Source organism: Onychostoma macrolepis, chromosome 18 (genome assembly GCF_012432095.1).
Source record: "Onychostoma macrolepis isolate SWU-2019 chromosome 18, ASM1243209v1, whole genome shotgun sequence".
Classification (NCBI taxonomy): Eukaryota; Metazoa; Chordata; class Actinopteri; order Cypriniformes; family Cyprinidae; genus Onychostoma; species Onychostoma macrolepis.
The window spans coordinates 3,551,176-3,612,123 of record NC_081172.1 but is presented as its reverse complement, the minus strand read 5'-3'; the positions used below and the strand labels follow the sequence as shown (position 1 = coordinate 3,612,123).

The following is a 60,948-nucleotide window of genomic DNA, read 5'->3' as shown; positions in this document are numbered from 1 at the left end:
CACTTTTGTGGATTCTCATTTGCACACTGAAGGTCTCATAGATGCATCTTAAGGATAGAAAAGGGCAGTTAGATGACTAAAGTCTTATCAGAGTCGATCTCCAGTCACATGCATGATCGTCTCTGCATTAACTCTGAAATTATTGAGAAAAGTGCTGTGAAATGTATACAATACGAAGACAGTGACAAACAGGCAAATTAGGGAGTTCAACAAAGGTCTGAAAGCAACGAGAAGACAGACAAAACAGACTATGAATATTGAATTTTCTGAAGTAAAAAGAACAAATATTGTACATTAAATTTGATTGTAGAGCCACTGTTTTATATTGTCTTTTTCCACATTGAGAAAGCTGAATAAATGAAAAAGCCAAGATCACAGTGCTAAAAGAGCTTGTCAATAAAATAAATAAATAAATAAAACACCAATATTTTGCCATATTTTCTGAATAATAACATTAAGATGTGATTTAGACTTTTGACTTAAAAGTTAATTAACAGAGCATTTCAGATTCATCATACAGGCCTACATTTATAGGCAAGAAGTGAAAGAAGTGAAAATGTTAATATTGGGAATGTGAAGATAAAATATACAGTACATGAAAAATTGTACTGGCATATATAATATTTTGAAAATTACAGTGGATGAATAAAACAATGGATATTAAAATATATGCTAAAAATGATTTATGCATCCAAGACAGATTGCTAAATTATGTAACTGAGTGGTATATCATGTAAATATTTTGTATTTATTTATTTTTGTTGTTTATTTATTTTTACATAAACAATTAAAACATGTGGTACTTCATACTTTCAGTTTTAATTAATGTCAATGACTTTGAAAGTCTCTCATGCTAACCGAGGTTGTATTTATTTGATTAGAAAATGATTTGACAAAGGAAGAAAGAAAGAAAGAAAGAAAGAAAGAAAGAAAGAAAGAAAGAAAGAAAGAAAGAAAAAGAAAGAAAATATACTGGACACATTAAATTAATCAAAAGTGACTGTAAAGACAATTATAATGTTACAAAACTTCTCAACTTTCTAAGAATCCTTTAAAGAAAAAAAGGAAAGAAAAGCCAATTTTGATCTTGCTTAAGGTACTCATTAAATATATATATATACTCTAAAGATCAAATGACTTCAAATGAGAACACCAATTTCATTTTCACCATGTAAAGAGTAAAGAAGTTGTCATGTCATGATTTTGATGTCATGTTGTATTGCAGCATTATAAATGAATTATAAATTAAGGCAGAAATAAAGGCAACCTTTTAAAAGGAACCAATAATAATAATACACTTAGGTACTTTTATGTATTTTTTTTTTAATGTTAAATAATGCACAGTAGCCTAGCTTAAAATACCATTCCACCCCCCTGACAGATTTGTACTTTTTTTGTTGTTCCTTTGCTCTTGGATTAAAGTGCTTAAAACCTCACTGTTTTGTCTGAGAATGATGCTTGAGCGAACGCGATTGTGTCTAATTTCCTAATTGTAGAGGTGGAAACATAAACGGCTCCTCCATTGATGCTGGAACAATGGCAGCGACTCGTGTCGTAATGACAGGGCCGGATGTGGGCGTGGCTAACAATCGTCTTAATTGTATGTTTGAGATGAGGAACGTAAACGAGTCCTCCACTGATGATGGAATAATGACAGGGTTTCCTCAGCACATCATCCCGTGGTTTGACGCAATCGTCTCCGGTCGTGATCCTACACTCAATCACAGCCACCTTCGTATCTGACACAGCCTCGCCGCCGCAGATGGATTACATCTGATATTTCCAAATTTACCTCAATTTCATTTTAGTGCCATCCCATCTCATATTCCATAACAGCGCTGAAAAAAAAAGTAAAGATATTACATCCACACAGAGAAATGAAATTACTTACAGAAGCTCCAGCATTTTTAATGCATTCTGTTTTATTTTCTTATTTATTACAGTGAAGCTTTCCAATATTTGCCCCAGCCCTTCCTCGCGGAGCACAAAGCTTCCGTCAGAGCTGCAAATCATTTGCAAATAATGAAGCTGCTCAGACTCATAGCTGTTGATTGGTTTGTATTGTGTGTGAGTGTGTGTGTGTGTGTATTTGATTAAACCTGAACTGATTTATGCATGCTGTGCGTCAGCCATGTAGTCATTCATAGTCATTTGAGGTGATGCAAGTCACAATCAACTGATCTGTGTTTTTTGCATTTTTGTGGTTTATTTTTACTTTATTTTTTTGTCTTTGACTTTGTTTTGGACACTTTCACTACTGTTCAAAAGTGAGAGTGAATATGACTTTATTATTATTATTATTATTTATTTATTTTTTTACAAACAATTTATGTATATATTCAGCAAAAGCATATTAATAAAAAACTGACAGTAAAGACATTTAGAATGTTATGTAATATATTACATATAAAGAATCCTTAAAAGTATCATAGTTAGTAATAAATAAATAAATAACATTTATTTATTTATTTACTACTTACTTACTTACTTATTTGCTTACTTATTTTATTATTAATTTATTAATTTATTTATTTTAATACAACCGACATTAAAGTCAGTACAACAAATGCATTTATTTTTATTTCATTATTTTTAAAAATATGGATTAATACGGTTTTTAAATGGACAGATTTTTATTTTTATTTATTTTTGACTAAATACATAATTTATTTATTTGTTTGTTTGTTTTAATGCAATCAACAGTTACATCAGTACAACAAATTCATTAATTGATTAATTTATGGATTCATTCATTAATTACCATAAAATGTTTTAAGGAACATTTCTTATACATTTTGATTTTATTATTATTTATTTATTTTTGACAACTGATGACAAATAAAATGCAGAGCACAACTTCCGAGAATGGGTCATCATACTTGGCCACACATCACTTCAATTTTTTAACTTCTTTTCACTTTGATCTGTTCTCTTAACAATATATTGATCCTCTTTTTCTTCCATTACGATGGCCTTTATTAGAAGGTCACGACAGAAAATGATCATGACGTTTATCATCAGTAATATCCATAGACTCTGGCTTTATAATCTCTTGTATTATTTTCTTTCATACAGTAGCATCATTTCAGGAAACCACCACAAAGTTCATGGAGGTTTGTAAATTGGTGACCAGCATCTCTCTCGTCTCATGTTCACGTCTCCTTTTATTGCCTGAGTCAGCTTGTTAATCGAAACACTGAGCACCCAAAAAAAGATACCAACCCTCAACAAATCACAGCACGTCCCGAAGTCAGCTTTAATGGGTCTTCACAGGAAAAGCAGACGGAGAACAGCGGGAGAAACGACAGCAGACTGGAACGAGTGAGGAGAGGTGTCGTCTATGGATGAGAGATATTCAAATGTTAGTTCAGCCCAAAATAAAAAAAAATCTGTCATCATTTACTCACTCTCGTGTCCTTCTAAACCTGGATAACTTTCTTTCCTCTTTGGAACTGAAATAAAACAGCTCTGATGTCCACAGAAGTTAATGTTAAATAGTACATTACTCTATTAAAGAACTTCATTAAATGTCCTAAAATAAAGGGAGCAACCTTTCGAGCAATAAAAAATACACCATTTTTTATTTGCATATTTAGTGTGCTGTGAATGACAAATTTCCAAATTTGAACATCCTTCAGCAACACACAGACTAAATACAGTCTCGCACGACTGCATCAGGATCATTTACCCAAACCGTATTGATCATATTGATCCACAACAAATCAAGACCCAGCGCGTAGATCTGGGGCTTTCAAAAGTAATAAACACCAAAACATCCCTGCAATGTCTTTTTCTAAGTGCTGGAAATGATTTTTACAGTCAAACATTTTAGATTATAGGCTAGCGCTGGTCACGATGGTTGACAAGTTGTTTGTTGGTGCTTTAAAGTGGATTAATTCAGAGATGCAATTTATCAGATGAGGCTTTAGCACGCTGAAAAAACAAACAAAAAACAACAACAACAAAAAAAACTCTACAGAGACCTGAAATGGGATGCTTTTGAGTTTTGATGATTGCCTTCAAACAATCAATAGCATTGATTCATTTTTAATTTTGTAACTGAACTGTGCTATTTGTATGCTATTGTATCTGTGATGAATCTATGGGTGAGTCTCATGCAAACATGTCCAGTTCACATTTCACTACAAAATAAAACTCTAAATTCTCATTACTGTAATGTGAGGATTTTTCTAATTAATCTAAATGGTGATTCTCATTACTGCAATATAATTATGTATAGTAAATGTTTCATATTATATTAAATTATTATTTTAATACAACCAACAGCAAAGTTCATACAACAAACAAATTATTTAGTTTGTTTGTTTGTTTTAAAAATATACATGGGCTAATAAGGTTTTATTTAATTTAATTTTATTTTATTTTATTTTATTTTATTTTATTTTATTTTATTTTATTTTATTTTATTTTATTTTATTTTATTTTATTTTATTTTATTTTATTTTATTTTATTTTATTTTATTTTATTTTATTTTATTTTATTTTATTTTATTTTTGGCTAAATAAGATATGTGTTCATTTAAATACAAGCAACATTAAAGTCAGTAAAACAAATGCATTTATTTATGTACTTATTCATTTTTAAATATCCATATTTTTTTTTTTTTTTTTTTTTATTGATAGTTTTTTTTTTATTTGATGAATGAATGAATGGAATGAATAAATAAATAACATTTGTTTATTTGTTTGCATTGCCTTGTGACCCATGCAAAAAGCCACTACTCATGCAAATGTTTTGTTGTTGTTGTTTTGAAAATATGTAGTTTTGCATGTTCTTAGCGTAACAGACTCTTTTACTTCAAGGCGAAAGGTTGAAGGTGAAACATTTGTGATAGACTAATAATGGTCTGATCCAACAGTCTGTATCCTTCATTTGTTCTATAAATGTTCCTCTATCATCTGCTGAGTTATCACTGATGGGAGCGTGAGGCGCGATGGAACACCCTCATATCATATGCTTCATTTTAATTATCTCTCTGTGTGCAAAAGCTCAGACGCCAAACAAAACTTAACCTTATAAACACTTAACAGTTTTTTCCTTCTCAAGAAGCTGAATCTTCCATTTGTTTTTTGTTTGGTTTTTCCTTCAGAAAACTCATTAACCTTTCCTGGGCTCAATTACAACCAAAAGTAATGCCGATAAAACATCCCAGCACTCTTCTCTCAAACAAATGCGTAAGCATCCAATTACACCGGCCCCTGTTCAACGCATCCCAGTCGAGCATCAGATGATGAAGTTTCTGATTACACAATTAACCTCTCCCCGATGAACCGCCGGAGCTTCTACAACAATATATCTTCACCCAAACCCAGGCCTTATGCTAATTACCTCCATTTTGGGGGTGAATTAAAAAAATAAAGCGGAAAGGTGCTGTGTGGTAAAGTGGCGGGTCCCGGACCACCCAGACAAGACGGAGCAACGGGTCCAGGGACGCATGGGCACTACTGACCTGCAGATACACTTCAGACACAACAGGCGTGCCAATTAAAAAGTTAATGAAGATCACATCAAGCTACATGTACAACAGGGAACTCTATTCTACAGAGAAGAGGTCATGACTGTGCTGTAGAACACAGCAGGAGCAAATAACTGACACAGATATTACAACTTATTTGAATATATGTTCTTGTATAGTAAAACTTGCATGCCAGTCATAGGGATTTGCGAGCAGTTAGTTTTTTTGGGTACTTTTGAATTACTCAGTCAAGCATTTTCATAAAATATCCTGAATGGCTTGCTTATAATCATCTATCATCCTGTAAATTTTCATCTATTTTAGGTAATCCCACCCCCAAATGGCAAACCACTGTTGTCATTGTTAACTATTAACTAACAATTAAAACATTTTCTGTTAACTGAAATTAATATAAATATTAATGAGAAAACAAAATAAACTTAAACAAAAATTTGAAATGTTACCTTTGCAACTTTCTGTAATAAAATAAGTTGGAAGTTGAATATATATATATGGGTAGTTGACGTATCAATGTGTCCCATGGTGTGACGGAAAAATGTAAAAAAAAAAAAAAAAAAAAAAACTCTCTCATGCTTTTTGTAACTCTAGGAATGAAGATACATTTTTCTAATGTTATTTGTGTTAAGGTTTTTTTTGTTTTTTTGTTTTTTTCTACATTTTTGCTATGTCACGCCGTAGGACACAGTCCAATTTTTATTTGTCAACTACCCATGTATATAACAAAAGCACATTAAATCCCTAAAAATGAACTAAAATGAAAATGAAAACTGAAAATATAAAATAAAATATTTTTCAAATTAATACTTTGTTTTATAAAACAAAGTTTTATAATATATAAACAATACTATAATAACCTGAACCAAACTAACTAGAACTGTAAAAATGTTGCTGCAGTTAGTCATAACAAGTTAAATTTGTTACGGTAACTTAAATATCCAACATAACTAAAGTTAATTTAAAGTTAACTAAACTTATCATTTTAAGCACAAACACTTACTTTTTTAATTGAAAGTCAAAAGTCTGACTATCTGAGACTAAACCTGTCTGGACATTCTATGTTTGTAAAAGTACTGTAATTTTTAATCTTTTAATCTTTGTCAGTTTTTCTGTTGCTTTGATATTTGTCAATATATAAATTATAACTAATAGAACTGTTGCCTTTTCGCTGCTCTTATCACAACAAGCCCTGGTTCCTCTAGAAATGCCTGGTTCCTCAGAGCGAAGGTCTTCATGGACTTGGTGATTTCCATCGCTTCTCTCTTTCATTTCTCAGCATTGTTAGAAAAACATAATATGCAGGTGCTTTGAAAGAGAATAGTGATGGTGTTATTACAGTGCTGAATCTGTCCAACACCAGTGTTAAAAGTATGTTTTACAAGAAAGTACAGTTTTTCACTTTTTACTTTAAGTATTTTACTTGATTTTTCATTGTAATTATTTGTGAAATTTATTAGCAAGTCCAAAATTATTATTTCAGTGTTCATGAAACATGTTTATCACATGACAAATCAAATAAATAAAATATAAATATATTATAAGAAATATATTACAAAAATAAATATTAAATTACATTTTTGAAATAAAGCTGAAATAAAATATTAATATTAGATTTTTTTTTTAAAGAACTTTGCCTTACCAACTGAAGTACTAAAATTACTAAAATTAAGAATATAAAACAAATTAAAAATGACAAAAGAAAATAACAAAATTATTAACAAGATTAAAATAAAAGTGAGTTTAAAATAATACTGACAAAACCTGTTACTTTGTTACTTTAGCAACTAACTGAAACAATATTAATTTGATGAAGTACTAAAATTACTTCAAATAAGACTAAATAGAAATATTTACTAACTGAAATAACTGACTTGCATTTAAACACTCCCCATTTCCGGATCATTTGTCACACTGGAAATGTGACTGTAAAAGTGTCTGGTCCGCAGACAGTTGTTGTGTTCTTCCTGACCTCTTCTCTGCAGGTTTCCACAGCTGCTTATCTTGCATTTTTCAATGCAGAGCAGAGAACAGGCCCGTGCTGGAATGGAGGGTCTCATGACACTTTGAGTGATGGTCAGTAAAGCCCGAGGTGTGAATTATTCATGTGCACGTGTTATTGAACAATAACCTTCTGAAGAACCGCAAGAAACACTCTCATCTGTCTGTTTAAAGAGAAAGACCACCCAAGAAAGCTTCTCTCTATTTGTTCGAGCAGTTACTTAATAAATAATTGTTGAGTTTTGCGCTGTTATGATCTTCTACGATACCCAGAGGTGCAGCTCTGTAAACTTCATATTGCAGGGTAAAATCACAAATCCATCTCTGTTTGTCAGCCTCAAGCGACAGGTTGACTAGAAAAGCAGGATCCATACTGTTTGGGTGTAAATTTAGTATTACGTGCAAAGATCTCTGTGTTTATTGACAGGAAATGCGTTTCTGAAGCCCGAGGCCAATTTTTAATGCGTGAAATTTTAATTTTAGGTGAACAGGTGAGTGCAATTAATGCTTCAGCCACAAAACATTAAGACACAATTATGAGTCGCACGACACTTCTGCTCGCAATCAACAGACACACAAGAACTCTTTCTACATACGTCATCGCATTCACCGTAGCATATTCTGACACATATACTGAGGGCTAAGAGAAATATTAGACTCTAGACTGCAGTTACAGCAGTTTCTGCACAATAAAACTACTAAAACTGTCAAAGCATCGAACTGAGGGCGGAGAGTTTGGAACATTAAGGAGGGAAATATTGTGCATATAATAGCTGTTTTGAGGAAATTAGCTTTCAAAACTTGGGGAGCAGTCTGCATTATTGCTGTTGAACATTTTTGTCTTTCCAGCTGTTTGTTTCTGAGAGCTTTCTTTTAATAATCACAAAACAGTTCATTCAGGAAAATGTTGTTCTTGAAACTTAGTAGTAAAATGACTGACAGACTTCAGTGCATGACTTGGATGCTACTGTTCAAAGATTTGGGGTCAGTATTTATGTTTTATTTTTTAAATAAATTAATACTTTTATTCAACAAGGATGCATGAATAAAAAGTACATTTATGAAAAGTGAGAGCAAAACATTTATAATGCTACAAAAGGTTTTTATTTTAAACAAATGCTGTTCTTCGAAACTTCCTATTCCTCAAAGAAATAAAAATGCATTAGTTTCCACAAAAATATGAAGCAGCACAACTGTTTTGACATTGATAATAATCAGAAATGTTTCTTGAGCAGAAAATCAGCATATTAGAATGATTTCTGAAGGATCGTGTGACACTGAAGACTGGAGTAATGCTACAAATTCAGCTTTTCATAACAGGAATAAATTATATTTAAAAATATATTCACATAGAAAACAGTTATTTTAAATTGTAATAATGTTTCACATTACTGTTTTTACTGTATTTTTACAAATAAATGCAGCCTTGGTGAGCAGAAGAGACTTCTTTCAAAAACCTTAAAAATTGATAGAGGAAGTCCAGAATATCAGAGAGTGTCTTCAGAAAACATTGTGTTCATTAACCAGCTGCTTGTATTGACACTATGAAAACAGACATGTTGACAGCTCTAATATTAGTTTTAAAATGGTCTTATAAAATAAGTTCACATGTCATTTGAACTCAATTTGCAGCGTTATGCAAGTCATTTGTTGCATTTCAAATTAAACCCACCAGGAGGAGAATAATGAAATTTCACATCAATACATTTCTCAGTGATATTCCTCTATTTACAGCAAGACTGATGAGATAGTTTGAAGACAGCTGACCCGGACGGCCTAATTCAGTTTCATTTATGCTTTCTAGGTGCAAGTCTGTGCGACGTGTCTTTCATGAAAGTTCCAGCAAATCAGCGATGCATGCACTGACTTTGCGTCTGAAAAAATGTCTGAATGTCATTGCATTAGATAAAAATAATCAAATCAAGTGTAATTTATTTTAAAGGAGAAGCATAAGCACAACTTTAAGGAAAAATATTGGACAAAAGAAGATCAAAGGCTGCAGGATCTTTTCTCTTCACTGATGTTCACATTTCTTTATAATGTTTGAAGTCTCGGTGTCATTCATTAACTGGTGTTTTTGTGTTTTTTAGTGGATGTATTTAGTTTTTTTGTTTCTTTTGGGCATTTTTAGGCACTATTGTTAGTTACGTTAAAGGAATAGTTCAGTCAAAACTTAAAATTTGGATGTGAATGAGTGCCGTCAGAATGAGAGTCCAAACAGCTGATAAAAACATCACAATAATCCACACCACTCCAGTCCATCAGTTAACATCTTGTGAGGTGAAAAGCTCCAAAACAAACTCATCTACATCACTGATGGCCAGAGGATGAGCAAATATTCAGCAAATGTTCATTTCTAGGTGAATTATTCCTTTAATATGGCTCATACAGTGAAAGGACAGGTGCAGAAGCACACAGACATTGAGCGTATGAATTCTGAGGGAAAGTGAGAAAGATGTGGGTGGATTCTAAAAATGCATATGTTTGATAATGAGTCAGCAGAACCAAAACCACAGAATTATGCAATAAGACTACTATGACAGTGAAAACAGATTTAGAGCTGAACAGTGATTTTTCAATGTTAAAATATTTTCTTCTATCCCAGTTCAATATGCCGAGGTTACTATAAATAAGCCATGCTTGACTATCTAATGAATGTAAAAACTGTGGACACACTTTCAAAATATTTCTTAATCAAACAGGAGACTTAAAGGAGCTGCCATCTGTGTTTATTTTAAACATTAACACTCTCACATGACTTTCATTTATTTGAAATAGAATTTTTTTGTGACATTATAAATGTGTTTAATGCATGCTTTCTGAATAAAAGTATTCACTTCATATGTGTGTGTATACATATTTCATATGCATTACTATTATTACTACAGTAATATAAATGATTTAAATTATAATTACTGTAGTTATTACAGTGGAGTATTAACATTTTAAATTAATATATGAAATGTTTTAAATGCAGCAGAAGGGTGTTTTGAGGTCCACTCCAAGCGAGGGACTGTGTGTTTGTTATCTGGATTACATTCAATACACACACACACCCCTATTACCAAACACAGTGGGCTCCAGTCGCTGATGTCAGAGAGACAGACAGGTCAATTATGAAGACGTGACAGCCGCCAGCAAACCCACAATGGGGCGAGGGCGACGTGTATTCAAGGGCGAATCTCCCTTCTACATCAGCACACTCCAGCTGTCTGTGTGATTACCCAGAGCCAACTAATACCTGTCACCTGTGATAACCTTTGATTCGCCCGCTTCCACCCTAATAGAGGTGTGTTCAATGAAGTAAACAGCGAGAGGTGTTGTTCAGCTCTCGGCCCTTCGTTTAGCATTGCTTGTTTAATTTGAGAAGCAGGAATCTGGTGTGAGCAGAAGCTATTTTTGCCACCTGGGGAACATAATATTTCTCAGAGTTTCTCCTTTATAGCTTAGGAAAATGTATGTTTCATATATACATTTACATTTATGCATTTAGCAGACGCTTTTATCCAAAGCGACTTACAGTGCATTCAGGGTATACATTTATACATTTATCAGTATGTGTGTTCCCTGGGAATTGAACCCACGACCTTTTGCGCTGCTAACGCAATGCTCTACCACTGAGCCACAGGAACAATTAAATATTAATTACGATTTTTGAATGTTTGGAAGTCATAACTCTCTTATATGCTCATAGAGGCTGCATTTATTTGATCAAAAATATAGTAAAAACAGTAATACTGTATGATATTATTACAATTTAAAATAACTGATTTCTATTTAAATGTGTGTATTTTAAAGTGCAACTTATTTCTGTGATGCAAAGCTGAATTGTCAGCATCATTACACAGTCTTCTGTGTCACATGATCATTCAGAAATAATATTCATTATAATATGCTGATATAAACATTTTAATTGACACGACAATGTGTTTTGACATGTAAAGCTGCAATTACTGAAATAAAACCTATTAATATTTATGTATCCATGTACTTATTTTATGTATGGGTAAATATGTATTTATTTTATTTATTATTATTTGATTTGATTTAATTTTTCTCCTTTGGAGAAATGTTGATATATTTGCACATGGCATCATATTTCTGCTAATTTCAGCTTTTACTAATACACTGTTTTTAACAAGAAGAAAATTTACAAGAAAATGTATTTCCAATAAACAAAAAAACCCCAAAAAACTGATTTAATTAAATGCATTAATTTAATGTGCTATTTAATTTGTAATTAATTTATTAATATAAAAAATAATAATTGGAAATTTACCAGCAATTTTTCCAGTGTACATTATTAAAATCAAAACATTTATCTGTTAATTTTATTTAATAGACCTGCACTATAACAGCTGTATTTTTATTAACTAACATTAACATTAACATTAAAGATAAATCAATGTATTGCTCCTCACGATCTTCATTGCACCTTTAGTATTACCAAAAATCTAAGCAGCATGAGATTATTTTATCTTACTTTATATTATTTTATTTTAAGGGCAGGCTTCCATACATTAGGCATGTATCATCTGAATGAATGAATGAATGAAGGAACAAACAAACGAACAAAGCAAGTAAGTAAGCAAGCAAGCAAGTACACCAGAAAAACTGTATTGCTAGTAGCAGTATGCCCAGACAGCTGGATGGAATTGCAAGTTTGATTGCAATTAATTTCAGGTAAACAGAGGCTGAAGCTGTTTGACTAAGAAAGTCTTGGTGGTTAAGCCTGGAGTGAACGCCAACACACCAAAAACACAACATACGATATTGACCTGCTAAGATGTTTTCAACAGGGAATGCTGATGAAAGACGACTGAAGAGAAAAACCCAGCAACACCTCACATCAACATGTTGCCCGCACAAATCACGTCACCACAAATCGCCTACATATGGTACAAATACATCACAGAATTGTCCCTTCCATTAACCGCAATGTCAATCTCCAGCGCCAAGTGCTCTGCTAGGTTACTCAAAGGAGAAGGCCAACAGTTCGCAGCGACACGTCAGGGTTCCCTCAACAACATAAATGGCCCTTTTAACACATGCCGTCTTTAGCTGCGAGTACTGAGAGACTAATGACTCAACATCACCTGTCACTGAAACATGTATTTTGCTTAAAGGTAAAGTTAGCATGGCCTCATTTGCCCCTGCTGGTTGATGCCGTATCTATCTACACATGCAGACAGCCTCTACTGACAGCCATTCAAAAGCACTAAATACATTGCAAGGACTAACCTATGAATAGCCTGAATATGAGGATTTAAACATTAACAAGTACACAGGTCACCCAGGTAATTTGCTTCATAAGGCAAATGCCGTAATTTCACATTCATCTCATCTAAAATGTCATATTCTGAGCTACTGAAGTCTTTTTAGCAGAATAAAAATCAATAACAGTTTAAAACAAGGTTCCTTTTGTTGACATTAGTTAACCACGTTAATCTAAATTAACTGTTTTTATTTGAATTAGAATATTAGCATTACTGAACCAAAAATGTATACCAACAAAACTTTTTTCAATGGTTAAATCAGGTAGAATTAGCATTTTAGGGTAACATAGGCTCCCAACTTTTAACATGAACAATGTTTTTGTTTTGTTTTTTTGCTTTTTTAATAAAATACCTCTAAAGCATTTATTAATCTTATGAATCTTAGTAAACCACATTCATATTTAATCTTGATAAACTGTGCATTATTATAAAGAATTAGGACTCTAGTTTTGATATTTGAGCACTATTTTTTTGACAAGGAGTGCAAAATCAACATGCTAACTCAGTTCACCCGAGTAGTTATTTTCATATATAATCACATTCACATCAGTACCTTTTTTTGTGATCACAGTAGCTGCACATTTGGGGAAATAGTGATACACAATATTTCCATGTTAATTTTACTAATACAGTGTAAAAATAAATAAATAAATACAAATGTTTAATTCAGTGTTACTTGCCTTTTTTTTTTTTTTTTTTACTGATTGTGACATTTACAAGCAATTTCTGAGTAAAAATGGTTTCTATACTTTTTTTTTTCTGTCTACATTTTTTAAATCAAAAGTTTGATCTGTTAATCTTATTTAATGGACCCAAGCTAGCAATTAACGGTATTTTTTATTAACTAACATTAACGAAGATTAATATTAGAGTAGTCAAGCATTTAAAAATGTAATCTAACTAATTACATAATGTCCCAATTAATTAATTAATCTTATTAATCACAAATTAATCGCACATCGATTTGGGCTGAACAAATACCATTGCAATGACATTACAGGGAATAAAATAAAAAATAAAATAAATATTATTATTATTATTATTATTTATTTATTTATTTTTTAAATGGCAGTAATAACACAGCATTAACTTCTTGTTTATTTAACTGTTGTGTAAAATCATCATCACATTTGCAGTCATGCAGAAATATTTGAAAAAAATGCATTCTTGATCATTTTATATTGCTACTATATTATGTGATATAAATATAAGACAAAAACCCATATGGGGCATTTTTCCTCATATATCTTGAATTTTAGGGGTATATAACTGCCTTTTCAGAGGCCACATCACACAGTCATTCATCATCCTGCATCATGTTCGTCAGCAATGAATGCAGTGCAAGATGACATACAGATCTGAGCCGTGCATTAAATATGTTCATCAGTTTTAACACATTATTTTTTTCCTTAATTAATCACACTTAATTAGCACATTAAATTGACAAGATAAGTACTGTAACAAATGCATTGCTCATTGTTAGTTAAGATTACCTAATGCAACGTTACGTAATGGGGCCTTGCTGTAAAATGTTTCCAAAATCTTAAAGCAGCAGGACATTTCACCAGGAGCCTCCATTTGAGACATTTAAGAGATATCATTTGTGATTTTCCCTTTTCTTAAAGGTTAAGAGTGTGTGTTTAAATCCTGCTTTGTCATGTTGTGCTGTGCTGTTTTCTTGACGTCCTCTCCAGCGGTATGATGTAAGCTTACACTGTCCCTTACAGCATGGTGCTATTCCACATTCGCCCCTCCGCTGACAGAAAGACAGGGCAATTACCTCTCTGGGGCGTGAGTCAGCGAGCTCTGGTGGCCAGAAGGGCAGCTGGGTGACAGGATGGCCCAATCCCCTGAGCCATGAGAGGGGGATTTGTCTGCCATCTCTGGCCTTGTTGATAAAACTGACCCTGCGGTACCACAGCGAGGCCTGAACCTCTCTAATCGCTTTAGGGCTGGCCTGAGGCCATGAGAAAAACACAGACACGGGAAAACATACATTACATATGCATCTACAGCTCCGAGCCCACAGATAAATCCATACACATCAATTACAAGAGGAAACAACCTTTTTAAACTGCATAGAAACATATGCATCCATGAGTGAGTCTCATGTAAACATGTACAGGTCGCATTTCACCCCAAAAACAAAATTAGAATTTATCATTACTGTAATATTATTATTATTATTATTAAATACAATTATAAATGTTTAATATTACATTAAATAATAATTTTAATATAAACTACATTAAAACCAGTACAACAGTTTATTTAGGCATTTACGCCATTATTTATTTATTTATTTATGTTGATTTCATGTTAATTGTTTTATTAAAAGAGTAATAGTGCAATAAAAATAAAAATAAAAATAATAATAATAATAACCTTTAATGAATATTATTTATTATTTATGTTGTTTTTTATTAGGCTATATATAAATCATATTACACAAATGATAAGTTTGTGTAAAATGTGATTAATTTGAAGGAAAACTGCTAAATCTCAATCATAGCTTCATTTTCCTCATAAAAATATTGTTACGTCCCGTACTGTTCTGGGAGGGGTGTTTTTCTCCTTTGTCCTTTTCTCGTTTCACTCTCTTCTCACAGGACCTGTGATTGGACCATGCTTCCGTAATGCATGAATGCTACGTGACTCTTTGAGGACCAATCAGACGTCAGTGGGCGCATATAAAGACTCGGATGTGACGCGAGTTCGGGAGGAGCGTTTGCTTTTCGTTCGTTTGCTCTTCCACGTTTACGTTGGTGTTTGCTCCATGTTTTGTTGTTATTTCCTGAATTTGAGTTATTGTGTGTTTTTCTTGCGAAACTTTACAGTTCATCGGCGATTTAAATGCGTTTACGCTGTGACGCGACTCTCTGTTTTTCCGAGTTCATCTAGTCCTGCTTCGACACATAGTGATGGGACCAGCTCAATATGTCACGTGACTTACATCTTATTACACGCAGGGCAAAGTTCTCTAAACACACTAGTTTAAATTTTTGTATTTATGTTTGGGAGTCAGCGTAGTTATTGGCGTTCTACGCTGAAGATGTTATTTTCTTTCATTTATTTAGTTTAGTTTAGTTTTGATTGATGCCAGTTAGAGTTATGTTTTATTATTTTATTTTCTTTAGCACCGCTCTTGTCCCTCACTTTTGTTGTCTTTAATTAATTATTTGTACATCATTTGTAAATAGATATTTGTTGGTAAAGAAGGTATGTAAGGTGTTCAGTTTATATTATTGAGAGTTTTGTAATATTGAATGGATTTTCTTACTAAACGCAGAACTCGGACTTTGTTTTGACTCTGCCTGTTTCTTAATTGCACACACCACACCTCCATCGCAGGGAAACGTGTTTTAGCTTAAATATATTTCATTTATTAATGGTTTTGTGTTATCTCCTAAAATCCCTGGACGCCAAATAATTAGGGAGACGTAACAATATGATTTATTATTTATTTTCTTTGATGCTGGGGTGAATTATGACCATTTTTGTGAGACTGACCTTTATGCTGTTTACATGAACGTACACGTTCATGTAGCATGTGACACACATGTACAGAGTGATTACCGCAGCATGACCGCTGTAATTTCCATTTTTCCATTCCACCATCCCACTGTGCCACTCACTTCTGTGAGAAAGAGCATTTTGAGTAGACGAAGCAGGTTTTTTAAATGGCCTACACGCTATGATGCAATAAAGATTGAACAGTGTGTATGTGACTGCGGTGAGTACTTACAGTATGGCAAGGTTAAATCACCCATATATCCATTTCCATTTGTCTTTCCGCTCTGTCAAGGTTAAAGCTATTTTCCAAAAAGATTGCTCGTGGCCTTTGAGATATTTGCTTAGAATAATTTTTATATAAAATTCTCTTCCCACCCCACCCCACTCTCATCTTCCTTGCATTCATCATCGCCCTCAACACACTGAGCTCATCTACCTTGTCCACTGCTTTACTCACGCCTGAAATCTTTTCTGGAATAAGTTGCTGATGAGAATGTCCTTGGTTAAGGTATTCTCTATTGTGAAGTCAACTGTGATTGATTTCCATTCATTGTCAATGCAGTTCTGGTCCTCCGCTGTCTTTGTTGGACCACATCTATACTCAGCTGAAGCGTCACTGACCAAACAAACAAGCTTTATCATAAGTTGTGCATTGGCACACGGGTTCAGATGAACTGTTCATGCGCACAAACCTGCCTACACAAACAAGAACAAAAATGAGCATTTGAAACTACATCTGTGCATGAGGGAAGAGCATTTAAAGTAATTTGCTGTCATTGTACTTTACTGTAACGGAAAGAGCTATGAGTACAACTCATGTCAAACTCAGAACATTCGTAGATTGCCATATACAAGAGTAAATGGAAATCAGCTATTGATAACCTATACGTTTCTAATGTTTCCTTGTCTATTGAGAAAACTTTCAGGACCCTGGACAGCTCCTCAGTAAACACAAGCGTCCAGTTTTCCTGGCATGTCTGCTAACAGAAAAGTCAATAGTAAAATAAATACCTAGTATAAAAGCTCTCAATTGAAAATAAATACTCAGTAATGAATAAACTCAATATGTTGGCTTTTAAAGCATGCTCAAAACATTGCAATGTAAGAAAAATGCATCTGTTGAGAAGCACCTGACAATGTGGTTGTCATAAGTGAGGCTGAGTTCAGCTATCGGCCACTTTATAAGGTTCTCAAATCAGTTAAATGGCATGAAACTGAGCACAGACATTTAATTTTAGCTCTCTCTCTTTGATTCGAGTTCAAAATTAGCAAGTGAAGATGTTAATTGATGGACTGGAAGATCTTCTCAACCATCATCCATTAGCAGATGAGTAAGATTAAACAGCCTAAATGTAAATATAAGTAAGTGTGACAATTTATTTATCATGTGTCACAAACCATTTATGAAAATAACGTTATAGAGAAATCATGAAATTAAAGATTGTAAATATCCTGTCTGCTTGATTTTTCGATTTGATGGTGCTTGAATCTTCACTCCAATACATCTCACATTCATGGAATGTTTTATCTCACAATTCAGACTTTATATAATTCTGAGTTTATATCTCACCAATTAGATATGAACTCAAAATTGTGAGAAATAATAAGACTCGTGGATGATGGGTTGAGAAGATCATGAGATATAAACTCACAATTCTAAGAAAGGCCCAAATTGTGAGATATAAACAGAATTGTGTGACATAAACTCTCATAAAAAACTCTAAATAAAAAAATAAAAATATCATGCAATTCTGTTTATAGCTCAAAATTACAAATTGCAAGATTTTTTTCTGTCAGAGATAAGAGATTATGAGAAGTTGTAATTCCCTTTTAAATTATTATTATTATTTTTAATCCGTGGCAAAAACAAGTTGAGGCATCCTTTTAGAATTAGTTAATCTAACGTTTGCTAAAAATAGTAAAGTAATAGTTTTTTTTTTTTTTAAAGCACATAAAACCACCAAGCTTGGCACGTATGTTTTGAACCATATTTCTCCTTTTTCTAATCTCATCCTTGTTTGTCATTGACTCAGACTGCTCTACTACAGACTGCTCAGTGTCTGCTAGGTATTTTTGCAACAGATGCCATTCCATTTAAAGTCTGCTGTGCCCACGCACCTTCAGCTGAAATAAAGTGAAGATCACAACAGAGCTTGAATTTGGACGGGGAAACACAAAGAGACACTTTAAAGCTTTTCAAGCCTAACATTAGCATTTTGCCTTATTTTGGGCATGCCGATATTCGATCGTCCAATTCTTCTGAGGACGAGTGGCATATTTCACTTCCTCCGAACCGTCCGAAGCATATGGCTCTAAGATAACGAGTGGAATTGTTTCTAATTAGCATGATGCTAAGCCTTATGATTGGTTCTCATCACGAGATTGTGCGGGAGATTGAGTTCAGAAAAGAACGTAATGGGGATACAGTAGCTCCCTCTTCAAGTCGGTTCCCGAGCAATCATAGCCTAAATTTGCTTTGATGGAGTTTTGACTGTAATTAAATCGCTAATCATAATTGTTTCCTGGTTCTCCTGCCCTGTTTTGTGGATCTTGGGATATTTATGGGATCATTGTAATTGCCAAACACATGCTGCCACTCGAGGAACTGAAAATTAGCCAATTTTGGCGAGCCGGGGTTGTTTTTTCCTCCTTGTTTGCCTCTGATTAGCTGCCGGCTCAAACTGCCCCGTAGATTCAGGGGAAGAGATGACAGATAGATGAAGAGAGGGGTGTTTTCTCCACCAACCAAGCCAGGTATCGGCTTCCTTCGTTCTGTCTCACCCAGCGGCTCATTTGCATCTTAATTAGGAATTATAACAAGACTCACAATATAAGGATAATGCACTTATGCTGCATGGTGAAATTTGCACCTGAAGCTGTTTTATTTGAAGGACGGTTAGAGCATCTATCAGGAGTTGAACTAAAAAAATAAATAAATAAATGAATGAAACAAAAGCATTCATCAACCACTAAAGGTCAAAGTCAAGCAAAGTCACTTCCATTAGCACACTGACCAGCAAGTCCAGACAAATGCACCATGGGAAATAAGTATTAACCTCACCGACAGCCTTGCTGCTTTGAGAAACATGTGTAATCATGTAGGCAATTCATGCTCGCAAACAAGCGAATTAATGTGGACTTGCAAATAAGTTTGGAGCGTGTAAATGAATAGGTTTGTGTTATCTGTCAGGTGTGCGCTTGGGTGTCTTTGTGAGATAGAGCGCGGGCTTCCACCTGTTTTAATTTCAACTTAAGCAGATTACGGCCTGTTTATACATGCCGAGGGGTGTTCATTAACAATGGCTGGCTTAGAGCTTGTAACTGAGCCGCTGTCGCTATCAAACCGTATGTAAAATAACTAAGCCGAGCAGTTCAACCAATCAAGCTGATGAGCATAAAGTACTATTATTGGAGAATAACTAGTAGAGGAAAGAGAATGCTAATGTTGTTGATTTGCATATTACAGAGAAGGCTGTGCAGCTGCCCTTTTTACAAAATCGTATAGTGAAATAGTATGCGATATAGCAAATATTACAAACTGAAGCTAGATTGTGGTCACATGAACTTATTATGTTGACAGTTTACAATGTATTGTATGTGTACACAGTTTTACTCTACAAACATTTGGGGTAAGTATGATTTTTTTTAAATTAAAATAAATATGTTTATAGAGCAAGGATGGATTAAATTAATCAAAAGTGACAGTAAAGGCATTTTTAATGTCAAAAGATTTTCTTTTTTTTTTCTTTTTTTTAATAGATGCTATTATTTTTGAACTTTTTATTGATTATAGAATCCTAAAAAAATGTATTATGGTTTCAAAAATGATAATAATAACAAAAATTGAATGAGCACAACTGTTTTCAACATTGATAATGATAATAAGTGTTTCTTGAACAGAAAATCAGCATATTAGTGTAATTTCTGAATGATCATGCGACTGAAGAATGGATTAATGATTCTGAAAATTCAGCTTTGATCACAGGAATAAATTACATTTGAACATATATTCAAATACAAAACATCTACTTTAAATTATAATAACTTTTCACAATATTACTGTTTTGCTGTATTTTTAATAAAATAAATGCATCCTTGGTGAACAGAAGGGATGAAATATGGCTTATTTTTGGGTGATTATAAAATATGCTGGAGACGTTAAAAATGCTTTTTGCATAGTTCATTATACTTATTTTACAGAATTAAGTTTTGCCTATTTTGGCTTAAATAAATGACATGTTACTCAGAGACTGATATCCTTGGCTTTTCCGAAATGTTATATTCAGCATATTTCATTGGCTTTTGAAAATCAAGTTGTTTTTTTAATCAGTAAAGGAGTGGCTCTGATGCTCAAAGTTGATTTTATTGTCTCTTATAACAAAAATCTTTAATTTAAATTCATGAAAATGCAGATCCTGTTGTAAATAATAGTGGAAAATCACTTTTTTAAAACTGTTGTTCCATTATTACCCCAGATTTTGACTGGTTTTCCACATGGTTTTCCAAAATGTTCTATAACTTTCAAAACAGAATGAGAGGCACTCAGCATCTATGTGTGCATCTTAACCCAGCCGTGAGGTCCTGCTCCTGCTCAAACACACACCGGGGCTGTGGAGATCAGAGCTAGTGCTAATCGAGAGAGACAGACAGAACGTGGCAGCCCGAAGGAGCTAACGGAGACGGTCAAATGTACAGAGACTCATTAGGAGAAGGTGCCGGAGGGGCAGCAGAGACAGACTACTACTCTTTGTGTGCATTTAAGAGTACAAATCCTTTGCTTGTGCCAAATTAAGCATGAGATGTATTATTATGTCAGCCCTGGACCTGGCCGCTCGCTGATCCTAATTTACAGTCCAGAGAATTAAAGAAGGTGACCCATTCACCCCTGCAGTGTCAGTCTCACTAATGGTGGCCGACATCCACCTCCAAACTGGACATCCGCTCCGGCATAAGGAGATGGAAAGGGAGGCAGAGAAACATGGTAATTTCCACTGTCACTAAATGAAGTCATTTACACTTCCACTAACAAAGACACACTCTCAAAACTTCATCCTAGATGGGAATCACTGAGAAAACTGGAGAATAAAAATACACTGCCGCTCAAAAGTTTGGAGTTGGTAAGATATTTTTGTGTATTTGAGTGAAGTTTCTTCTGCTCACCAAGGCTGCATTTATTTTATAAAAATGCAGAAAAATTAAAATAATAATAATATTGTGAAAAATTATTATAATTTAAAATGGATGTTTCATATTTGAATATATGTTCAAATATAATTTATTCATGTGATGAAAAGCATCTTTCCCCAAGTTTTCAGTGTCACATGATCCTTCAGAAATCATTCTAATATGCTGATTTGCTGCGCAATTACCGTATTGACCCGAATATAAGACGACCCTGATTATAAGACGACCCCCTTTTTCCAGATGTACCTTTTGGAAAAAGGCTTTTTGAAAACCAAATCTTGTTTTTTTTTTCTCTCTCTCTCTCTGTAAAACACATTTTTTCTTAAATTATTTTCATATTGCATGTTTTTCCTATTTTAATTTTTGTTTTGAAAGTATGGTAAATACTGGTAAAATGTACGAACAATGACATTGAAAAATATACACTTTTTGATATACCATAAAAATAACAGGTAGCCCATCTGAATTATATAACATTTAGTCTATCCATTATTGTAGTCTTCAAATCTGGGTACAGTCTTGTTTAAAATCACTTACAGAGGAAGTTTGGTCCCATCAGGCTAACATGACAGTCACGACTAGTGCCGCTGTAAGCTTTTCTCTTGCTTTTGTTTTCGCGATCTTTACAACACACATTACATTACATTACATATTTCATGGCACACTCGTTTTATGCGTTTTTGGCGCCACCTATTGTTGTGGGTGTATTATTGACATGTCAAAGTCTAGACCCTGAATATAAGACGACCGCGTTTTTTCAGATGTATTTCCAAGAAAAAAACATCGTCTTATATTCGGGTCAATACGGTAATACTTTTGTGAAAACGGTGATACTTTTTCAGGATGCTTCAATTAAAAAGTTCAAAAGAACTAAATTAATCTGAAATAGATTTTTATACATAAAAAAAGTAAATACAAGTAATAAATTAAACCCTGTATTATCACTTTTTGATTGGTTTAATGCATTCATCCATACTGAATAAAAACAGTAATAGAATGTGTTTTTGTGTTTTTTTTTTTTTTAACATCTTAAAAAAGTCCTTCCATTTTCATTTTACTATAAGTTTTTTTTTCTTTTTGTTGTGTTTTTGTCATTTTTAGTAGTTATTTTAATTATATATATATAGCTTTTAAAATAATTTGTATTAGAGTTTTAGTTTTTTTTTCATCAACTACATTGAAACATGTTTTATAATAACCCTGAATAAAAGTATTAAATTATTTCATAAATAAATAAATAATAAATTGATTGATTGATTGTACTGACCCCAAACATTTGAATTGTAGTATATACTTTTTTTATTTAATATGACAAATTCATATTAAATAAAAATAGCTTGCTAAAACATGCAGTCTAATCATAAATGCAGCATTTTACCTCATGTGTGTGTGTCCTTTGTGTTTCAGTATGACATTATTAGCTTAGCACCTGCTAACATCATGATGTACCTGAAGCACAAATTGGTTTCAATGTGGTGGAGGAGTCAAGTCTCTCGACAGTCTGTCTCGTGAGACGCCAGCGTCTCCTCCTGCAATCCCCACAGGGTGCGCAGCAGAAGATCCTGCCGTTCCCAAGGATCTAAAGACCTCGGCGGGGTTTTTGGAAATATCTCAAACTCCTCACAGAGAACTCAAAGAGAATCCGGACCCACCGGTGTGAGCTGTCACCTCCTACTGCCACTGTAATCCTCCCGCTCTGCTATCTCTGCTTTAGTCAGAACAATTAACCAAACCCCCTCACTGCAATGCGCTGTGCATTTCATTTAAAATCTAACAAAAACTCAACTGAAATTAAGGATAAATTAAATTATATTAAGTGAATTAATGTGTGTGTATATATATATATATATATATATATATATACGTGTGTGTATGTGTGTGTGTGTGTGTGTATCTATTTGTATATATATATATATATGAAGAGTTTATTTGCAAAAACAGACAACTCAGTTTTCTTTTTTAATTTTCCAAAAAAAAAAAAAACATGTTTTTTATTATGTTATCAGGTTTTTTTTTTATTGTCTTAGCTGTTTTTGTTTGTTTGTTTTTTTGGCGTTTTTGGCTTTTTTTTTTTAATAGGACAAGAAGTGAGTGGGAGAAAGAGGTGGAGGGTGGGAACGAGAAAGATCCATGAGAAGGGATTCCATATCGGGACACCCGGAGCGCAATTGTGCCATATGTCGGCGCGCTGCCCACAAGGCTATCGGCGCCAACTAGTTATTTTTTAACCTAGTCAAAATAACCCAACTGCAGTTTGATTGAGATTAACTGGAATGCACAATGAAAAACTTGATTTCTGAGAATTGTTAAAAAAACTGAGTTATCTGTTTTTGCAAATTAACTCTCATATTCCCACTTGTAATTGCATGGTTCATTTCTTTATTTTTCTCTTCTTTCCTTCACTGAAAAAAATAAGAAGTTAAATTGACTTAATTTTTCTTTTGCAAGTTTTTGCACTAATATTTTTTAAGTAAAATTTAAATAAGGAATTAAGTAAAATCTACTTAACTAAGTTATCTAAAATTAGTAAAGGAAATAAGCAAATTTAACGTGGCCAGTTAGAGTTTGATGAGTAATTTCTACTTAATTATTTTAAGTTTACCCTACAATGCTCAAGTACATTTCACTCAGTCACAGTTTGTAAACTTTACTCAAACAACATAGCACTGAAAAAAAAAAAAAAAAGCCTATAAAGCATGTGGTTAAGTTACAAGCACGTATGTAAGCAAGTAGACTGCTCGTTACTCATTTTAAGGTAATATGTTGATTCAATATAGTTATTAACTGAATGAACACAGAGACTTCAATACTTGGCACATGATACACAATGACGGTGACAATCAGTGAATAGTGTTTGAGTATGAATGGGTCATTTTGAGTAAAAAAATGAACTCCAGATGTCACAAAACAGCAAGTTACTTCACCTAACAACAAAAGCAACCATAAAACAGTTTAAATACATCTCGAAAACAGCAAAAAAAAAAAAAACAAGTGCATGATGGGAACAACGGGATCATTATATTGATATTTACTTAAACAATATTTGTAAAAAATAACAAACAATTCCAAGTAAAATATACTTATAAGTTCAAACTTTAAATTCTACAAGCTTAAATTGAGTACTAATATTGAATTTAATATTTTATTTAAATTCTTGCCTGAACTAAATTATTTAATGTAGAAATTACATTTGTTTTTCTGTAGTATTTACTTCACCACAAAATCATTTTTATCAGTGTTCTTTCTTTCCTTTCCTCATTAACTGGACATGCTGTGATCACTGTTTATTAGTTTGTTAGAGCAGCAAAGCTTTTCTTTTCAGTGCTGTGAACTGTGTGACCTTGCCTGCCCCAAAATCCACTATTGACATGAGTGGCATGTTAAACAAGTAAGAGGCTTAGCAAACGCTGGCCCGATGCAATTCTGTATGTGTTATTGAATCTGTTCTGAATCAGAACATGAAATCACTGCGTAGTGGCAACAATGTCACTGGCAGCCGTCTGTCAGACTTCATCGCTGTCTGAATATCTCACACTTACTGAGGTTACGTAACATTCAGATTTTCTATCCTTCTTCTTTTCATTCTTTTCATTTACTGACATTCTGTTATCTGTGTTTATGCTCTTGAAAAAGAAAGTCACTTCAAGTAAAAATAAAAAGGTTTGCAGCATGTTTTTATTAACAAAAAATGAACATTTTCTGAACATTTACTCACCCTCATGCCATCCAGTATGTAGATAAGTTTGTTTCTTCATCAAATTTGGAGAAATGTAGCATTGCATCACTTGCTCACCAGTGGTTCCTCTGCAGTGAATGGGTGCCGTCAGAATGAGAGTCCAGACAGCTGATAAAAACATCACAATAATCCATCCCATCAGTTAACATCTTGTGAAAAGTTGCATGTTTGTAAGAAACAAAACCACCATTAAGGCTTTTTTAACTTCAAACTGTTGCTTCCTAAAATATGAGCCTATAATCCATAATATTGCTTTCTCCAGTGAAAAAGTCACCTAATCTGAACCAGGAGAGAAATATGCACGATGAAGCATTGTTTGCAAGCCAAAACTGCTCTAAACAAATGTGTGTGTGAATTTTGCTGCAAGAGAACAACAGGAGATTAACTTTTTTCACTAAAGGAAGCATTATTATGGATATGAATTTTGGCCATAAGTGATGTTTCAAAGTTAAAATGAGGTTTTTTGTTTTTGTTTTTTTTTACAAACATGCAGTGTTTTGCTCCATGAGACATTAACTGATGGACCGGAGTGGAGTGGATTACTTTTGGATTATTGTGATGTTTTTATCAGCTGTTTGGACTCTCATTCTGACGGCACCCATTCACTGCAGATGATCCATTGGCGAACAAATAATGGAATGCTTAATTTCTCCAAATCTGTTCAGATGAAGAATCAAACTCATCTACATCTTTGATGGCCTGAGGGTGAGAACATTTTCAGCAAATTTTCACTTTTGGGTGAACTATTCGTTTAAGCAAATGTGTGTAAATGAATTAACCATAGAATGAGATATGTATTCATTCCTAGTCTGCAGCACTGGCAGTCCAGAGGGTGCGAGTGACCCCAGTAAGTTACGGCCTCATAAGATGTCTGCATATATTTAGTGTGAGGAGATCGCTGGCAAACAGTGCAGCCCCAGTCGACCCAATCTGATTTATGAGTTTGTTCCAGCTGGCCCACACGCAACCTTGACTCGCCAGCATATCATTGTTAGTAACCCTTGTTGAGAGTAACGCACAGCTTCATGGTGTGAATGTCTTCTTGGAGGAACTGAGGACAGCCTGATGTATATTGTGAAATAAAGTGGCATAAACTTTCTCAACACGTCTGGCTGCTATATGCAATACCATAAGCCTGCCAGAAAAACAAAGTTGTTTTGAGGTTCCTGGGCTAATACTTCGAGCACTTCCAAGCAAGAACTAGTTATTCGGTTTGCCAAAGTGTGCAGGGTTCTTGGCTTCAAATCTCTGAAACATATTCAAGAGTTTGGTCTGAGATACTCAGGAGCAAGTAAATGAGATAACCTTGAACATACTTGCATTTTCTGCTTTGTTTTCTGAGTTATATCTGATTTATGTGCCCCTAAAAATATGTATAATGATATATAATGATACGCTGCTATTTGCAATACCTTTAAAAAGTTTGGTGTTGATACAATTTACTAATGTTTTTGATAGAAGTCTCTTATGATGCAGAAAAATAATCAAATACAAATTTTATTTGAACAAAAATACAGTAAAATTAGAATGTGAAAATCATTACAATTTAAAATACCTGTTTTATATGTGAATATATTTTAAAATGTATTTTATTCCTGTGATCAAACCTGAATTTTCAGCATCATTACTCCAGTCTTCAGTGTCACATGATCCTTCAGAAATCATTCTAATATGCTGATTTGATGCTCAAGAAACATTTATTATTTTTGCGGAAACTCTGATAATTTTTTTTCAGGATTCTTCAATGAATAGAAAGAACAACATTTATTTTAAATGCCTTACTGTCACTTTGGATAAATTCAGTGCATCCCTGTTGAAAATCAAAAGTCTCAAAAGTAAGTAATGCATGATTAGGATCATTTCAATTCCACAATAAAAGAGTTTCTGACTTTCTGTAGATGTGTTTACTGCTCAAGTTCTGAGAACATTTGCGGTTTTTCTTTTGTTTGTTTTTTTTACTTCTTTCAGAAACTGATGATGATGATGTTAAAAATGTATTAACGTGACGTCTGAATATGCTCGGAACGCAAGTCATTATGCACTAAATGGCTTCTCCAGGACATGTTGTGGAGTCTGCAGAGAGTTCTAGCCATCAAGCTATCAGAGGGGCTGAACTCAGTAGTAAATCTATATTTTTGCTATCATTAATCTTTGTGAACATATTAATACCGTCAAGATGTAATATGGAAGTGATGAAGCTCTGCAGTCTCCTACACGGCTTATACTTTTTTCCATTTCAGAAGCCTTTGCATTAGTAGTACATTCAGGCTGTTTATGTTTAAACACATTTCTCACATTACATCTGAGCTATGATTAATCACCAGTCCCTGAGACGTGTTTAAGGTATGTTTGAATTAATTATACTGGTTGTTGTGACAAGTACCTTCTTAAGAGGTTCAACATGCTGAAGAACATCTCCAACACATCCCTCAATATTTTCAAATGGAGAACCCATTTGTCAATGCAGTGGTATCTAAAATCTGATGAAAATGGAGAAATACAAGGCACAATGTTGTTGAAAGTCAAAACCACAGAGAGATACTGAGGCTTTTTAACATCTGAATAGACATTTAAACCATAATCTAAAACGTTTTATGAACCTAAATCTGGCCATTATATATTTTATATTTTTATATTATATCCTTTCACTACATTTTCATTGTGTTATCATATAACCACCCATAAATGGTAAGCGAAAACAGAACAAACTCTGGTTGGTCGCTTTACATGTCAATCAAATAGTGTGTAAGTGGGTGGTTCTTATATAAGCTTTAAAGTGGTCCAGATGGGTTCTGCGTGACTAATATGGATCTTTACGCCACTTTCAGTGATAGTATAAGAGGATGGCATGAATCTACACAAGCAAACCACTGTTCTAGCATCTTCTATTGATTAATCTCTCTTTTGCTTGTGAGGTTTTACGCTCAAACAGATTCAAAAATCATGATTTTAGGTGCATAATCCCTCAGGCTTTCTCTGTAACTCCTCCACTCTTTCATACCTGATCTCCTCTACGTTTTGTTCCTCCACACTCTCCTCTGGTCTGTTTTTGATGCTTTCCCATCAGTAGTTTTCCACAGAACCATAAGAGGTTGTCCTTGCAGAGTGAAAAAAAAAAAAAAAAAATTAAAATTACACAGACACTCATGTGATTGCAAAGCCCTTTTGTATGGAGTGCACACACATTTTCATCACTGAAAGTCAACATGTGTACTTGGGGACACCAAGTGCTCCCATGCCTTTAAATAGATCTCTATTTACACAGCAATTAAGTAGATGCCTCAGTCAGTTCTTGCTCACATACTTTGAAAGAAAAGCAAGTGTTGTTGTTTTTTTTAAATGTCATTTTGCAGATGGGAACATGATTGAAAGCAATATTTAGTTTCATAGCCTGAGGGCGTTACACAGCTCTACAAATTTGATCAAGTAATAATAGTACCCAATTGGAAAATATAACTCAAATTGAGAATTTTACTTCCCCCTAACAGCAAAAGTTGTCTTACTTGTAATTGATATTTTGTCATAATAATGCTTTAAATGAGTTGTAGAAAAATCAATTTTGCATTTCATAATAATAATAAAAATGCTAAGATTGTCATTCTTTGGCGGAAAGGGTTTGGAAGTGTAAAACAGCAAAATAAAGTGCATTTTGCTCAGAAGAAACTGCATATGGGACCTGGCTATACAAAACTCACCATCGCAATGCTTTATGGGTGTTTTTTTTAGGAGGTTTCTAAAGTTTTCTGGTTGTTTCTGGTTTCTTCTGTGTTTGAAGACCTGAATTGACGTAAAGCCTAGCATTGATGTAATACATTAATAACATTTCTTGTAAAGATTTCTTGTAAAATAATGCATAGAATATATCCAGTAAAATATTTGCTGGAGCATTTTAAACTAAATATTGATCTCTTGCAACCTCTGTAAAATTAACAAGGTTTTTATTTATTCTTCCATTGCATAAATACAAAACTATTTTGAATCAATGTGCATTTAATCATAAGAAAAAAACTTAACAGTTGAGTGGCTTTGAAATAATGATACATTAAATATTGAATATCTTATACAATTATTAATTCATTTTAATTAAAATATAAAACATTACATTCATAAAATGAAACTGTCTCACTCTCACTTAAAAAAAAAAGAAGATATTTTAAAAACATTTATTGTAGTTTTATTGTAATATTTAAAAAATGAACAGTGACTATGATATTTTTGTAAAAGTGTCACCATTTTCCTCTTCTATGTTATTATATTATATTTTATATTATATTATATTATATTATAATTTATTATTATTATTGTTATGGTAAATAGCATACATTTAAAATGTTTAAAATAGAATTAATGAATTTTTAAATAAATTGACTTTTTTGGGTGAATTAAAAGGACAAAAGGTGAAAAGGTTTGTTGAAATGAAACCCCAAATATGAATGACAGTAGCCCTAAACATCACTTATTGTCTAGTAGGAAGGGAGCAAGATAAAACCCAGTCTGGGTAAATGGAGTAAAAGCAGCATTTCCATCATCCTGAGTTATTCTGTCCTCTTTTGCGATTCTGTTTCAGGAAATTTTGAGCTGCTGCTCCAGAAGTGCTCTGACAGCTCCAGATTCTCTCATAAACGACAGGCCGGCCGCCAGCCCTCAGCAGAGAGGCTCGACTAGATAAAACTTCAATAATAAATCACTGCTTATGCACTTTGTTACATTTCTACACCATCAGTTTTGGCAAAGGTCTTTAATTTTTCATTCCAGACTCATTTCCTGACGGTGCTAACATTTCCAGAGCACCAAGTGTATTCAAGCGTACGCTATGCTTTCTCGCAACATGACGTGTCTGCCATTTTAATGGCTCCCATCCGACTCTAATCATTCCGTCGTATTCTCCAAGATTTGCAACCTGGAGCTTAAAAGCCGTGGACTGAATTTCTGCATCTGTGACATCTACCTGTCAGTGAGTGAGTAGCCATGGCGCAGAAATTCAATTGATTGACTGCTATTAGTTCGGTCGTGTCGAACATGACGCCAATTATGATAAGCGTTAATGCAGCGTACGGTAATTGCAGACAGGCTATAATAGCTACTGTGGGAACCACAGACATGTTGCATGGAATGACAGCTACATGAAGGTGGAATTGAAATGCTTTGTTAACCGATGAAGGTAATAACCCGTCTACATGTGTTTTCCACCTGATTGGCTCTCGTGACGGGGTGATAGTATAGTACAGCGGTGATACAATCAAAGCTTCTCCATCAATTCATTTTTTTTTTTAGAATATTACCAAGGCGTTTTGTCTCACGTTGCATCACATTATTCTTCTGCTTGAGCGAGTATGCATATTCTTGTTTAAGGTTTAACTAATGCTAAACGGTTTTGTCACACCTCTGCTCAGCAACAGATGTTTGGAAAAGTTGGCGAACAGAAGTGCCATTTGTGCATTCTGAGCGTTTATGCCGTGCTGTGCATTGAACATATGTCTCCACAAAACTGCCATCTTCAAATGCCAGAAATTATGTAAGGAAGCGTAAAACTTTCCTATAGTTCTTCATAAACAAGTCCGCACTGCTCATAATAATAAACTTTCCATAATGCAACATTCTCAAAACAGTATTTCTGCACCAGAAGCATGGCTTTGTAATTGCAAATCAGTGATTTAGAGTAGCGCATCTCAGCTTTGCATTCAATATGTAGGCAAAAGTGTCTCGCTTTCATCCACCAAAGGATGTGTTTTGATGATACCTGCTCTCAGAATGAAGTGCATCCTCTCTTCTTGATTTCCCGTGGGTGCACTGCAAGTAAACAAATTGAATTAAGTCAATTTGCTATTTTATTTCAGTTTTGACTTCTTAAAACACAGTGTGTGCATACAGTATCCGTGTATGTGATTTTGAGGAGTAGTAATTGCGAGAGGCGATGACAAATGTCATCACTCATGTCTTGTGGCAGCCCTGTAATGGGATAAAGAATCGGTGACAAGATGCATAAATGGACAAGTGACAAATATCTTCTCCAGACAGACAGACAGACACGTTGCTCAAGCTCAATGCCCAAGCTTCTAGAATTCTTCTTGCACGGCTGTGAAATGTGTGTTCGCTCTCATTTGTGAACCTAATAGTCCCAGAAAAGCAGAACAAGAAGCGGCTGAATACATTCATTTCATTTCATGGGCCGAGTGAAATAATAGACCCAGTCGCTGCATGCCTGAGGATATTGACATATTGCTCACGGGCATAATTCAGCACAACTGGAGACCGTTTTAACCAACATTGCTATTATTCAGATGGGCCAGTAAATAAATAAATAAAAAATCTTGAATTACACACAGTACCTTAAAGTTAACTTGAAATATTGTTTGCAACACTTCAAATTAAGTACTTAGTAGTAGCTGTTGTACTTACATGAAACAAAATGTACTTACCATGTAACTAAGTTATGGAACAGCCTGTACTTACAGTTTGTAATTATGTACATGTAATAGGCAGCTACTAGACCGAGTCTGTTACACACCTTCTTATGTAACCAAAAGATTGTTAAATATGTGTTGCAGACTTTATACAACATAATTATAAATGTAAGTGCACAGACATAAGCTACTTAAAATAAAGTGTATCAAGATTGTATTTAAGTGTACTTCATGTGTATCTATACTGTACACCTTATCCAGCTGCACCTTAGTTCGATTTAACCCACCAGTACACAGCTAAAATACATGTAATACCTTTCTAATTACATTACAAATACATAATATTGGTTTAAGTAGCTTATGTCTGTGTACTTACATTTATAATTACAATGTTTAAGTCTGCAACACATATGTAACAATCTTTTGGTTACATAAGAAGCTGTGTAACAGGCTCGGTCTGTTACATATGTGTAACAGTAGCTGCCTATTACATCTACATAATTACAAACTGTAAGTACAGCTGTTCCATAACTTAGTTACATGGTAAGTACATTTTGTTTCATGTAAATACAATGGCTACTACTAAGTACTTAATTAGGTAATTACTCTGTATTATGGACGCCTTAAAATAAAGTGTTTCCCTTTATTTCAAGGTGTCCTTGTTACACGTTACATGTACTCACTATTATAATAACAATAAATTATGCATAATTACATGCAAGTAACCCTAACCCAAACCCTAATCCTAATCCTAACCATATAGTAAGTACATGTAGTTAATTAGTATTTCTTAGTGCTTAAATGTATAATTACACTGTAACAAGGACACCTTAAAATAAAATGTAACCCAAGGTGTTTAATGAAAAGGGTAGGAATTAAAATTGTATTAATTGGAATCTGATTGGATCGTGAAATCGTATTAAAAATAAATCTAAAAAATAAAATATAATGCAGTCCAATGCATTGTTTAAAATAACCCTTACGGAAAAATCAATTGTACGTGTGCATTTTGTCACAGACCAGTCAGGCCCTTCACTCCACCAATCACAACGTTCCACATCCCCGGAGTTCTAATCACACACACCTGCACCTGATCACCTCCTCATCAACCCACACTACAAAAGCTCACCACACACACACTTCATTGTCCGATCTCGTCATTGCTACGTGGACTCAGACATCCCAACATCCTGAAACGAAGAGAACTATATCCTTCCTATATTCTAAGACTGCTTACCTTGTATAACTTACCTCCTGTGTTCCTCCTCCTTGTGTCGCCCTCTCTCTCTCTGCAGAAGTCCCAGCACAAAGTGTGTGTGTGTCACTCCCTGGATTCAACCTGTCTCGTCTACCTGTATTCCTGGAAGAAGAAAAGAGTTATCACCACCTTATCATCATCATCACTAGTATTGCTGTTTACAAGACATCTCCTCACCTCTCAAGACCTCTCGATTCACCTGTGTGCTGAACCTGTTTTAATAAACCACCTCATACTCACCCATCACCTTTGTGTCCGAGTCCGTCCATAACACATTTGTTAATAATTATTTATTAAACATTTATTTTTATATAGTATTAAATGCAGCAACCATATACATCATATACCCTAACGCCAACTATATATTTTATTAATGCAACTTAATTAAGTCAACATATATACAAAAAAATCAGCATGTTTATGTTTTTTTCGTAATATACAGTATGTTCATATTATCTTTATTTTTTATTTACTTAATCAATCCAACCATATTGCTGGGTTTTTGGATGTATATGCATGTACACGACATATATGTCCAAAAATGATTTACACATGAATAAATATACATATTTGTATCGGTTAGATGTTAATATATGAAATTGTTTCAATTTCTGGAAGGTTTCATATATGTTTATACATGTGTGTCATGTAGACAGAGGAAGACAATATGATAATATATTTCATGCATGGAAATTTAATGTACATATATTACATTTGTATATGGCAAGACTAGTGGCTGGCTGCATACAATTATTGATTAGTCTAATTTAAATTCGAAAAATTACGCTTGGATATCTACTAGTTGGTCAAACCAGATGCTATGACATAGCGGATGTTTATGAAACTGGCACCAGAATGTGCATTAAAAATATGCTTAATTTTGATTTCATGTCAACTTAAAAACCTTTGACTACTCTCTTTTTGACTGTAAGTGCAATCTACAAGAAAATGCAAGAAAATGATTTGCAATACAGACATTAGAACCCATCATGTTATTTCTTTAAGCATATGAAATACATATACCTTTATAAATATTCAAGGCCACTCTTATTTTGAAATAATTTCAGTTGTATGCATACTGTGATAATAAAGGCGAATGAACCATGCAATATCTTCAGATAAGCAGGACTAATACTAGGACTGGTCTCTCTCCCATCTATCTGCAATCACCTGGTCCCTCGCTTCACCTGCATCTCTGATGAGGTTTTCTTCCATTTCGTTGGAGGGTAAATTCAGATGTTCAGAGCTGCTCTGATTCGAGCTACCAGGAAGAGATTAAAAAAAAAAAAAAAAAGCAGGTTTGTAGGAAGCCACTGTGCTGTCCTCAATATTTAAACATTTGAACATTTAATCCTACTGAGCGCTTTAACGCTGGGGACACGGGCTCTTTGCCGGAGACTGCAAAAGCGATTTAATGGTAGAGCCACAGTTGTCAGCGTTCAGTAATCTGACATGATGGGCAGTATAAATAAAGCATCTGACATGATTACAGTTTTAATAGTGGATGAGCATCCCTCAGAAAAATGCTCTCAGCACTTTCAAATTTTTTGAAATAATCTCTGTGATCCGATGTCTCTTCTATTCATCCCAGCCGCACTGATGGATGGGACTAGGTGATTTCCTGTTCAATTTGTGAGCCACTCTCAAGCCTTTTACAGATGAAAAGGCTCCATATGGTGGATTTTGTGTGTTATGTTTGCAGCATTGGGAATCGAGCAGTGGAGTCCCCTCTGCGTTCAGCTTTTCTTTAGTCTAATGTAACATCACATCATTTTTCAATTGATGTTTACACTGTTTCTAGGTTAAAAGGAACTACATTTACCCTACAAGTAACCAATACTACACTACATTACACTATACAGTACTGTATTATTAACATACCAAGTTAATAGGCATTTATGAGTTTTTCATCAAATAACAAATAACTAAAACAAAGTGTATGTAGCACTTAAAACTACAAAAGATCAATTAATCTGTGAAAACAACAAGGCAAATATCATTTGATATTATGAACAGATATATGAATATGACATTTCCGATCAGGCTGCAATTTTGTCAAATTATGCAAAATGAAAATATAGTTTGTTTTGGATACATGAACCACATATTTATTCATATTTTTAAAATTGGATTTAAATAGGTAAAAAAAAAAAAAAACTTTACATAGTTTTATATTTGTATAGTTTATTATTGAAATTTGGGTCTGGTAAATAAGCAAGTAAATAAATAAATAAACAAACAAACAAAGAAATACATGTAAAACTAAAACTTTATGAAGTTTTATGACCTCAATGTCACAATATTAAAATAATTGGGGCGGGGAGCATAGTTTAATATTGAAATCTGGGTTTAAATAAATAAATAAATGAATAAAACAATTAAAAAAAATGAAATTAAAAAATAAAAATAAAAATGAGGGGGAAAAGGAGAACAAATGAAAAGTAGTTTAAAACATTTGAACAAAAAAAGTTTAATATATAAATAAAATATTATATTTAATATATATTTAATATAATTTAAATATATTTGTTGATAAAAAAAATAAACCCCTTATAAATAAATTTTATTCTTATTCTTGCAGTTGAAGAAACACCCTTAACAGTATTATTTTAATCAATGTAAAAGTGTTTAAAAATAATAATAATTCAGTCTGAAGCAAAGCAATTTATTTGTTACTACTAACTGCTATTTAGCCATTATTATTAATAACAACCTTATCTTCTGAGCATTAGTCATTAAAGTATAATAACATCGGCAGACCCGGAGGCGAACGTTTAATTTAGCATATTTAGCAACAACAGTTAAAACCAACCTGTATTAAAGTGATTATTGAAAGAGTGAAAATACAGCGGCCAAAATACCCACATGCTGCCAAGATGTTTCTTTGATTTCATTTGACAGAGCAGCTCCACCACAGACGTGGACCTGCAAGCGCTTGTGGGCTTTTCGATTCTCTTTAAATAGAAAGAAACAGCTCAAAAGGGTTCGCAGGCAATGCCAACAAGTAAAGCTTCGTGATTATCTGCCATTCCACTGTCTTGTCTCTGACATTAATCTCTGTGCCGCTGATTGATCCTAATGAATCAACGCCACATGGTATCCATGTAAATGACGTACTGAAATTGAGCATTTAATTGCTTCATTTGCGATTATTGTTGGATTGAGAGTAATGACTTTCCATTTGCATGAATAGGGAGAGGGGGTTATCAAACAAACAGAACAATCGTCACTGCTTTTTGAAAATCACGCTGCAGTTCACTTGACAGACTGCTGATGAATTCTGGGTTGTCTGTCAGTGAGTGTCAGCAGCGCATGAATTTGCATGGCTTTGATGGCTCTCTCCAGCATGCAAGACGCTGGATTTCTTTCAGTCACAGTTTTGACAGCTTTGCTCTTTTGAAAAGCCATATAAACCTCTGACTAACACACAAACTGCGCACAATCACTTCAACAGGCTTCATTAAAGACAACTGACTAGTGACTTTGCTTGCTTTTTGTGCAAGAAACATTGGTGCATGTCTTCCAAATTTAGTTTTGATCATCGTCTTATCAAAATTTTATAACTTTTTCTGCCTCTGAAACAACATTTCTGCTGATGCAACCAAAGCAGCGTGAAATAATTTTAACTAACTTTCAAAAATAAATAAATAAATACATAAAACAAAAATAAAATAAGAGTCAGAGAAAGGGTGGAATATAAATCTGCTCATACAAATCTAAATTACAACTATTTGTCTTTTAAAACACTAACATTAAGAATGAATAAATAATATAAATAATAAATAACATAAAAGTTATGTGACCCCTTTAATAACATGCAATTCTTTAGTAATTTTCTAATGGGACACTTTACTCATTGAGTAACTTTTCATGAAAGTATACTGAAACTGAGTTGAACTTGAATAAAACTAATAAACCAAACCTTAATATATACTGAAGATGCAGTTTGAAGGCATCCTTTGGCTTTCTCCAAACCATAAACCTGTCTGGAGGAAGGAGACAGTGTGAGGGAGGAGATATTACTTCTCTTAGGCTGCACACCTCTACGTTTCGGCCTTGGTCACAAGCAGTTTCCACATGGCAGCAGCACCATAAATCCAGCTGTGAGAAGATCACAACATTCAGTTTGTGAAGAACAATGAAGAAACCTGACTTGACTATTTACATATTCTCTTAATGCTTTACCCAGCTTTTTTTTTTTTTTTTCAACAAATTAAATTATCTTATTTTACATACAGTCTTGTTAGTGGCTAAAGGTTGCTTTTTAAAACTTTGTTAACAAAGTGCTAATTGTCTGATCTTGAGTTGTATCTCAGACATATTGCTAATTGGCCATAGGCAAAATATATGCAATTTTTTGCAGACGTTTTACTTATTTCGTAGTTAAAAATACCATGTGTAACATGAGTAAAACACACATACACACACACACACACTGATGGTATGTTTATCTGTGAAACATATAATTGAAAAGTCTTTTAAAAGCAGATTAAACTGAAATCAGACAAAAATAAGAAAAAACAAAACAAAAAACAACTCAAACATAAATGAGAAAAAGAGTAACAATTTCTAACAAACACTTAGAAAAAAAGCAGTAAAAACACAAACAAAAATTAAGGAGATAAAAAGTAACATTATTGCAACAAACACTCAGAAAAACATAAACAAACAAAAATAAAATATAGAAAATAAAAAAAAAAATTAAATAAAACTCCTGCAAAAAAAGTCAGCAAAATGTTAAAAACTAAATATGTTAAATAACTAAAATGTTATAAAATAAATTAATAAATAAGCAAAGAAACAAACTGCTGCAAGAAACACTCTATACTTGGTATAACACTTTATATTTGGTCTTGATTTCAAGTCACGTTTGCATTACTTACATCAAATTATCAAAAGTGTCATTCTCAAAATTCTTACAAAACATAATGTTACTGTTCCTAATAACATTTGTTATTATTATTATTATTATTATTATTATTATTATTATTAATCAATCAGTTTTATTTACTTACCAAAGCCAACTTTCATTTGGTATGAATGTTAAAGGGGTGGTTGATTGCGGTTTCACTTTTTTAATGTTAGTTAGTGTGTAATGTTGCTGTTTGAGCATAAACAATATCTGCAAAGTTGCGGTACTGAAAGTTCAATTAAAGCAGATATATCGTCTTTTAAAATTCTAGCAGTTTAATGCCTACAAAAACGGCTCGTAGGGACTACAACAAGTTACTTCCCGGATCCGTTATGTCACAAACCCAGACGTCATAAACCCCGCCCCCGGGAACACGCAGCAAAGGGGACAAAGCCATGCTGCGCTGCTTTAGAGAAGAGGAAGAGAAAACTAGGGGTGCACGTAAAAAATATATTCATATATGAATTGCTGTGCTGTATCAAAGCTAACAGAAGCAGTAGCACTTACAAATAACAGCGTATAAAAGTATGAACCAACAACAAACAAAAAAAAACATGCCATTATGAGCCGTGCTTGCACAGGTTCTGTGCGATCATCTTCACTAATATTCTCTGCGTCTCAATCGGGCTCAAATTGATAAGCAATATAGACTACATCATTGTTTACAATACAACTGGAGCACATGCCGCTGAGGTGAGGGGCGGGACGTTTAGACGTGCACTAGAGGCACTTTAGCCAATCACAACACACTGGGGCCAGCTGACCAATCTGAGCCCATCACGCATTTCTGAGGGAGGGGCTTCATAAAACCAGGAAATAAATGGGGGCGTTTATCAGAGAAGAGACAGAGTGGTGTAGAATAAAGGTAAATTATGTGAAAAATAATGTGTTTTTTTTTTTTTAAACGAAGCATGAACACATGTTAGACTGCACCCCATAAACACAATCATTCTTAGAAAAAAAACAGTCAACCACCCCTTTAATTTTAGATCCAAAGTCAACAGCTAAATCACGCTTTTATTAGAGCTTTTTATCACCTGTGTTTATTCTTGTTTAGCAACATTTTATGTCTTAAAGAGTTTAACTAAAAGAGGCTCTAATTCCTCTGAGACTTTGCATCATGTGGGAATTGAGGTTTGGTGGCTTTTGTCTCCTGATGTGTATCAAACTCTCAGAGGCTTACGTGTTTCAATAAGCTCTCGTGGCATTCGGGGTCAACGGCAGTGATTCAACACTGGATAACACTAATAAAGAAACAAATCTATACTTTAATCTGATCTGCCAAACAGAATATCCCATTTCACACACATGCTCGAGATTGTTTTCTAGCTTTCCAGGGGGGAAAAGGAGAGGAAATGAGAATTATTGATCAGAATATATATGTTTTCCACAGACTATGTCGTTTCTCTGTGAAGCAGGCCTTTTTTGTTAATTGTTTTGGCAACTTGAGCTGCCGCCTTTGCCAATAAAATCACCTTGGAATTGAAAACTGAATTGAAGTTGAATAGACTGCCGGAATTCTATCTGCACTGCAGCGGCAAAAAGGGATTACAGAGGTTTGGCAGGAGTCGAGCGTGTGCGAGTATGCGTACTTGCTCTAGAACACAGCTAGGAGGAGTTCAATTAGTTCAGCCCAAATGCAAATCCAAGTTAAAGGTCTTGCCTGGATGAGACCTGAAAACAATGAAGCTTTTTCACGCCTCCTTCCATTTAATTCCCTCCAGGCCTGTAATCTCATCAAATCCCTTTTAAAAGAGGAAAATGTACGAATTCTCATTTGAAATCTCTTGGCATTCCAAGTCATTCCGATGTATGGCCGCACCTGCCATTCATCCCGACAAAAGGAGTCATAGGAAACGCAACTGAGGTCTATTTTGAATCTCTGTTGCTCCTCATAGACAACAATTAGATTAGATGGAAAGCAAATGGAGATTTTTGCTTCTCACATTTATTTCTCGTGAAAGAGAGAAACAATCATGGTCACATTTCTAGAGTTTCAGATTTGCCAAGATTTCAAAGTCTGCAATCTAAAATTTCAACTGAGCTCAAAGATTTCTCATCAATTACTCAATTTTAAAATTGTCTGCAATTTGCATGAGACAACAATTGGTTAATTTTCATTTTTTAAGGAATTTTAGGTAAAACATCAGAGACAAATTTGATGGAACAATCTGTAATAAAACAAAAAAACAAAAACAGTAATACTTTAGTTTAGGGTCATATTCTCACTAATAATTACAGTAGTTGTTTATTTGCATGCACATTACTAGCATATTGGCTTTTTTTAGTTCTTATAAGCACATATTAATGTTTTATTATGACCATATTTTGGATCCCTTTACTTAACAAAAAAGTTAACAACTAGCTCACTGTTACGGGTTGCTCTCAAGGAGTACGGAGAGATGAAGGAGCGGTGAAATCAGATTATTTAATAGTAATAATCAGTTCAGAAACAACACCAAAATGACTTCAAGACTCAAGACAAACACGGATCTCAAACTGAATGCTTATAAAGCAAACTAAAACTAGGCCCACAGGACACGACGGCGCTTCTGGACCATGTTCACATATGGCTTCCTTTTTGCATGATAGAGCTTTAGTTGGCATCTGCAGATGGCACGGAGGATTGTGTTTACCGACTGTGGTTTCTGGAAGTATTCCTGGACCCATTTAGCAAAGTCAATGACAGAATCATGCCGATGAGTGATGCAGTGTCGTCTGAGGGTCCGAAGACCACGGGCATCCAACAAAGGTCTTCGGCCTTGTCCCTTACGCACAGAGATTTCTCCAGTTTCTCTGAATGTTTTGATGATGTTATGCACTGTAGATGATGAGATTTGCAAAGCCTTTGCAATTTGATGTTGAGGAACGTTGTTTTTAAAGTATTCCACAATCGTTTTACGTACTCTTTCACAGATTGGAGAGTCTTTGCCCATCTTTACTTTTGAGAGACTCTGCCTCTCTAAGACATCCCTTTTATAGCTAATCATGTTACAGACCTGATGTCAATTAACTTTTTCAGCCCTTTGTTGCCCCCGTGGACAACTTTTTTGAGACCTATAGAAGGCATCAAATTTGAAATGAGCTCATTTAGTGAATAAAAGTGTAAAATTTCTCCATTTAAACATTTGTTATGTTCTCTACGTTCTATTGTGAATAAAATATTGGCTTGTGTGATTTTAAAGTTTTTTTAAAATTTAAAAACGTCCCAACATTTCCGGAATTCGGCTTGTATTAATAAACGGCAAATTAGGAATTTATTTAGGCAAAATTTGTAGTTAATAGTTAGCTAATAGTCACAATTGGTCCCCAAACTAAAGTATGACCAAAACATCAGCACAAAATGGCTGGAAAAGCTGGTCTGTTTTGCTGGTTTCAGAGGGGGTTTGGGTATCAAAATAAATGAAATGTTTGATTTAAATAACTTTATGTCATCAGGTTAAAGAAATGCAACTCTTATGATAAGACTTAACTGGTCTGAAATGGTTGGGCTGGTCTAGATGATCAAAATATGATATACGATTTTTTAATGTAAGCTTAATTTACATTCTTTGGACCAATGCTGTTGCTTAAATTGAATAATGCAATCATGTGTGCACATTAAAATTGACTTATGCTTTGTGCAAATTAACCCAGTTGCATGGAACCTGTTGACAAAGTTAGTTATATCCAACATTTCAAATATTTTGACACACAAAACCTCTCCAAAACCAGCAAAACAAACTGGTTTAAATTGCTTTTTTCCTGAAAAGATTGGGAATACACAGGACAGATTGTTTAGCCTTCAGCCAGCTGTTGTTCTGGTGAGTTACTGTGCCACATGGGCCAGAATTTAGATTTTCAACTACCGTAATTTACCATCAACCCACGTCATAACACATGTTAAGCACAATCATGGGAAAACAATTTGGAAACAGAGTTCAGACAGGGTTTTGTAATGATTTCACCTAGCTTTGTTTTCCTGTCAGGACACACAGACGGAGGCGGTAGGCTTTAAACCATGGTACCTGGGCGGGTAAACAACAGATGGCAGAATCATATCCCTACGGTAACAAACTTTGACCCAAGAGCACACTGCATCGCTTGACATCTTTATTCACCGCTCAAAGTTTGGGAGGGAAGAACTTGTTCTTTCATTCTGTCACCAGATAAGTAATGGAGGCTCTGGTGAGCCAATTGCCTTCGGGCCACGGGAAACCAGTCACAGCGCCATAAGGGATAAGACAAAGCGAGAGAAACCTCCCATTCTCTCAAGTGCATTTTGACGCATTCATTTAAAACACATTAATCTCCAGCGGTTCTCTACATTGCCGGAGGTGCAGGGGTCGCGGTTACCCAGTGGTTACAGATCTAGGCTTATAGAGATCTGGAGAGCAAGGTTAATTAGGTTAATCCCAGGTTACTCTAGGAGAACAAACCACACAAATTATAATGTTCTGGCAAAATCCAACCTGCCTTTAAGATTCAATAACCTTTTAAAAGACTATTTTCTAAAAATGAAAACACTTATGCTGTTCCAAACATGTTCTTTCATCTGTGGAACAAAAAAGAGGATGTTTAGACATAGTTTTGACAGTGATTAGAGGCTGACTGTCTCAATAGGAGATCTAAAAGCAAAAATAATAGTTCACACGACTGCCTATGGCTTCCAAATCTCATGCATGTGCATATTCAAATTTTTAGTATTTTTTGTCCATGCCAAGAAAAAAGAGGCGATGCATGTTTGAACAACAAGATAGTGCTGAAATTTTGAATGTTAGTTTGACAAAGTTTTCTTTGAAAGTTCTGAAAAAGTTTAGAAAGCCAATTATGTTGGAATAACTAAAGACTAGGGGTGTGCAGCGAATCTAGTATTTGTATCTGTTTTTGTATCTGTAACAATCACAAAATTATTTGTGTCTGTATCTGTATTCGGATAAAACCGGAAGTAGGCGGAGCTTGAACCGGAACTACGTAGTTATACTTGATAAGACCGTTATGTCTATGGTTTCACACATTGAATTAATAAAGCATTCAAAAAAATGTCTATGGTTTTACAGCCTAATGTGTGTGTGCCACGCAAACCAGCAAAATACAAAGAAGCAAACATGTAGGCCTAGTAGAAAATGTATCTGTATCTAAGCTGATTATTAGCCTACTTGGTAACACTTTAGAATACTGTTCCATCATTAATGAATAACTACACAAGAACATGAGTAATGCAATATTAGCACTCTAGTAACTACTAGTAACTAAAAAGCAACTCTGATTAATGAATTAGTAAGTAATAGTGCTTAGTCGAATGTGGTAGTTCACTATTAGCTAATCAGTAACTATTATTTTTTTCATACCTCCCCAAGAACTACTAAGAACTACTGTATACAGGTTGATAATTAATATGAATAATACATAATGTATAATTCATTCTAAAGTAAAGGTCATGGTAACCCACTAGTAATGACTCAAGTATTACCAAATCCTTCTAAATGAACTACTAATTACTCGGATCAGTATTCTAAAGTGAAAATCATCATAACTTCCTAATATTGACTGATGTCATTGTGAGCTTTAGAGATATATGTAAGGTTTTGGATAGTAATTATTCAAGTGTTACTACATCCTTCTGAAGAAACTACAAATTATTTGGATCAGTATTCTAAAGTGAAGATTGTGATAACTCCCTAGTAATTACTGAAGTGATTGTAAACTTTTGAGGTTTTTGTAAGGTCCTGGTTAGTAATTCATTTAGCTAGATTTGATAACACTTAAATCATTACTAGTGGGTTACCGTTATCTTCACTTTAGAATACTGATCCAAATAATTAGTAGTTTCTTCAGAAGGATGTAGTAACACTTTTTTTTTTATTATTATGCAAACAAACATAGTATTTACAGGTAACAAATCAAATACAAAATAACCAAGGTCAACAAAACATACATGACAGCCAACATGAAGCGTGACGTGTAGCGTGGAACCAGCCCAGTACAAAGTCCAGGTCCCCATGCTCACGTCTCACTTACCCTGTGTGTGTGTCTGATATACATATATGCATTTTTTTATTTATTCATTATTATTATTTTTATTTATTTTTTTAATAATATTTTCCTTTTTTTTTTTTTTTTCTTTCCTTTAATCTCTCCCTCTCATTATTATTATTATTTCTCTTTTCCCCTTACTTTTTTTTACAATAGATGTGTGTATATTGTCTAGTGATGCATTAAAATAAGCAAGGCATGTAGTGCTGGACCAGCCAGAGGCAAGAAAACACGGGCAAAGCTGGTACAGGTTGGAGGCACATGGTTCCCGGCCCCACAGCACACCCACCAACCACTAAACCAAACCACACAGGGCAGGACCTGAGATGCCACAGCCAACTGAAGCCCAGAGGCATGGAAATAGAAAGAGAGGGAAAAAAAAAAAATAATAATAATAATAAAATAAAATAAAAACCACAACAAAAATGAGGAGAACAGAAAGAGAGAAAGAAAGGATAGGAAAAGAAAATAAATAAATAATAAAAATAATAATAATAATAACAAAATAAAAAAAATGAACAAGTTTAATCTTTCATAAGTTTTAATTTAGTTTGATATTAGCCATTGTTGCTACCTCCTCCTAACCCCCCTCCCACAAATCTTGTGTAGATATTGATGAATGGTGTGTCGTTGTGGAAGGCTTCAGACAAAGAGGTTCAACGGATTCATGATTGATGGAAGTTTATGAGAGATAACAAAGAGGGGTGTAATTCTATTGTATTAATTTGAGTGGAGGTTGACAGGTTTTCCATGGAGATGTACTCTAGTAGTAAGTTTTTCCAAGATGTAATATGTATGGTGTTCCTTGATTTCCAGTTCATGAGGATAGTTTTCTTGGCGATAGTAAGAGCCACTAGAAGTAATTTACTATCTGTATCGTTTGAGTTGATTATGGATATTTCACCTAATATACAGAGTGAGGGAGATAATGGGACGTGACATCCCATAAGATTGGATAGTGACTCAGTAATGTTTTCCCAAAATTCTTTAACTGGGGTGCAATGCCACATGGCGTGAAGATAGGTGTCTGAGGTGTTTTGTGTACAATGTGAGCATGTTTCTGAAGTAAAACCCATTTTAAATAATTTTCGTCCAGTAAGGTGAAATCTATGAAGTACTTTACAGTGAGGAAAATAAGTATTTGAACACCTGAGAAAATCAATGTTAATATTTGGAACAGTAGCCTTTGTTTGCAATTACAGAGGTCAAACGTTTCCTGTAGTTTTTCACCAGGTTTGCACACACTGCAGGAGGGATTTTGGCCCACTCCTCCACACAGATCTTCTCTAGATCAGTCAGGTTTCTGGCCTGTCGCTGAGAAACACGGAGTTTGAGCTCCCTCCAAAGATTCTCTATTGGGTTTAGGTCTGGAGACTGGCTAGGCCACGCCAGAACCTTGATATGCTTCTTACAGAGCCACTTCTTGGTTATCCTGGCTGTGTGCTTCGGGTCATTGTCATTTTGGAAGACCCAGCCTCGACCCATCTTCAATGCTCTAACTGAGGGAAGGAGGTTGTTCCCCAAAATCTCGCAATACATACCGGTCATCCTCTCCTTAATACAGTGCAGTCGCCCTGTCCCATGTGCAGAAAAACACCCCCAAAGCATGATGCTACCACCCCCATGCTTCACAGTAGGGATGGTGTTCTTGGGATGGTACTCATCATTCTTCTTCCTCCAAACACATTTAGTGGAATTATGACCAAAAAGTTCTATTTTGGTCTCATCTGACCACATGACTTTCTCCCATGACTCCTCTGGATCATCCAAATGGTCATTGGCAAACTTAAGTCGGGCTGGACATGTGCTGGTTTAAGCAGGGGAACGTTCCGTGCCATGCATGATTTCAAACCATGACGTCTTAGTGTATTACCAACAGTAACCTTGGAAACGGTGGTCCCAGCTCTTTTCAGGTCATTGACCAGCTCCTCCCGTGTAGTTCTGGGCTGATTTCTCACCTATCTTAGGATCATTGAGACCCCACGAGGTGAGATCTTGCATGGAGCCCCAGTCCGAGGGAGATTGACAGTCATGTTTAGCTTCTTCCATTTTCTAATGATTGCTCCAACAGTGGACCTTTTTCACCAAGCTGCTTGGCAATTTCCCGTAGCCCTTTGCAGCCTTGTGGAGGTGCACAATTTTGTCTCTAGTGTCTTTGGACAGCTCTTTGGTCTTGGCCATGTTAGTAGTTGGATTCTTACTGATTGTATGGGGTGGACAGGTGTCTTTATGCAGCTAACGACCTCAAACAGGTGCATCTAATTTAGGATAATAAATGGAGTGGAGGTGGACATTTTAAAGGCAGACTAACAGGTCTTTGAGGGTCAGAATTCTAGCTGATAGACAGGTGTTCAAATACTTATTTGCAGCTGTATCATACAAATAAATAGTTAAAAAATCATACATTGTGATTTCTGGATTTTTTTTTAGATTATGTCTCTCACAGTGGACATGCACCTATGATGACAATTTCAGACCCCTCCATGATTTCTAAGTGGGAGAACTTGCAAAATAGCAGGGTGTTCAAATACTTATTTTCCTCACTGTATATTGTATTAGTTGAAGGTTGGCATTTTTCGTCATGAAGTAAATATTTTTGCAGATTTGTGTCCAGAAGGCGGCATCGGGAGCAATAGATAAATCTGATTCCCACTTAACATTTGGTAGACTTAATGTATTGTCTGATTTTGATATAATTCTGTATATTTTGGAGAGTAGTTTTTTTGAAGATATATTAATTAGTGCTGATATTGAGGGGGGGAGGTCTAGATCAATTGTCCTAGTCTCAATCTTTGATTGAATTGATGATTTGATTTGTGAGTATTCCAAAAAACAACTGTTCCCAATGCCGTATCTCTGGACCAAGTGGGAGAATGAGGCCAGGTTATTATTATGAAAGATATGCTGAAGTTGTGTGATTCCCTTTTCTGCCCATGTGCGTAAATTAAGTGGCTTCTTGTTAGATGTGAAATCTGGGTTATTCCAAATCGGGGTGTATTTAGATGGTGCAAGAGGGGAGTTTGTGATTTGATGGAATTTCCACCAGGCTGTCAGAGCTGCTGCTATTGTCGGCATTTTAAAACAATGATGCTCTTTGATTGTTTGATTGTAGAAGGGTAAATCTGAAGTATTAATGTCCTTACAAATTGTTTGTTCAACATCTAGCCATGTGTTTTCTGATGGGTTAGGGTGAATCCATTTGTGTATATTTTGGAGCTGATTGGCCAAAAGTAGTGGTAAAAATGTGGTGCTTCCAGTCCTCCTTGTGTTCTTAATTTCTGTAGAGTAGTCAATTTAATTCTTGGGGTCTTGTTTTTCCAGTAGAATTTGGTAATGATTGAATCTAGTGATTTAAACCAGGCAAGGGTGGGTTGTGTTGGTGTCATTGTAAATAAATAGTTTAATTTAGGGAGTATGGTCATTTTAATTACTGATATTCTGCCCATAATAGAAAGTGATAGATTCATCCAGCGTTGAAGATCATCTGCTATTGTTTTAAGTAGTGGAGTGTAGTTGAGTCCAAACAGCTCTGACAGCCTGGGGGAAACATTAATACCCAGATATGTGATGTGATTGGTGCACAGAGGAATTGGTAGTGTATGGGATGTCACATCCAAACTGGTGGAATGTAATGAAAGTATAGCAGATTTACTCCAGTTGATTGAGTATTCGGAAATATTTGAGAAAGAATCGATGAGTTTAATCGTTTCTTGTAACGATGATGGAGGGTCTTGTAAATATATTAATATATCATCGGCGTAAAGACTTATTTTGTGGTGTATATTTAGTGTTTGAATTCCTTTTATGTTGCTGTTTTGACGGATGGCTGCTGCTAATGGTTCAATGAAAATGGTGAAAAGTGAGGGGGAGAGTGGGCATCCTTGTCTAGTCCCGCGGTGCAGTGTGAAGCTACGTGATGTTAGTCCATTAGTGATGACAGTGGCTGAAGGTGATGTATATAGAATTTTAATCCAATTAATGAATGACTCCCCAAAACCAAACCTCTCTAATGTGGAAAACAGGAATTTCCAGTTTACTCTATCAAACGCTTTTTCTGTGTAACAGGATGTAGTAACACTTGAGTAATTACTATCCAAAACCTTACATATATCTCAAAAGCTCACAATGACATCAGTCAATATTAGGAAGTTTTCACTTTAGAATACTGATCCGAGTAATTAGTAGTTCATTTAGAAGGATTTGGTAATACTTGAGTCATTACTAGTGGGTTACCATGATCTTCATTTTAGAATTAATTATTCATTATGCATAATTCACATTAATTATGAACCTGAATGAAGTAGTTCTTAGGAGTTCTCAGGATATATGAAAAAAAATTGTAGTTATTGGTTAGCTAATAGTGAACTACCAGTTTCAACTTAGCGCTATTACTTAATAAATCGTTAATCAGAGTTTCTTGTTAGTTAATAGTAGTTACTCCAATGTTAATATTGCATTAGCCATTTGTTCCTGTGTCTGATTCATTAACGATGGAACAGTATTCTAAAGTGTTACCGCCTATTCTTGACAGAAAGCTGGTTTGGTTTTTGAGAGACGCGCAGAGACTTTTACATATACACAAATAATAGAATGTGTATGATGTATTATTTTAGTTGATATTACTCTTGCCAAGCTCTGATTTCTGAGAGATGCATGGAGAGGCAATAGCAAGCGGTGTTTGATTTGCACTCTTTTCATTCATGAAGTTTAAATTAATTCAGTTCACACATTTATTATTGCGTGACTTTAGAGTTTTGTGAAAATATCGCGCTGATCCCCTGGCTCACCTGTTATCTAGCAAACACCAGATTGTGCTGCAGCCTCAGCCGAATATTCGGGCAGAATTATTCGTTATCCATTATTATTTTTTGAAGCCATTATCCGTGCCTTTCCGAATAAGGTATTCGGCTACGGGCACACCCCTACTAAAGGCCTTTGGATAGATGGATGGATGGATGGATGGACAGACAGACAGACAGACAAATAGATAGATAGATAGATAGATAGATAGATAGATAGATAGATAGATAGATAGATAGATAGATAGATTGCGAAATAAAACAATAGTACAATGCATAGACAGATAGAACAAACAATATATCGACAGACAGACAGATAGTATTTCCTCAAAGTCTAGGCCACACACAGACAGTCAGTTATTTCATCATTCCAGGGAAACAGAGGAGAAACTGACAGAAAGTGAATCAAAATTGAGTGTAATGCTGCTCTTTTTATAGGTGCACCTGAAATCATTCCAGCGCAGGATGACTCATCCTCTGATGAGGAAGAGCATTGTCTCAGCTCACATCAAAGAACTGCAAAATAATGCAGCCTTCATCCTCACATGAAAGTAGGAGAGCACCTGATCACATCATGAGAAAGACTGCGGGCCTGTGGGAATTACAATCCACTTTTCACCTGTTTGTGACCCCATCTGTTGAGAAAATCAACCTGGACACGATAAACAAGAGAGAAACACAGGCAAACTCACATCTGTGTGGTTCTCCTCTCTTCCTGCAGTGTGCATAGCTATGAAGACAAATGCCAAAACACCATTTAATATATTATCAAAACAGCATGTCACTGAATAAATGTGGTTTTATCCAGGGACTTACATTTGAGAAATTGAGACAGTACTAAAACTAGCTGCAAAAACAAACAAAAAAAAAAACCAACATGCACAGTGTCTGATGGAAATCAAAAAATAATGTGCATACGCGTCTAATTACAGCTTTAAAGCAAGGAATTATAATGGAAATTTTGTAAGTGAATTCCTTAGTGTATAATTTCAGTCTAATGCAAATGAAATATGAGGCACAAAGTCTACAGAACTTTTAAATAATTTATGATTATATATTAGGTATCAGAGTTTTAGGCTGTAAAATGTTTTATTATAACTTAAAAAATGACTCCAAAACTTTACATAACCAGATTCTGAGCATAAGATTTATGGTATTAAACTATCAAGTTTAATAGGACAGTCATGATAAAAAGTAATTAAGTAAATAAGAAAGAAAGAAAGAAAGAAAGAAAGAAAGAAAGAAAGAAAGAAAGGCAAGTTTAATGGTTGATTGAATTAATTAATTAATGAATGAATGAGTGAATATATTGACGTGAAATCCCTCTTTGAGAAAAAAAATACCAGTTCAACAAACAAATAAATAACAAAAGTAAAATGAAGAAATAACAATTATAATTATTAAATTATTAAAAATAAATGAATAAAATTAAACAAACAAACCAACAAACAAACAATTGAATAAATGAAATATTGACATCCAATCCCTCTTTAAAAAAAAACAATAAAATACCAGCTTAATAAATAAACAAACAAATATCTTGACATCAAATACATTTTTCATGTCAAAAAGTTTGACATCAAAAAGTCTCCTTCTCTATAACGTCACAGTTGCTCACTGGGATGAAGTGAAACTTCCCATCTCAACTTCTAAATTTACATACTTTGCTGTAAGTGTAAAAACAAAATCTCTCTAAAATGCACACCTAATTCCAGTTATGACGCACTAGGTCCTTTGGGGTATTAGTCAAACTATTTCCTGTCGGCTTGTCTTTCTCGTCTCATACGCAGACATGCACACGGAAGCAGGTAATTTGATGAACAGATGGTACCTTGGACTGTGATTGACAGATTCAAAACATGGGTCCATCATTGCTGTTTTCACATCTGGAACAAGAGCAGGATTTGATTGGCACGCCGCTAGTTTCCTGCAATCTATTACCGGCACTGTCAAATGATACACAGTGACCTCTAAACAGACAATGTTAGACTCTGACAAGCCGCTTTGCAAAACGCACCTCTACAAAATCAATAAACTAGTGCATGTGTGTCATCAGAAAGTGTTGAGTGAATCATCTGTAGCAGATGCGAAAGCTAAAACCATCCTGTCAGACTGGCATTTTTCACTTCATAAACTTTAAAGAGCTCATCATTGCTGTGCAACAATTTCAACAAAACATCAGACACAACTAAATATGAAGCCTAGACTGAACTAGAGTGGTGTTTGCTCATGGTTGCTTATAGCTGGCACTACTGAAAGTTTCAAATATTTTTAAAAGCTTGCTGTATGAAGGTTGCATTGACTGATTGGTAGGTTTCTGTTGCTGGTTAGTAGGATATTAAAATTAGTGAGAAGAAAGACTGCTTGTACAAGTGTTGCAAGTGTAGAAGATTGGTTGGCATGAGTGATCAAATATACAATTTAGCAGTAAATGTACCGTAGATGGTTGTGATTGACCGGTGTGTGTGTGTGTGTGTGTGTGTGTATGTATGTATGTATATGTAAGGAATAATTGACGACTGGCTGTTGGATTATTAGAAAAATAATGCACGCCCGAGGTGGTGATGCGGTCGCGAAGCAGAGTGGCCGTTACACCTCGGGTGTGCATTATTTTTCTAATAATTCAACGGGCCGAAGTCAATTATTCCGCTTATACTACGGTTGCCACACCTCAAGACATCGATCAGATGATATATTTCAAGGCATTCATCCGGTATTTCTACTTAAATCGCTATTGTGAGTAGGATTATTTCTTCCGCATTTCATCCAACTCCTCCGTTGCTAATTCCAAAGCGTCATTTTAAACCTAGTAACGGAGGCTTGAGCCGTTGATAACAGATTAATGCAGTTAATACAGTTAATAACTAAGTTATGAGAGAGAGAGAGAGAGAGAGTTACCTCTGTGCGTCTCTCAATAGTGTTCGGCAGCAATGTCTTTAGTTATAGCGAAACTTAGTTCCTTTTGTTCACTAACAGTGCCGTTGTTGTTACCTCGCTTGTGAGAAATCATGTAATTTTTAAGTTGTTTACTGATAAAATCGTCAGAGTGGCGCTAACATTAGCGCGATGTATGCTAGTGTGTGCAAACTGTAACTGTTGTATGTGCGGTCTGTGAGGGAGAGAGAGCGAGAGAGTTACCTCTGTGCGTCTCTCAATAGTGTTCGGCAGCAATGTCTCTAGTTATAGTGAAACTTAGTTCCTTTTGTTCACTAACAGTGCCGTTGTTGTTACCTCGCTTGTGAGAAATCATGTAATTTTTAAGTTGTTTACTGATAAAATCGTCAGAGTGGCGCTAACATTAGCGCGATGTATGCTAGTGTGTGCAAACTGTAACTGTTGTATGTGCGGTCTGTGAGGGAGAGAGAGCGGGAGAGATAGAGTATGTGCTTTCCGTACATAATAAAGCGTAATTTTGTGGAAAAAACATGGACATGATCTGTCGTTTTTATCATATTGTTTACTATATTTATTTATTTGGCCAGTGTCCTTGTGGGTCTTGGTTATTTTGCTGTTGTAAGACCTTTGAAATAACAGAAATAATTTGGCGAAGTGATATGGACATGTAATGTGGTCAAGACCTGCCTGCAACTACGTTCGCTGTGCGGTTCCCTGAAAATAATTGCACACCTTAGAACGCTCGCAGCCAATCAGATTCAAGCATTCAACGGCCCGTAGTACACACACACACACACACACACACACACACACACACACATATATATATATATATATATATATATATATATATATATATATATATATATATATATATATATATATATATATATATATATATATATATATATATATATATATATATATATACATATATATATATATACATACATACATATATATATATATACATATATATATATATATATATATATATATATATATATATATATATATATATATATATATATATCACCCATGCCAACCAATCTTCTACACTATATATATAGTGCTGCCTCACATTTTTGAATGATAATAATACATGTGAAGGATCATGTGACACTGAAGACTGGAGTTATGATACTGAAAATTCAGCTTTGCCATCAGGATTTAATTACTTTTAACAGGGGCAGTTGTGGCCTAATGGTTAGAGAGTTCAACTTGTAACTCAAAGGTTGCAGGTTTGAGTCTCAGGTCCGGCAAGGATTGTAGGTGGGGAGTTGAATGTCCAGCGCTCTCTCCACCTTCAATACCATGACTGTGGTGAGACCCTTGAGCAAGGCACTGCACCAAAGGTCGCGGTTTGGTTAGAGACCCTTGAGCAAGGCAAATGCTCAAGTTGAGCAACTTGAGCAACCCCAACTGCTCCCTGGGCGCTGCAGCATTGGCTGCCCACTGCTCCGGGTGTGTGCAGGTGCGCACTTGGATGGGTTAAATGCAGAGCAAAAATTCCAAGTATACGCCACACGTCACAACCTTTCCTTTCCATAGAAAATATTTATATTTAATTGTAAAAATATTTCACTATATTACTGTTGCATAATGCATAAGACACTTTAATCTATTATAGTATTTCATGAAGTTATGTTAATATTTTCAAAACATTTTAACTTTAAAATAGATAATGCAATATCTTGGAAAAGCTCCCAAAATAATCTAATTTGAAGCAAAAAAAATATAGTATGAAATTCATCAAATAAAAGTTTACAATTAAAAATATTTTAACTTTGAAATCCACTATGCAGAGTCTTGGAATTATCTTCTTTTGAGAGCCTTTCATAGAAATATCATATTATGTAATGTAATTTAAAAAAAAACATTTAAAGTCAAAATGTAGTATTTTATTGAAAACAATTATTCAATTAAGAAATAATATAACTTAAAAATCCACAAAGTAATGTCTTTGAATTACCTTTTTTATGAGCCTTTTTTTTTTTTTTTTGCAAATTTTATAGTATGCAATTTATTTTGATTAACACTAAGATTTAAGAAAAGAAAAGAAAAGAAAAGAACACATGAAAACTCACTTGTCACAAGTTATTAAACTGCACTGACAAGCAAAAAAGTGTTATTTCTAGTTTGTTAAATGTCTGTTGTGTCTCTTAACCTCTCAAATCCGGCTCTTCCGGCGCATGTGTGCAGTAAGCCGCCCGAGGGCAAATAAATATAACAAGTCAACAACACTAAAGCGTCTGCAGCAGATCCTGTGACGGTCACACCTGCCCTGTGTTTCTTCTGTTTATCCTCTCCAGTCGCACAGACTCACAACGCCACTTCAGATTCATCAGTCAGCATTCGCGCGACTCATTGAACGAGGGAAGGTCATATCCATCTGTCAGACTCCACGGGAAAGCAGAGTGTTTGTTTCTGACTGATATGACGGGGGTGCGGCCCGGTGTTGTTTGGGGGCAGGTGTGCGTTCGCTGACGGATGTGTCTTGATATGAGAGGTGAGAATCGTTGGACGTGTTTGTTACGGACCCAATAGACCTGACAGGTTAAGCTGAAAACTTCTGAGTATGTTTAGTTTTAAATCGGTCTATTAAAGGGGACATATACTAGACTTTTGATACATTTCCCCACCTGAGATCGACTTAAAAATCGACCAAAAAGAGTCATAATTTAGTTTCAAATGATAATTTTTCACCTTAGATTTAGCAGGCTGTTCCACAGAAGAAAGAAACTTATACAGGTTTTTCTTTTTAAAGAACATAATTATGGAATGTATTATGGTAAAAATAAATAGTTTGGGGTATTAGTAAGATTTCTTAATATTTTTGAAATATTTTTATGCTCACAAAGGCTTAATTAATTTAATCAAAATCCGTAATACTGTGAAATATCATTACAATTCAAAATAACTGTTTTCTATTAGAATACATTTTAAAATGTAATTTATTTTTCTGATGCATAGCTGAATTTTCAGTATCATGATCCTTCAGAAATCATTCTTATATGCTGATTTTCTGCTCAAGAAACATTTATTATCAATGTTGAACTCTATGAAGCCCATTTTTGCCACATAAGAAAAAAAACATGCATTAAATGTTGAAATAAGTCACAAATATGACTTTAAAAGTCATAATTATGAGAAGAAAGTCAAAATTATGACTTTACATGTCACAATTATGAGATAAAAAGTCCAAACGATGACTTTAAAAATCAAAATTACATACCAACTCAAAATTATGACATACTAAGTTGAAGTCATGATAAAATGCTGAAATAATCTACAAATCTAAATTAGTATGCTAAACTGTTCAGGTTGAATTGATTATAAAAATGTAATACTATAAGGTTATGGGTTGAAAACATTTGATAAATATCAGTATTGCTGTAAATGCACTGTAATCCTGTTTTCCATTATATATAAGACATGAATCTAATCAGAGCTAATGTCACAGGAAATGTAGGGATGCTTTTTGCCTGGTTGTTTATCACTGGAAATAATGATCAAGATTTGAAACGCGGTAATTTTGTGATGAATGTTCAAGTCGTTTCAATAACTGTAGGTCGTGTTCCAGAGAGTGCTCGATTCGAAGTGTGTGTATCATGAATTTATCTGCTACTTCCCAACATGACACTCATTTTGAACCCTGACTGCGGTTGCTTACTGTGAAATCACAAGATCTTTTAACTCATCAGAGATGAATGTATTCCCTCTGTCTCTGTCGTGCTCTGAGAGGAATGAAAGAGATCCTCAGATGTGCTCTCGCTCTCTCTTCCAAACGGTTTTACATTGCATAGCTTTAGTATTACACACTAACAGAGGGCAAAACTGCAAAACAGCAACTATATATATATATATATATATATATATATATATATATATATATATATATATATATATATATATATATATATATATATATATATACTGTATATATATATATATATATAGTATACATATTAGGGGTGTAATGGTACACAGTGGTCATGCTTCGGTACGTACCTCGGTTCGGGGGTCACGGTTCGATGCAATTTCGGTACAACAAGAAAAAAAAAAACAAATCTACTATGCTAGGTTTCTTTTCATTTATTTTGAACAGACAGTAGTACAAATTACAATTTTTTTTTCCACCTAGATGTGAAAATACTAAATATTATATTAAATTATAATATTATGTTATGTATATATAAAATCTGCAGTATACAGGTGCATCTCAAAAAATGTGAATATCGTGAAAAAGTTTATTATTTTTTGTACCTTATTTCAAAAAGTGAAACTTTCATATATTCTAGATTCATTACATATAAAGTAAAACATTTCAAAAGCTTTTTTGTTTGTTTTGTTTTAATTTTAGAGCTTACAGTTAATGAAAGTCAAAAATCAGTATCTCAAAATATTAGAATATTTACATATGAGTTTCAATAAATGACCATCCCTACAGTATAAATTCCAGGTATCTCTTGTTCTTTGAACCACAATAATGGGGAAGACTGCTGACTTGGCAGTGGTCCAGAAGACAATCATTGACACCCTCCACAAAGAGGGTAAGTCACAGAAGGTCATTACTGAAAGGTGTGGCTGTTCGCAGAGTGCTTTATCAAAGCATATTAAATGCAAAGTTGACTGAAAGAAGAAATTGGATAGGAAAAGGTGCACAAGTAACAGGGATGACCGCAAGCTTGAGAATACTGTCAAGCAAAGCTGATTCAAACATTTGGGAGAGCTTCACAAGGAATGGACTGGAGTCAGTGCATCAAGAGTCACCACGCTCAGACGTCTTCAGGAAAAGGGCTACCAAGCCATTTCTGAAACAGAAACAACGTCAGAAGCATCTTACCTGAGCTAAGGAGAAAAAGAACTGGACTGTAGCTCAGAGGTCCAAAGTCCTCTTTTCAGATAAAAGTAAATTTTGCCTTTCATTTGGAAATCAAGGTCTGGAGTCTGGAGGAAGACTGGAGAGGCACAGAATCCAAGCTGCTTGAAGTCCAGTGTGAAGTTTCCGAAGTCATCGATGATTTGGGGTGCCGTAACGTCTGCTGGTGTTGGTCCATTGTGTTTTTAGTCCAAAGTCAATGCAGCCATCTACCAGGAGATTTTGGAGCACTCTATGCTTCCATCTGCTGACAGGCTTTATGGAGATGCCGATTTCCTCTTCCAGCAGGACTTTAGCACCTGCCCACAGTGCCAAAACCACTTCCAAGTGGTTTGCTGACCATGATATTACTGTGCTTGATTGGCCAGCCAACATGCCTGACCTGAACCCCATATGGAATCTATGGGATATTTTCAAGAGAAAGATGAGAAACAATCGATCCAACAATACAGATGAGCTGAAGGCTCAATAGTGTCTCAGCAGTGACACAGTTTGATCGCTTCCATGCCACACCTCACTGATGCTGGAGTTTGTGCTAAAGGAGCCCCGACCAAGTATTGATTGCATAAATTAACATACTTCAAAGAACTTGAACTTTTCGGTTTTGCAAATCCTTTTTTGACTGATCTTAGGAAATATTCTAATATTTTGAGATACTGCATTAAAAAAAAAAAAAAAAAAAACTTTTGAAGTGTTTTCTTTACATGTAATGAATCTAGAATATATGAAAGTTTCACTCTTTGAAATAAGGTAAAAAAAAATAATGAACTTTATCACGATATTCACATTTTTTGAGATGCACCTGTACATACAAGGAATAAAAACTTGAAGTATATTTGATTTAGTAAACAGATAAACAAGGGGATAAAAACAGTGCAACAGGTAACGTAGCCTATATATGCTGTGTTTCAGTTCATTTTTGTGACGCGCTTAATTTGTTCACAGAGAGGAAACTCAAATGGCAGAGAGCGACATTCTATTTGTTTTCTTTATTTTACAAAAGCACAATGTTTTGTTTTCATTGTGAGCATACACAAATAAAAGTAGACCTTTTACAGTGATGCATTATTAATAAGATAATAAATGACGGGAGGGTTTTAAGTTGATTCTGCTGGTATAAGGAAACACACACACACACACAAAACATATCAGTTCCAGCATCGCTAACTTGACAGCGCAGTTGGTACTTCATCAAAATAAAACACAGTGAACCAAACATCAGCGTGCCCGCCTTTGTGTCACCGTTGGAATGCGACTGAAGTGCAAAGCCCATAATTTGCATAACAAATAATAGTTTTCCATTCAGATACATCGCAAATATGGAAATATTATGGAATATTTCGATTTGTGCCAAATGAGAGAGGTAGGACACACGAGCACAAAGCTCCATTTCCCAAACAGTTGAGTACGCAAGTCTTTAGTATACTCCTTTGCCAGTGAGAGACGCGTTCAGAATCAGCACATCGTCACTGTCTAGTGGGCTTTGTTTTGTTTTCAAGTGCACAACTCAAGGCATTCGCTGTTCTTCTGCTGGTGGTTATCAAAGAGTGTTGCATTACTGTGGGCGCCCCCTTCTGGATTGAGGGTGAATTGCATGTATTCGTTGTAAGGCCTCATGCACCGAACCGAGATGTCCGTACCGTGATACATGTATTGTTACACCTAATATATACATATAAATTAATATATACTGTATATATATATATATATATATATATATATATATACACACACACACACACACACATACATACATACATACATTATATATATATATATATATATACACACACACACACACACAATTATTTTTTACATTATTTATACAAATAATACAAACAATACTAATATACTTTATTTATTTATTTATTCAAGCAAATGTAAATTATATAAGAATATTAATAACAAACAAATGATACAATATAAAAATGTATGTCATACAAATTATATGTTTTTATTTATTTAACATATTATATATTTATAGAATTAAATGAAATTGCTTATTTACATTTATGTATAATATATAATATACATACAACTTTTATATACAAATATACATTTGTATATAAAACAACAACATTTATTATTAGTAGTATTATTATTAGTAATATTATTTATTTTGTCAGTAGCCTTATCTGCTAAGAAATACACTCATACTCCATTTAGACTCGTTCTGTCCTTATTTCCCCCTCCTCTCTTCTGGGCGGGAGACACATATATTTAATTTGCCCTGTCAATCTCCCAGTGATCCATTAGCACGCATAAAAACACTCACTCTGCGCTGCTCCGGAAGATTCTGCTTACGGCCATCACACCGCTGGTGTGTTTGTCTGTCTGCTTTCACACGGCCTGTTTCTGTCAGATATTAAAGGTGAAGAGTGTAAATTCTGTGCCTCTAGCATCACCAAACAGAACTTTGAAATAATAATAAACAAGTTTAAACACTCTACCCATCCGCCACTGGTCACACAAACTCACAAACTCATGCCATTGGTCGAAGCACTACTATGTCCAGCCCAAACAAACAGTCCAATTCAGTTGGGTTTCACAGCAAATCATAACCACAATGTTTGAAGAATATCAATATTGCTGCACAGGCACTGTAATCATGTTTTCCATTATACATCAGATGTGAATGTAATCCCAGCTAATGTTGGAATGAATTGATCTGCTATCTCCAAACATAACACACATCTTTTGCTGCATCTTTGATGCTTTTGTTCACAGATAAAAATGTATCCAGCATAGCTTTACAGTAAATGGAGAACATAAACATTGCCACACGAAAACTGTGTCCCACAATGGAAGCGCTGTAATGCATGGAATTATAGTATCATCGATTATATTACTTTGGTTATTTATTTATTTGCAAGTGTTTAATAAATCACTATGTTATGCATAAATAACACAATTATGATGTATGTGTTCAGAAAAATAACAGTTGCATTCTGCAGAAAGGTGAAGAACAACAGTACATGACCTAACTGACAATATTACTGAATAAAAAAGGATGCATTATGGTAAATACTCAATTTGAGTTAATCAAATGAGAGAATAAATGTATAAAATAATTACAATTAATGCAATTTTCATTTATTGTATATAAAATATAAGATAACACTTAAAAAAAAAATGCCTTTCAGAGCCTTAATAAAATGAAAGGAAGAAAAAAGGTTAAAGAGTCAAAGAGAAATAAACAGCATAAAATGAAGGGCACGGGCGCTTCCCTTAATGAATGCTTGACCAATCTTTAATTTGAATTATGAGTGAGCAGGTGCTTCATTAACAAAATGGAAACTCAAGGAGAGAGATACAGATGACAGCACTATAACTCAACACATCTGAAGACCTCCATTGTGCCAGGGATGATGAATAAAATGAAGAGCAATTCCTAAGTACTGATTAATCTACTTGACAGCAATTATGATTATTGAGAAGCTGTTAATTAAAGCGCACTGGTTTGTCTCCCCTCCTACATTTGTGGTAAAACAAACAGGGCTCATATTTTTCTATCAGATAAACTGCAGCATCAGTGGACAATGTTTTATAAAAAAAAAAAAAAAATATATATATATATATATATATATATATATATATATATATATATATATATATATATATGTGGGTTTTTTCATTGTTTTTTTTTTTTTTTTGCATTGACAAATAAAATTATTGCATAAACTTTACACAATTATGCATAATTTTCCAGATGTTTTTTTCTGTATTTCAAAATCTCAATTTAAATATTTATCTTAAGTTCAATTGTAATCTTCATATTTTCCCCTGATAACAATCTGAAAAGGAAAGTGGCAAGAAAAGTTTTTTTCTTTATACTTGTGACCAGGCCTCCAAAAATACTTATAAATATCTTGTTATGCTATATTATTACAAAATATTGGCTTTAATATCTTTGTCAGCTTGTTTTCTTTGAATTAGCACAAGTTTTGCATTTCTTTTTTGAACTGATTGAAATGAAAATGAATGAATGAATGAATGAATGAATGAATGAATGAATGAATGAATGAATGAATGAATGAATGAATGAACGAATTAATGAATGAATGACAAGTTGGCAAAAAATTTTAAACCAAGATTTGGTGATAATATTTAAATGCTATTTTAAAAGGGCTGGTCATTTTTAAATTAGTTAAAGGATTTTCGTCACAAAACAAGGATTAATGCAAACACAAACATGTGTGTGTTTGTCCCCACAAGGTCATTTATTCCATAAGGAAAACGGCTTAATAAACAAACTAAAATGGGAAACTATCAAACTGTATAAAAACTGACTGAAAAACAAATGTGTGTGTGTTTGTTTGAGAATGGCATGGTCTTCCAAGCTCATTGGCAAAGTGACATGACCGGCTTTTGGTTGCTGGGATTGGTGTGTGAGTATGAATGTAAATGGTCATCCATCTTTATATGGTGGCATATGGTACAGATGTCATGGCGTTTGCAGCCAATAAATGGATGTGCCAAGGAAGTGCAGTGTCATGGCGGTACCCAAAGTCTCTCTCTCTCTGGGTCTATGAATACCAGCTGTGTCCAATCAGAGTAAAAGGCAAAGGTCAGTTGAATCCC

The 60,948-nt window shown here is 34.4% G+C and overlaps 1 long non-coding RNA gene across 1 annotated transcript; it reads right to left on the bottom strand.

Annotated features, from left to right (window-relative positions):
• Window positions 1-1,572: 1,572 nt before the first annotated feature.
• Window positions 1,573-23,128, bottom strand: LOC131524913 (uncharacterized). Its single transcript, XR_009267101.1, has 3 exons — window positions 22,916-23,128; window positions 3,223-3,338; window positions 1,573-1,838 (listed from the first exon to the last, which is right to left on the bottom strand). It is a non-coding gene; the product is annotated as an uncharacterized LOC131524913 (long non-coding RNA).
• Between the last annotated feature and the right edge of the window lie 37,820 nt (window positions 23,129-60,948).